The 72,089-nt window shown below is 35.4% G+C and overlaps 4 protein-coding genes and 2 long non-coding RNA genes across 6 annotated transcripts; 3 read left to right on the top strand and 3 right to left on the bottom strand.

Moving 5' to 3' along the window:
• The first annotated feature begins 22,938 nt into the window (after positions 1 to 22,938).
• LOC137000974 (putative nuclease HARBI1) lies at positions 22,939 to 24,230 on the top strand. Its single transcript, XM_067358643.1, has 2 exons — positions 22,939 to 23,521; positions 23,698 to 24,230. Exons 1-2 carry the CDS (start codon positions 23,231 to 23,233, stop codon positions 24,217 to 24,219), a joined length of 813 nt encoding a protein of 270 aa, XP_067214744.1. The 5' UTR covers positions 22,939 to 23,230; the 3' UTR covers positions 24,220 to 24,230.
• An 18,193-nt stretch (positions 24,231 to 42,423) lies between these two features.
• LOC105680069 (uncharacterized) lies at positions 42,424 to 46,471 on the bottom strand. Its single transcript, XM_067359572.1, has 3 exons — positions 46,315 to 46,471; positions 43,025 to 44,663; positions 42,424 to 42,901 (listed from the first exon to the last, which is right to left on the bottom strand). The coding sequence occupies exons 1-3, from the start codon at positions 46,469 to 46,471 to the stop codon at positions 42,424 to 42,426; spliced, it is 2,274 nt and encodes a 757-aa protein (XP_067215673.1).
• A 2,316-nt stretch (positions 46,472 to 48,787) lies between these two features.
• Positions 48,788 to 50,625, top strand: LOC137000943 (uncharacterized). Its single transcript, XR_010891083.1, has 2 exons — positions 48,788 to 50,203; positions 50,490 to 50,625. It is a non-coding gene; the product is annotated as an uncharacterized lncRNA (long non-coding RNA).
• LOC137000944 (uncharacterized) lies at positions 50,423 to 52,792 on the bottom strand. The gene is made up of 2 exons (XR_010891084.1): positions 52,017 to 52,792; positions 50,423 to 51,439 (listed from the first exon to the last, which is right to left on the bottom strand). It is a non-coding gene; the product is annotated as an uncharacterized lncRNA (long non-coding RNA).
• A 1,333-nt stretch (positions 52,793 to 54,125) lies between these two features.
• On the bottom strand, positions 54,126 to 59,087 carry LOC137000941 (uncharacterized). Its single transcript, XM_067358522.1, has one exon. It carries the CDS (start codon positions 56,932 to 56,934, stop codon positions 54,646 to 54,648), a length of 2,289 nt encoding a protein of 762 aa, XP_067214623.1. The 5' UTR covers positions 56,935 to 59,087; the 3' UTR covers positions 54,126 to 54,645.
• Positions 59,088 to 63,223: 4,136 nt separating this feature from the next.
• LOC137000942 (uncharacterized) lies at positions 63,224 to 65,326 on the top strand. Its single transcript, XM_067358523.1, has one exon. It carries the CDS (start codon positions 64,295 to 64,297, stop codon positions 65,003 to 65,005), a length of 711 nt encoding a protein of 236 aa, XP_067214624.1. The 5' UTR covers positions 63,224 to 64,294; the 3' UTR covers positions 65,006 to 65,326.
• Positions 65,327 to 72,089: the final 6,763 nt, after the last annotated feature.

Genomic DNA, 72,089 nt, shown 5'->3' with positions numbered 1-72,089 from the left:
TGAAATATCACTATAATATTACGGTATGATATATCTCACTGTAATATTGGAGTGATATTGCAGCAATATTACGATGTGAATATCTCGCTATAATTTTACTGCAATATCGCTATAATATTACAGTGTGATATATCACATTTTAATATTGCTGCAATACCATTACAATATTACGGTATGATATATCTCACTGTAATATTGTTGAAATATCACTATAATATTACATTGTAATACATCAGACTGTAATATTGCTGCAATACCATTACAATATTACAAAATCGTTATAATATTACTGCGATATTACAATATTGCTGTAATATTGCTGCAATATTACGTGCTGTGCGGGTAAATATGTATGCGGATATTTAATTAAAAAATGTACGGAAATTTATTCATGTCAAGCATGTACAACTTATGTAAATAAAAATAAGATTGTATTAGATGATACTACTTTATATTGTTCTTTTAGAGCTTATATAAATGAACAAGACAATGAATTTGGAAATTTGCATGTAGCAAATAATAATTTTTGTTCTTATATACATAAATTGGAAGAAATCTTTGTAACAAATTTTAAAAATAATTGTTTTAAAAAAAATATTGGCGGTTATTTATTTCAACTTGCGCAAGCTGTCTCTTTTGAACCGACATGTCCAAATTTTCCTGTAAACTTTTTGATAAAACTGTTTCTCCGCATGCGTATTTATTATACATTATCTGAACATAATAAATCTTGCAAAAGTACTAATAGAAATATGAAACTTTTGAATATTTTACATCTATAAATTTTGTATAATATTTGATGATTTTTATATTTACTTATTTTATATAGTCTTATTTTTATAGTATGCATTTATGCTTATGCATAAATGCGTTTGTGTGTTAACTTCTCACTTATTTCTATTGCATTCACCTATTGCATTATATATTTCTATTAGATAAGTGTGCGTTTGATTTTGCATGTTGTGTACTGCAATATATATAGTATGTGACGTGACGCTTTTCGAGCGCCGTCACAAGGGCGATAGCCCGGCCGAGGGAGCAAAGAGTCCTGGTGTTGCTCCTCGCGTGGAGAGAGCAACCCGCGAGACTCCACAATCGGTACGCGTTGTTTTTTATGTCATTCCCTTTGTACCGTTAATATCGTTTTTAAGTTGTAAGGCGAGACCCCGTGCGGGTGGCGTTGCGTGTTTTGTGCCTCAGGGCAAAGATGCAGCATCGCCAGGAAGACCGGACGCCGGGGGATCATCCACGGGTGTCACGCGTTAGTGACCCCACAGCAAAAGGTCAGGTACCACGATTCCGTCGCCTCCGCCATCCAAGCCCTATCTAACTCCGTTTTGGTTTTAGCCACAAAATCAAAGAAGCGCAGAGACACGCAGCAGCGGACCTCGCCCGGCTGCAGACGGCTTCGAGGACTCCAAAGATGCTGCACCCGGAAGGACCGGAGTATGGCCCGGCCAGCCTAACCAGTCTCTTCCGGGAACATTGACTCATCAACACATTATCGGCCGAAGGATTTGAGGAAACCACAGAAAGCGGGGGGGGGGGCGCCCTGGATGAACTGTGGGCGGTTCTCAGGGGCCCCCCTTTTTGGAAAATCGACAGGATGCGCAGGAAGGCGACGCGGATTTGGAGGGACCTACGTGCAGCAGAGCCGAGAAGAGCCACTGTTCGGTGTGCCGCAAGTGCGCGAGGACGATCACGAGGACTCAGCCCAACGACGCCGAAAACGCCGAAGACGTCCACTCGATGTAAGCCGCCTCTCGGGTAGCCGTAGAGTTCCGTCTGGTTATGGCTGGTAGCGTGAGTCTGTTTTGTATTTAGTGTCTCTCACAACTAACCGAGGTTTTTGATACCGTGAGCGCGTATTGACGCTCAATTACCGCATGTCCAGCCGGCTCCGGATATTGCGTAAGAGTCTCTCCGTCTTGCGAGAATTAAGCGCCGACAGTCTCTTCTCGTTGCCGTTTCGTATGCCGTCCGTTTTGTTACCGTACCGTCCTACCGTTACCGTTTCTTTTTGAAGATACCGATTGCTACCGTCTTTCTGTCGCGTTACCACCGTACCGGAAGTACCGTGGGTAAATGTCCGCGGGCGGATTTTGGTTCGGGAACGTTCTCCGCGAGATGGCTGTTACCGCAAAGTTAGCGTCTCGGCGAGAAACGTGAAAGCCCGCGAAAAATAGCCGTTCCGCGACATCTCACTTCTGGCCGTTAGGCTACCGTCGTTCAAAGAGTATTTATTTTGCCTTTACCGGCCGTGTCGGATGATCATAATATAAGTCATTTGTTTGCTATATACAGTCGGATCAGCGGCGAATTATCGTGATCGCGTTCCCGAGATTTTATGTAGTTATCAAACTCTATTCTTGCTTCCGAATTTATAGGGCAAATGGTCTCACTACCGTATCAAACTATTTCCGCCGTATCGGCTCCGGCCGAATAATATAAGCATCTTTACCCTTGTAACCAAATCACTGAAATACATCATTGTTAAATTTTAATTATTGAGTTGTCCTTGCGTTCGCCTCTCACTCCAGATATATCTAACGTTAAATAAAAGAACTGCGCCTTTCTGCCATATACTGAGCGGGGAGCGGCCGAGCATTTTAGAGAACTGTTAAAGTTACCGATACCGCGGTGCGATTACTCGCACCTGGCGCCCATTTCCGGTTACCGATATCGCGTGAGTTACCTTGCTCCCGAATTTTGTGGAGTACCGCGAGTTACCGAATCGTGCAGTTATTGCCGATTTCGCGAGTTACCTTGCTCCCGACGAACGTGGAGTACCGCGAGTTACCGAATCGAGCATCCATTTCCGATACCGTGAGTTACCGAATCGAGCATTTATTGCCGATACCGCGAGTTACCGAGTCGTGCATTTACTGCCGACGCCGCGTAAGTTACCTAACTCCCGAAGATCGTGGAGTACCGCGGTTACCGATTTCCATTGGGCGTGCTCCCTCGGATCTAGCGTGATTCCGAGGCTAGTTCACGTCGCAAGTATTATTAAATATGTTTCATATTAATTCTTTAAGATGCTTTGCTTATTTTGCTTATTAATAACATTTTATCTTAATAGCTTATTTCTTTAATTACATTTTGTGAATTTTATAATATTCTTTAATTGCAAAGGTTTATAAGTTAGTGCTTTAATATAATTTTATGTTTTAATTCTTCCTACTGTACTATATTTTTATTAGATAAGTGCACACTATTTTATTTTATTGCATGTGTGTGCTGTAACATATAGTTTATTAAATATACTATAATTGTTATAATTTTAAATTGTTATTTTTCTAGGATTGAACAAGCAAGCGAAATCAAGAATTGAAGAAAACAATTAATTTAATGTAATAGATAAAGATTTTCTTTTTCTCTTTTTCTCTATTTTTTTTATCCATACTGAGGTGGATCGAGTAGCTGAGGTATGGACAATTGATAGAGTTGAAGAAGAAAGAGTTAAAATAATTTATGACTTATATTAAACATTATATATTTCTTATATCTTGTAACTTTGTAAATGTTTGTAAGTTTGTAAGTTTTATAGTTTAAGAAAATATTTAATTAATATTAAATTTTAATATGGATTACTTTTATTTTAATTGCAAATAAAATACTTATTATAAAATGTATATTATTGAAAAATACATTTTTATTTTGCTTAATAAATATTGTATTACAATTAATAAATAAACATATTGTATTATAAATTAATATTGTATTATAATTGTGTTTTCCTTTATTAATAAATTATTAAGTATATAAATATATCTACATTATTATTAATTTATTAATTTTTGTTACTTATATTTATGTATGGCATATAATTCATTATTATTTGCTCTCTCTCTCTAATAATAATAAATATATTTCTCTTTTCCCTTGCGGGGTACAAGAGGACCACCGCTCCTCTTACAAATCTTTCTTTCTCCTCTACCACCATATCCATCCGCACGCCTCTCCGCACCGCTCTCCTTCCGTCACGCTCCGCACCGCTCCTCCTCCCGTCACGCTCCGCACGCCACGCCGCACGCAACAATTCGCACGCCACTCCGCACACCGCACGCCGCGCCTCACGCCTTGCTCGCCTTCCAACCTCTCTTTCCTCTCTCTCTCTTACCTATCATCGCTTCACCATCACACTCTCACACTCTTTCTCTCTCTCTCTCTCTCTCATTCCTCCCACTCCTCCTCTCATTTCTCCTCCTCTCTCTCTCTCATACCTTTATTCCTTCACTCTCCTATCCGTCCAACGTCCGTTCGTCTTCCGTCTCCCCTTTTCCCTCCTCCCTTTTACTCTCTTCCTCCCTTCTTTCTTGTAGTCTTTTTATCCATCTTTCCCCCCTTCCATCCTCCTCCAATATCTCCATTATCCTCTCTCTTCCTCCCCTCTCCCTCTCTCCCATACACACCTCCACCACGTGCTCCCAATTCTCTTTCGTCCATCCACACAATCTGCACCTCCTCTTTTTTTCCTCCTCCCAATATCCCTCCCCCCTCATCTCACACCCCAACCTAAATCTTGCTACCCTTACCATCCTCTCTTTTTTTCCCTTTACCTTGAGATACCTTGGTACTTTCAACGCCCTTATCTCCTTGTACCACCTATTCCATCATGATCTTTCTATCTTCTCAAACCTCTCTTGTTGTTGCATTTCTATATCCCTCATCTCCACAACCCCTCTCCACTCTCTACCTTCCTCCCTCCTCTTTACCCACTCTACTGACACCCCTCTCTCTCTATAGAAGTTTCTCCTCCCATTTAGACTTTCCCCCTTCCCCCTTTCTCTTCACTTCCTCCCAGCACTTCCTTGCCCACTCACTCCCCCCTCCCTCTTCCAACTTTTCTTCATACCTCATCGCCCTCCTTCCTAATTTTGTCCTCATCTTTTCCCTTTTTCCTTCTTCTCTCACCATATATTCCGGCGTCCTCCAATCTACCCCTAGTACCCACCTCATATATTTCTCTTGTAAACATTCCACTTTCCTCCATTCCTGCCACCTCCATATCTCCGCCTCAAACGCCACTACACTCCCCACCAACCAATCAAACATCTTTATTCTTTTCTCCCAATCCCCCCAAACCTTCTCTTCCCTATCCTCCATACTTGTCCTAACACACCCATTGCCTTCCTCACCCTTTCCTCCACCTGCGCCTCCTGTCCTCCACTCCTCCTAAATTTATACCCCAAATACACTATTTCACTCACCTCCTCTATTTCCTTCCCTTTCCACCACCAGCTCATCTTTTTTCTCCTTCCTCCTCCTCCTTTCCCAAACCTAATCACTTTTGTTTTCCCTGCACTCAATACCAATCCTTTCTCGTCTAAATACTTTTCTAACCTTCTCATCAACCACCTCAATCCCTCCTCTTCCTTCGCCAGAATCACCAAATCATCCGCGTACCCCATCATTTTTAACTTTCTCCCCCCAGCTTCACCCCACCTTTTTTTTTCGCAAGGGGAGAAAATCTTCCAAAGACCCCCGCAGCCCGTACTGCGGGGAGTGTGGGATTTCCTCGCAGTGCTTGTCCTGACGAAAGAACAGAGGCACCGCGAGAACCTACCCACTAAAAACTCCCCTTGTTAACCAAACCCTCCTCGCCTATGAGGGGTGAGTGGAAAGCCAGCGGCATACTTCGCCCACTTTCTCTGGCTGCTCGTGAGATCTTCCTGCATTGACGGGTGTGCTTTCCGCGGCTTTGAAAAAGCCGTTAAACATTCTTTCCCATAGATGTGGGTTAAGAGTTTTTCCGTCGATCGTTTGGTTACATGGGGTTTTATCGTTCCCCCGAATATTTTTCCTTATATCAACCTATTGTCCCCTCAACACATGACACACTTTCACTCATTGGTTACCGTGGTCTTGAGTGAAACAAAGGTTTTTTCGGTTCTCAGCTTGGGAAACAACTCAACAACGGAAAGGTTCATTGACTGGGATTCAGGCGATAAGCACCTTCCTCCTCATCTCTCCTATCCGCTCTTCCTCACTTCCTTCCTCCTTTGCCCTCATAACTTGTGCAAAATGCACAGAGGGCCCCCTTTTTTTTGGAGTTTTTCGAGTACTGTCTCGATTACTCCGTCTGGGTTCAGAATTATTACGCTCATAGTCAGCATCACTATGAGCGCAAGTCCAGCTCCATGCTTGTTTCTCCTCCCGTCCCTCGGATGGTGGCGGCAGGAGGCGACATTCGTGTTGCAGGCGGACATGGCGGGCACTTAGAACTGCCTGCCTTGTGGTTGTCCTTCAGTCCTTTGGTTTTACATATCGGGCAGCAGGGCTTCTGCGTGCAGGCACTGACTCGATGATCCGTTCCTCCGCATTTAAAACAGTCTGAAGATCTGTCTCGGTTCTCAGGTGGACATCTACTTCTAGTATGTCCGCGGGCAAGACATCGGTAGCATTGTACCGGTCTGTTCGGTAACAACTCGATTGTCGCCCTTATCCATCCTATATTCAGCTTCCCCTCTTCAGCGAGTTTGATTGTCGCTCGGGCCGGTACATGCATCCATGTTGCGCCCATTCCGCCTTTGAACCTTTTTATCAGGCTACAACGTATGTCAGCTGCACAGCAGTCGCCCTGCCGCGCCACTGTTTGTACAACCTCCTCTTGTGTCACCGAGCCGTCAAATCCGGTTATTTTGACGTTCAGCTTTTGCATAGGTCTACCAATCTTGACGTTTGTGTCCGCAAGTTTGTCTCGTAACTTGCTCGCGAGTTCGTCCGCTCTTTCAGCGGCCCCTTTACCGGGAATCGCGAGCAGGATACCTCCAGTGATTGTGTTCTTTACGGAGGGCTGTTCAATGCCCATCTCGTCTAGGTTTATGGATGCGCGAGCCCTCCTTAACACATCTGCGTATGTATTGCTGTCATTGTCGTCGATGCACGTTATCGTTACAGCCGCTGTTCGCGCGAGTCTTTTCTTCCTAATTTTCAGCGGGGGTGTTTTTCTTTTCTCCTTCTTGCTGTCTCCTCCTTGTGTAGTCTTAACTTTTTTCCCTTTGTTAATATTTCCTCTTTGTGTTTTTTGGGTTCCATTGTCAGACCTTTCTTCTTTGTTCCTCTCGCGTTTCTCTCTTCTGCCTAGGACCTTAGTTCATGGTGTCTTAGAAGAAGAGCTTTCTCCGTCTTTCTTCCTTTCTTGTTTCTTAACTGGTGCGGATGTGACAGTACTTGCAGTGCTTTGTGCGGCAGCGGCTGGAGCAGATACATGCGACTCAGTGGTTCTTGCCATTTTGGGTTTCCCTTTGATGGGTTTTTCTCGTCCTTGATTCCCGCCGCCTATCTTGGCGATATGCGATCCGGCAACCTGTAGTTGCACAAGGTTTTGGACCACGGTTGTCAATCCTTGTATCGCCGAAAATATTTGCTTCAGCGAGTCGTCTTTATAGGGTTCACTTGTCACCAGCGATAGTGGTGGTGATGTCTGCCGAGGGTGTCCATTTCTATCCCCTCCATTGTTTCTTCACCCGTCATATGTTTAGGGTTTTTGGGGATCACCCTGTTCCTCAGTACCTTACCCGGTTCTATCACTTTGGTTACTCCTTGTATCGGAGGTCTGATAGCCGGTGGTACGTAGATTGCTTTCACCATTGGATAGGTCGCTTCATCCTCATAGAAGGAAATCCTTTCTTCTCCCGGTGGAGGGGAGAGGGAGTCTTCTCTATTAGTTGGAGGTAAGTTTTTCTTTTCAGATTTCTCCAACTTTTGTTTCAGCAGATTATTCTCCTGTTTAAGGTGGACCATATCTCTCATCAATTTATCTAGTTTACCTTCTAGATATTTTGAGTCCCCTTGATGAAGCGCTCTTGCCTCAAGTAGTGCAATCGCGTCTATCGCCGCACGGGTTCTAGTTTTCATTGTCTTGCTTAGTGTCCCCTTTATATTGCGCGACTTGGCACGGGATTCATCCACCTCCCATAACCATCCTTTGATCTGTGCGCCAATGTCCGGCGTGGTCACGTCTGCCATGTCTGCAACCATTGATCCTAGTTCCATCCTTTGTTTGTACGTAAGATCGGATCCTCTGAAGTCACCCTCCTCTTCCGAAATTGAGGAGTCTATATTGATTTTGTACTTCCTCTTCTTCGCGGGTTTTATGCGCGTGGACTCTGTCGTGTCAGTTCTTGTCGTTCTTTGCGAGGAGGTTACACTCACGTTGTCGGAACTCGCAAGAATCATGCAATCGTCATAGGGTTCGGCTTTTGCTCTTGCGGGTCCGACCCTCTTCTTTTTACTCATAAGAGATACCAGAGTAATCTCCGGTAATCTACCTGGCAGGGTCTTCATGTTACTGTGCGATCCGTGTGCCCGCATATCGGTTTTCTTATGACCTTGTATGAGTCTCATCAGGTTTTCCCCAGGTTGTTGTCCTCCTATTCCTGCTCTTACAAGTTCGTTTGAGACGATCGTAGATTTGGTTGGACTGCTTGTCACCGACGATTCAACTAGCCCTTTGCTTGATGACGACGCATCGGGAACAGGGAAGGTATTCCCGAATGCGCCGACTGGGGTATCCGAACTCCCCTGCAGTGATACGTCTACTATATCATACTCCATATTTTTCATAAATGTAATTTTTTAACACAGTTGTCTTCTGCGGACTTATTTTCAGAGTTTTCCTTCTCTTAGACTGGCCTGCCAAAGCTATCGAAACCAGCTTTGCCGGATTTTTTTATAGAGGTTTTATCACCCTCGCAGCCCGTGCTTACTATGCAAGCACCGGCCCCCGGCCCCACGGATGGGGTTACGGTGTGAGTCCCCACGCCTCCCCTCGTGCAATGGGAGGCCGACCGTTATGCCGGATTACCGGCGTGCTAACGAGGCTGGTCAGGCCACGGATTTTTTATCGAGGTTTACTCCTCTATCCCGGTGGTGTGAAAAACACACCTATCGGATCCGGGCATCCGGGCGATTGAAGTCAGGGCCGCCAACCCCTACCGGCGAATCGGGACGAGTCTCAGAAGGGTCGCCGGACTCCCGTTCCCTCCGAAGAAGGAACTGTGCGCTCTTGGCACCGTGAGATGACTCCAACGAGCCGCCCCACGGTGAGCCTCCTCACCACGACAAGGTGGCGCACAACGAGGAGGAGCTTCACCCCACCTACCTCATCCTTCCCCAGCCCCTCCTCTATATCTGCTATCATCAGATTGAAGAATAACGAACTCAGAGGACATCCTTGTCTCACTCCTTTCCCCGTCCAGAACTTCCTACCCACTATTCCTCCCACCCTCACTCCACTCCTTGTCTTTTTATAAATCTCCATAATTCTTATTTTTAACCTTTCACTCACTCCTCTCTCTTCTAGACTCCTTGCCAATACCCCTCTGTCCACCGAGTCGAACGCCGCCTTCAAGTCCACTCACATTGCCACTACCTTCTTGCCTCTCTCTATCTCTCTCCACTACGTAATTCAGTGTGTACACATTATCAATAACCCCCCTCCCTTTCCTGAACCCCGCTCATTCCCTCATCAATTCGCTCATTCGCTCATCCCCTGCTCATTTTCATTGCTCTATAATATTTTAAGATGTATAATAATATTTTAAGGCTATTTTATAGCAGCGCCAAGTTTTTTGCGAAATTTTGTAATATTTTTTTATTTTGATTAAGTTTGAAAAATTTTTTTATTTAACTAGGTACAGATATAAAAAAAATAACTAGATACAAATGTAATTATTTTAGAAAGTATACTTAATAAAAATCAACTATGTAATAAGATATATTTTAAAATAACTAAATATAGAAACAAAAGTAACTAGATACAGATGCAATTATTTTAAAATGTATACCTCAAAAAAATTGACTAGATGTAAATAAAAAAATATAATTTTTAAATATACATGCAAAAGTAACTAGATATAGATGCAATTAAGATATAGATGCAATTATTTTAAAATGTTTTGCTTGAAAAAAAATAAACTAAATGTAGATATGAATATAATTTTTATAAATAAATAACTAGATAAAGATGCAAAAATAACTAAATACAGTCTTATCGATGCTTATTGGTTAAATATATATAAATACAACTTTTTCTGAAAGGTTTTATTTAAACTTGGCGTCATTTTCTGATATCACCTCTTTTATAGACAGAATATATAGCAAATTTTAATTTGTTTGGTATATAGAACTTTTTTTAAAAGTACAATTTTTTGGAAAGGTTTTTTATGAAGAAATATTTAAAAAAAAAAATTTTTTTATGAGAACTTTTTTTAAAAAGACTATTTTTTGAAAGGCTTTTTTTATGAGAAAAACTTTTTTTGAAAAGACAATTTCTTTAAAAGGTTTTTTTAATGAGGAAAACTGTTTTTGAAAGATTTTTTTTATAAAAAAAACTTTTTTTAAAAAGACAATTTTTTTAGAAGATTTTTTTAATGAGAAAAACTGTTTTTGAAAGATTTTTTTATGAAAAAAACTTTTTCTGAAGACAATTTTTTTGAAAGGTTTTTTTTAATGAGAAAAATTTTTTTGAAAGGCTTTTTTTATGAGAAAAAGATTTTTTGAAAGGTTTTTTTATGAGAAAAACTTTTTTTGAGAAGACAATTTTTTTGAAAGGTTTTTTATGATAAAAACTTTTTTTTAATACAACAAGGCGTGTACTTGGCGCCCTTTTTTTTACCTTTTTTTAAAAAAAAAAGGTTTATTTTTGTGAGATATCATTTCTTTTTTTTAGTAAAAATAATGGTAATAATAAACTTTATCAATGAGGTCCTACCACCACCCCCGTCATATTTTTTCAATACGACGGTCCTCTTTTTAACTTAATTTATACAAATCTAATAATTTTTTTTATACTTCACAACATGTTTTATAAAGAAAATTATTAGTGATCATAAAAAGGGTATAAAAAACTATTTGCATTTCTAAATTATTGCATTTTATATATATATATATATGTAAGAGTGTTTATCAACTCTCGTCGATTCCAGAATCGTGAAAAGAAATATAGCCGTTTGATGCCTATAAAACAAGATTTTATTAGTAACAGTACTGGATACGATAAACAATCATACAGATTTTCATAACTCCTAACCTATAAAACAAGAATCGAAAGCAATGCTCTTTCCTACACAAGCCTGAATGATTCTACGTGTCTCATCCACTGGTTTCTATTAAATTAGAATTGACTATTAAACAAGAATTAACAATTAAACACAAACAAGTAATAATTATTACATATGAGTTTAACACGACAACGTGGTCCACGCTTACTCCGTTTTCGAGAGCACACGCACATCAGCACTCAAGTCGCTCACGTGAACCGCGCGTGCCGCGGTCTCACCGTATGACGGCGTAACAGTTTGAATGTGTAGCAGAGCTGCACTTAAAAGGAAATTCTACTCCGAATTTTCTTTTACATATATATATATATATATATATAAAAGCAGATTACTTTTACTGATCAATTTTCTGTAAGAAAATAACAAAAACATCTTTAGCACCTCTAGGCCATTGTCTTTTTTTAATTAGCGCATCGTCAGCTTCAATCCAAATGTTAGACATTTCTTCTCTACATATACTTGTGTAATGACCTTTTTCGATAGATGGTCCATGATGAAGTATAGCACTCATTACTTTGTACAATTGCCCAACAATTATTACTTTAGTTGTTGGGACAGCACGCAAAGTAAACTTATCTGTTTTTACTGATTTTACTGATTTACCGTCTTGAATTGGTATTAAATGAATAACAATGATATCTCTGCTTAATGTAAATTCACTTTTAACTAATATTTCATTTTTGGTACAATTTTTGCATGATTCGTTGTTCAATTGACACCAATGGGAAAATGTTAAGTTTAATAACTCATTAAGATCATAACTTTGTTTCTTGCATTTATTTATTGGAATTGAAATAAAAATATTATTATTAACAATAGTTTTTGTATAATTACAACTTTTGCATTGTTTAATGGTAGTAACTTGATGCTCTATTAAACTTTTTATACTATCGTATTTTGTACATAGAGCTGTAAAGAATTCACATGCATCTCGTTTAACACTTTTGGAAAAATACTCTCCTAAAGATTGCCGTATAACGTATGTATTCAAGTTGTGCACTTTATTTTCATAATGACACATTAATACATTTAAATCGTTTAGTTTATCATAATCGGCTATTTGTTTTCTAATAGAATTTAAATGTAACAAACATTGTAATACTGCATTTGCATAACATGAAACTTTATCTACATTTTGGAAACCATACATGTTCCAAGTAATATTTTTTCGCACCTTCTCATGTGACTCTTGAATAGAATTAACTATTTTTGGCACTGCCCATAAAACATCTTTTATTCTACGATATCGCTCTTTTACAAGAGAAATAGTTTTTGTTTCTGCATTGTTTAATCGTTTTAATCGATTATATTCAATAATAGCTTCTTCATTAGCTGTTATAGATAAAGGATTAAAATTAATCAAATGTAACCCATCTAAAGATGTTAGTAGTGACAAAGCAACGTAAATTTGACCATGACTAAATACAGAATTACCTATATCCATAATAGCATTCTGCAAACTCAATCCTTGGCTTTTATGAATAGTAATTCCATAACTCAGAGACAATGGAAATTGATCTCTAATAACATACACTCTATCCATTACCTCAAATTTAACACTTACTCTTTGAATTAAATATTCCGAACCTGATGGTAAAAGAAGTTTAATGCTTTCTACGCGATCGGTAGATATATCTTGTACAATCGAAATCACTTGAGCAATCGTGCCATTTACAAGACCTAAAGTAGCATCTATGTTACGCCTTATCATAACTTTTCCAATTTTTAAAGTAATACGTTTCGAAAGCCCAGCTGTTTTAGAGTTGTCCTCATCATTATTTTCCAATACCTTTAACACTTTCTTTTTTACATATGGACTACACTTGACCGTATCTTCAGCAACTAATACTATTTCTTTCGAAGGAATACGGCTTAACATTGCAGCGTTTAAAACATCACACATGTGACAAGTAGGCAGCAAACAAACAGTATCTGATGTCATATTATTAATAAAATTACACAATTCGTTTAATCTAGACTCGAAGGAATTTCCCTCAAAAGATATCTTTCTCTTTTGTAGAATGTCAGAATCGGATTTTGTTAATAAACCAATACGAACTCTCGATAACAACTCACGGTAAGATCCATCTCCTTTCTGACGCATATTAATTGTTAATTCATCATAATTAAATAATGTTGTCCACAAATTTGCAACTCCTAAGCAACCGAAATATTTATCTATTTTTTCCTTTGAGAAGTTTGCAAAGATAAAATCTTCACGTACAGGAGGTAATTGAAGTAAATCTCCAAGCAAAAGAATATGCTTTTTTCCAAACCAACCATCGTCGCAATCGCTTGTGTCAAATATTTTACACAATCGAAAATGTATGTACATAAAAGTCAAATTAGATATCATTGATACTTCATTAATTATAAAAAGAATAACATTCTTTAGCTCCGTTCGCAGAATTGGTAACACATGGTCAGACAATTTTCTATATTTAAGAGTATGACCATGTTCAACAGGTAATTGAAGCAATCTATGAACTGTCAAGCCGTCTATATTAAACGCTGCTATACCAGTAGGTGCTGATACAGCAGTATCTTTTTCGAGATTTTGTTTAATCCAACATGTAACAGTTTTGATTAAAAAGCTTTTTCCAGTACCACCTTCTCCGCTAACATACAGTCGCAATATTGAATTATCTGACTGTATAGTGGTAATGATTCTGTCAAATACTCTTTTCTGATCCATGTTTAATTGTCCTATCATTTCAGAGACATCGATTTCTTGAATATTATTCTTATCACCGAGATCTTTAAAGTCTTGCATCGCTTCACCCGCTTCTATATTTTCAACACCTATCGGATTATCAGGATCATCCTGTGATTCACGTTTTTGTGCTTTATCTAAACATTCTTGAACCAACTGTTTAGCAGCTTCAAATGCTTCTTGCAATTCTTCTAGCTTTTCGTGATATTTTAATGCTTCCGTTAAATGTAGTTTTACTTTGTGAAATGATTCTGCATAAGTATCACATTCATTTTTAAGATCTTCTAATTTGTTCCACGGTTGAAACATAAGTAATAATGAAGAGAAATAATTTTCCGGTTGTATCTTAATATTATATTTATAATGATTGATAAGATATCCTCGCTGTCGTCGTATAAGATAGTAACCATTGCCCATTTTATAAAATTCACCTTTGTTATTTCGTGGTTTGGCTTTTCTGATATCATACCATTTTGCGAACTCGTAAAGAGACATAAATTCCAGTTCTTCTGGTCTCTGTGGATAGTGATCATCTATCAACGATTCATGAAATAAATCTGTCGATTGACTAGCAAGTGCCTCAATCTCTTTACGAGTTTTTAATTTTCGTGATCTAATTCGATTAACATCTAACCATCTAATAGTTGTATCTGAATCGGTTCCATATAAAGCGATACCTAGTAATGTATCAGCAGCTTCAAGAGCTCCACATTCTCTGTTACTCGTAAATCGTAAAGCAATATTCCAAAGACGGCTGGCCAATGATTTATTTGTATTATTTTTAGCATCAAGAATAATATCAGACAACTCACATTTTGCCGCTTTATTCATATATTTGGTAATGGTACCAGGTAAGCAATGTCGATTTTTTGCCAATAAATTGTATATCCATATTTCCTTCCCAAGCAGTTAAAAGGACAGGATTATAATCATTTATATTGATTTCTTCTTCTGTTCGAGAAATATTGTAAAGCCTACTTTTATGTTTCAATTGTTTTCTACCTGCTATTGCAGTTTTGACCTTAATTATTTTTAAAGACTCAGTAACAGAACGAGGAAATCCAAAACAACATACTCGAACAACTTTACGTCCTACTTTTTTAGAACGAAGACAATAGTCGTTATGTTTGTGTCGTTGATGTGTATTAACACGCCTGTGCAATAGTGGTGAGATATTTTTATTTGGAATTTTACAGCTAACATGTAAAATAAATTTGGAAACTTTTTCCATACTAGATTCACCAATAATTGGGGCATCTTCAATCCAAATTAATAAATGAAAATGTTGTATTCCTCTACCTTGATATTCTCGTCGCCAGAAATAATGCATTACCTCTCCAATTGGATTATCTTCCGAACAAATAAAATCAAGCATTGTCCAAAACATGTTATCGAGAAATCTCGATGTTGACACAGGTTCTTTAGCGATAAGTGCACTGGTGCTTAACGATGTATCACACCATCCATTTACTTCACGAATGTATTCACCTAATTCTTCCCACAACCATTCACCAGGACTTAATGTTAGAAACCATGTTGCGGGTCCATAATGGTGTGTCATACAATTTAAATCACTTCTCGGTCTACGCCAAAATTGTTCCGTATTCCTTAGCGACGCAAATATTGTGCTCAAATCAGATTCTAATAAATCTTTGGACATTGCCTCTAAATATTCTTTAGCCGTATAACGAGCTCGTTGATTAGTAGTATACATTTTATGATAAATTCCACGTTTTAACTGACGTATATTGGTACCGTTTAACAAATAAAATAGATATTGTTGATTTAATCTATACTGCGGATGTTTGGACATTAAGCGACATTTAATGAATTCATGGTCATGAAGCTTGACCTCCCTATCTGCATGCTCTCCATTAATACCGTAAGGATATAAATCAGGAAAACATAACAAATCCAAACATTTTTCACGATTATCCATAGGCATATCCTGAATTTTTAACATTTGATATAAAGCCGTTGCAGTTTTATTTTCCCTTTTTTCATATAATGGATATATAGAATATTGCTCATAGTTATCATTATCATTAATAATCTGAGTTAGTAATGCCTCATGTCGATTCAATGCCTTATCTTCAACGTTTTCCATATATAATTCATGATTAATATTTATCGCATCAGTTTCAGAACATAATTTGTTTAATGTCTCTTGTATTGGAAGTGGTAAATGAAAGGTTCTACCTTTAACTTTTTGTATCATTTGTCTTCCAGGTAATTTTTTATTCATAACAGTTCCCATTTTAACAACAGTTTGAAACGCTTTAGCTCTCTGTATAAGAATCTTTTCGAATGTGTTAAGAGATAATATCACATCCGGCACATGATTTGTACGAAGATTATTCAAGATGCAATATGCAGGCATCGAACCTTCACGAAATTTTCCTTTACAATAAATACATATGTACTGCGAATTAATTTGTTGCTTTTTTACATGTTCCATTAAATCTTTCCAAATTGGAGTATCCATTTTTATTCTAAGACTTGTGATCTCAGAAACGTTTCTTCTATAACAAAGTCTTTCACATGATACACAAGCATGACGCGGTGTATCCATTAAGCGTTTTTTTAATATCTTAAATGCATTCTTATATTTAGAAAATATATCATACTCATTTGCAATTGCATCGCTTTGCTTACGTTTGTACATATCTGTTATTTCTTGTGCTGCAGTCACAATTTCATTTAATACATCTAAATCAGCACAATTTAATGCTTTATCTAACTTAAACATTTGTCCACAAACACTTGTGAGTTGATAAATCAAACGTTTAATATTTCTTATTTTTGAAAAGTGAGGCGATAGCAATACAACTGGTAGAAACATCGCTTTACAAAGAGTTAAATCGATGTAACAACTTTGCGCGTGACCCAATTTTAAATCTGAAGTTTTTACTATACATTTATACATATCTTCTACCAATGTAGGTATATTTTTTAAAGCACATGAATCAACAGTTTCAAGAAATTTTTGATAACGTTTAATCAAAGCTGGATTGTCAATTTTACATAAAGTGGGACAACACGACCATGACTTTTTCGCTCGTGCTGTTGTCAAAGGTAACACATTTATAACTTGACCTTCCATATTCATTGCTAAAGATTCTTATAAAGTTGCTTTACAATACATAGAATCTGCAAAATAATTTTCGGATGAAGCTGTATGTCTAGATACTCCACACAAAGCATTCAATTGTTCATCAATTGTATGACATTCAGCAACAAGAGTCAAACATACTTCTGCTTTCTTTTTAAGTCTATATAATATTTTATTCATGTCGTCAATATAATTATTTCTAACATTATTACACCAACGTACTATTTTCTCAGCTTCTAATTGTTTTTCGATATTACATTCAATATTTAATTTTTTCGAAATATTTTTAATGAATGTTATCAAAGAACCATTTTTTAATTTTATAGAATTTTTGCACCGAACATTTCTATATTTTTTAGTGATGTTATTAGTAACATTGCAATTTTTTATGTTATGTTTATATTTCAATGTTTCATTCTTTTTTTCTCTTTCTTCTTTCTTTTTCTTATAATATTGTTTGTTATAATTCCATTTACGTTCTAATATTTTTTGTCTACTTTCTTCCTTTTGCATCAATTTAGAATAACGTATGCGCTCTTGCGTGCATCGCATTGCAAAATTTTTATCATATTGTTGCCGCTTTTTAGTGCGATTATAATCTAAATTTTCTTTATATCTGCGCTTCTTTTTAGCACGATTATTTTGTACATTTTCTTCATATCTGCGCTTCTTTTTAGCGCGATTATCTTCTAATTTTTTTTTATATGTGCGCTTTTTTTTAACGCAATTATCTTCTAAATTTTCCTTATATTTCTGTATTTTTTTAGCACGATTATATTCTAAATTTTGTTTATATTGATGTCGTTCGTAATGCGCATAATTTTTTAAGTAATCACATATATCTTGATTTTCCTTTTTGCAACTTTCTTTGTTATCAACAAAATTGTTAGTCAATGTAATATCATCTATATTTATTATCTCTTGGTTATCCTTGTTATTAATTTGATCAACAAAATTGTTCTTTAATGTATTTGATTTTTGTTCTATTTTATTTTGTCCTATTGTACGTGAAGGAGCTACTTTCTTTGGTTTTATTATTGCTAACGGAGATATTTTTTGAATAACTCCATATATTAAATCTTGAGGAAAATGCTCTATTACATTAGATTCCAAAATTTTTACTAAATGTGAACGCATTAAGCTATGATCTTACTTTACTGTATCAGGCTTGATATTAAATAGTAATGAAGTTGCAAAAGCTATAGAAAAAACACCACAATCATTACCGTTTGGTTGTTGCTGCACAGTAGGAAATCGGACAGGCCGTTGATCAAAAGAATAAGTCGGAAATAATAGTCTTAAAAATTGTTCATGATTTTTATGCAACTTCTTTTTATTCAATGAATCATAAATAAATAAGTTTTGTGCATCATAATAACTGCATATCCAATGTCCATCTAATGCGCCAGGACGTGACGAACTATATAATATCTGTATATGTTCATTATTGTCAGGTATAGGTTGTATTTCATCAAGACATTGTAATAGCAATGTTTCGACAGGTCTATAATTAGAACATCTTTCTAAAAGATGATTAAAATGTTTTATATGCAAATCTGTTAGCCATTCACCTTGAACAATAATATTTTTTTGTTCGGATAACAAAACTATTTTTGTCTCAGTTTTTATAATCATTTGATCTCGATATCTTTCATTTTGCATATCATTTTCTAAGTACACCTGTATACGTCCTTCATTCTCTTTATAATCTTTTTTATCAACTTGATCAATTCGATTATTATTAATTAATGTTAGATCTGCAATTTTGTCTAAATCTGCTATGTTTTTTTGCATTTTTAACAAATCATTATTTAATTTCTTTAATTTACAAGGACGATTATACTCTTCCAATTGATTTAATTTCTTTTCATTTGTCTTATTTTGATGTATCATACGCTTACGAGTTGTTTCAGCTTCTTTTGCTTTTATTAATGCCAATGAAAGTACTTTTTGAACACCATATTTTGGATCTTGAGGAAAATGTTCGATTACATTAGATTCAAAAATTTTTATCAAATGTGAACGCATTAAGCTATGATCATACTTAACTTTTTCTGGTTTAATATTGAATAGTAACGAAATTGCAAAAGCTATAGCGAAAACACCGCAATCATTACAATTTGGTTGACATTGCACAGCTGGAAATTTGATAGGTCGTTTTTCAAAAGGATAAGTTGGAAATAATCGTCTTTAAAATTGTTCATAATCTCTGTGCAACTTTTTATTATTAAACGAATCATAAATAAATAAATTTTTTTGTCATAATAGCTACATATCCAATGTCCATCTAATGCGTTTAGACCTGACGAACTAAATAATATCTGTATATGTTTTTTATATTCTGATGCACATTGTATTGTATCAAGAGAATACAATTTTTGTGTTTGCACAGGTCTATAATCTGAACAAGTTTTTAAAAGATGTGCAAAATGCTCCGTATGTACATATATCATTTAACCATTCGCCTTGAGCAATAATACGTTTTTGATCAGACGACAGCGTTATTTGTTTTTCCATTTTATAAGTATTTTTGTCTTTTAATTAAATATATATTTTAGATTATTATTTGCAAGAGCACAGCAATTGCTTTTTACAGGTGCACAGCAACTCTTCTTTTTATAACAAGTGTTTAAAGACGCACAGCAGTCACTCTTGAAGGTGCACAGCAACCCTTCTTTCTATAAGCGCACAGCGCAGTAATACTTTTTATAAGGTGCACAGCAACCCTTCTTTTTTGTAAGCGCACAGCAGCTCTTATATAAAAAAAAATATATACTTACTTACACCTAAACTCCTCTGGAATCCAAGAAACAAAAAAACTTCTCTGGAAATCCAAGAAACAAAATAAACATTTAATACAGTAATGATGGCTATACAATCTTTTATTTCAATTTTTAATGTTACAGTAATTATACAATTTTGTATTACCTATTTAATAAGTTATCCTTCTTCCTCGTTTCCTCTAATTGGCTCCTTTTCTCTCTGTCTCTCTCTCTCTCTCTCTCTCTGTCTCTCTGTCTCTCTCTCTCTCTCTCTCTCTCTCTCTCTCTCTCTCTCTCTCTCTCTCTCTCTCTCTCTCTCTCTCTCTCTCTCTCTCTCTCTCTCTCTCTCTCTCTCTCTCTCTCTCTCTCTCTCTCTCTCTCTCTCTCTCTCTCTCTCTCTCTCTCTCTCTCTCTCTCTCTCTCTCTCTCTCTCTCTCTCTCTCTCTCTCTCTCTCTCTCTCTCTCTCTCTCTCTCTCTCTCTCTCTCTCTCTCTCTCTCCCTCTCTTTCTCCCCCTCTCTCTCTCTCTCTCTCTCTCTCTTTCTCTCTCCCTCTCTCTCTCTCTCTCTCTCTCTCTCTCTCTCTCTCTCTCTCTCTCTCTCTCTCTCTCTCTCTCTCTCTCTCTCTCTCTCTCTCTCTCTCTCTCTCTCTCTCTCTGTCTCTCTCTCTCTCTCTGTCTCTCTCTCTCTCTCCCCCTCTCTTTCTCCCCCTCTCTCTCTCTCTCTTTCTCTCCCTCTTCCTCTCTCCCTCTCTCTCCCCCCTCTCTCCCCCTCTCTCCCCCCTCTCTCCCCCCTCTCTCTCTCTCTCTCTCTCTCTCTCTCTAACACCTCTCCTTTTGAAAATTGCACGAGGTTCCGCCCTTGGTAAAAGGAGTTAATTCTCTTGACCAGAAAAAGGAACCACGAACGATTGGTTGAGGCCTCTAACAGCGTAATATCGATCCTTACGATCGTTGACCTGTTCTCAGCCAAGGAAAATCGTTCGGCTCGTGCGGTCGCCTCCTCTCATACCGACCAGCGAGCAAACAACACAAATTCATACTTTTATTGTTGCGTCCGTCCGTATACCTGACTCCGCCCCTTTCCCTCCAGGTTAGGACGTAACAATACTTACCATTGACAATAGACATGTAATGCACTGATTGCAAAAACTGTAAAATAAGTTGATTAACAACATCTCTTCTTAATCTAAAGTGTGTTGCAAATTCTTTTTCGCTGTATTCAGACATGACAGCTTCATAATTTTCTATGCAGTCTATTTTTATCGCTTTCGTCTTCAGAAGATGAAAATGAATCAAAAAGTATTTCCTCGCCGATAGATATCTTTGAATCGGATGATGATGATGAGGATGAAAAAGTCATGATTACTTTATACACCAAATATATAAGTCGAAAAACGAAGTAAAACGAAATCGAGAACACCTTTAAAAATATGCACATGTTATATTCAGATTAGGTTATAAACTGTGTTCTTTTTATAGTGGTTCGAGTTCATTTCAGAGTCGTTCAAAGCACATAAGTAATTAACTTCCTGTTCTACGACCCACTTCCGGAGTTCTTCTATCTTAACCCAAAGATACCCAGGTCTGCTTGGGTCTGTTCCGAGATAGACCCAGAACAGACAAAACGAACAATACTATTAATTTATCCTCCAGATTAATAGCGTTAATCATCATGACGTTTCGGCTCAGGCAGTCGACATGTATCATACGGTCGGACGATTGGTGTATTAAATTATATTTATAACTTTGTAGCTAGCGCTAGCGACCAGCGCGCTATTCTCGGGTTAATATTAATCTTTTTCATCGCAAGAACTAATGAATTACAGTCAGTTACAATGCGAAACGTAATACCTTGTAAATACACATGAAATCTTTCTATTGCTTTAATTATAGCCAGAGTCTCGAGTTCGTAGCTGTGATATTTTTTCTCCGTATTTGTTGTAGCCTTACTAAAATAGGCAATAGGGGCCCATACTTTATTGACTTGCTTCTGCAATAAAATAGCTCCAAGACCTTGATAGCTGGCATCAGTATGCAGTTCGGTTTCAGCGCAAGGATTAAAAATGTGCAACACTGGTGCCGAAGTCAATTCTTTCTTAAGAGATTCAAACGCTTTAATACAATCATTATCAAAATTAAACTCTATATTTTTCCGTGTTAACAATGTAAGTGGTCTCACTTTTAGTGCATAATCTTTAATGAATTTCTGGAAATAATTGAAATCCTAAATAGCTTTAAACTTCTTTTACATTCTTTGGTTGAGGAAAGTCTAGTATTGCCTGAGTATGTCTTTTACTCATGGTAATTCCTTTTGCAGATACAACGTATCCAAGAAATTCGATCTCAGTCTTGAAAAATAAACATTTCGCTAAAAATTTAATTCTAAATTATATTTTTTTAATAACAATAACACTTCTTTTAAGATATTAAAATTTTCATTCAACATTACCGTTAGAATAAGTATATCATCTATATATAAGAGAACTTTTCCATCATATAATAGATCTTTTAATATATATAGCAATCTTTTTTGAAATTTAGGGTGCGTTCCGTTATTCACTGCGAGTACTGACAGTGTGACGTCACACAAGTGTACTGCGGGTATCGTTCCGTTTTAACTTCTTGTATTTTTTTACTGCTATGAGATCATAAAAAGGAACGCACTTGCAGTAACTTCCAACAGTTGATATATGTTTATAACTACTTTCAAGTGTCGTCAAAAATGAGTGAAACATCTAATTCTGAAAAAAGTATTGCATTAATTGTGCGTATAATATTGGATATTATAAATGAATCAAGTGATTCTAGTGACACAAATGATTCGGATGACGAAATTTTATTAAGAGAACTGAATCGACGATCTCCTGTACCTAGAATAAAATGTAAAAATTATGTAGAGAATATCGTGTCATTATATTCAGATATGGAATTTAAAAGCCATTTTCGGTAAGTTATTACTTACATTAATTTTATTATATTAATCTCATCATTATTAGTCGCTTATGAATCGATTGTCACTAAAATTTTTATCAATATTAATGATAATTAACACCTTTAATTTTAATCTTATTATAATCTAATTAATTTTTTCTATATTTTAAAGCAAATAAATAACATAAATTAAGTAAATAAATTAAAATAGGAATTAAAAAATAGGAAAAATTAATATAACATAACCTAAAAAATGTAACATGATTAATGGAATGTTAAAAAATATTTTATTTTTTTATTAATCAGTAAGCTACAAATTAAAAATTATTTGTTTGCTATTTGTAGAATGACACGCAAAACATTTATATTTTTGCTGGCATTATTGACTCCTCATCTTGTAAAAGATTCAAAGTTTGGACGTCACCCATTAAGCAGAAAAACAATTATTATTAGCTATTTGGATGATGGCAACACCTGATTCGTATAGGTAAACATTTCATAATATGAAGCTTAAATATGTTGATACAACTATTAAGTATGTATAATATTTTTCTATCAATTCTTATTTTTATTTCTTCACATATTTTATTTATTGTATTTTACTTACTGTTTTTATATATACTTTATTTTTTAATAAATTTGATATATGATAAGAATTTTTGTGTGCAGAAGTGTAAGTGATAGACTTGGTGTTGGAAAAGCAACAGCTTGGAGAAGCATAAGAAGAATTGTTTCTGCTCTATATACTCACTTGCATACGTTCATAAAATGGTCATCTGCAGAAGAGGCAAAAGATACCTGGACAACTATAAAAAATAAATACGGTTTTCCTAAAGCAATAGGTGCAATTGACGGCACTCACATAAAAATAGTTGCGCCAAAAGTCAATCCAGAGTGCTATATAAACAGGAAGGGATATCATTCAATACAGCTACAGGTCCATAAATATAAAAATACGAAGATAACACACACACACACACGCACACACGCGCGCGCGCGCACGCACGCACGCACGCATGCATGCATAATAATTTTATATTTTTAAATAAAATAAAAAAATCAGAAAAGCTTACTATTTTATAATATATAATCTAATTTGCATGTTTTTTTTAGGTTATATGTGACTGCAGTTTAAAATTTTTGCATTGTTATGCTGGACAAGTTGGTTCCATACATGACATGAGAGTCTATCGCTTATCGGGTTTTCAAAAGATGTGCACAGAAGAAAATTTTCCAGAAGATAGTCATCTGTTAGGAGATGCTGCGTATGGAATCCAAAAATATATAATGGTTCCTTATCGAGATAATGGGCATTTGACAGAAACAGAAGTAACATATAATAAAATACATTCTTCTGCGCGTATGATTGTAGAAAGGTCACTGGGACTCTTAAAAGGAAGATTCAGAAGTATTCTTGATACTTTGCCAATGACCAGGACAGATTTAGTAGCTAAATATGTAGTAGTTTGTTGCATTTTGCATAACATCTGTTTGTTACATAATGACATTATAGAAATACCAATAATAGTAAATGAAACGCAGTTTGAACCGAATCGTGATACTATTGATCCTCAAAATAAAGAACAAGGCATTGAAAAACGCAATCTTATTGCACAATCGTTTATAAATCCTTAATTATTTTCATATATTTTATAAATATCTTGTATATTTGTAGAAGTCAATATATATTTTGTATAATTTTATAAATATTATCATGACATTTCAACGCAAATATATTAATTATATTGAAATTTGTATTGATTGTCTTAAAATTCTTTTCCAATTTTACAAAAAATTTCACATTTTTACTAATATCCCATATCCTGTAAAAGTTAATAATTATAATTATTATTATTAATTAAATTTTTTATAATTTAAAATGTAAATAAATTAAAAGTTAAGTTTAAAGAATTAGTTTTTATTTAGTGTCAGGTTTTATTCAATGCCAGTTTAATCATGTTTTTTCTTATACTTTATTAATACTTTAATTTTAACTTTACTAACTAACTTTATACTTTATACATAAAAATTAGATATGTATCAGTCTTTTAATTTTAATATATATGCTTAATGTATAGTCTTAATGTAATTTTTTTAATGTATTAATTTTATAAAATTCTATAATAAACTAAAATAAAAACTGTAACAAATTATTGCACCATAAATGTATTACAATAAGACTTTAAAAAATATTCTTATATTAATGATAAAAAAAACAAAAAATAATCTTAACAATGTTTTCACAACCACTTTGCAATGAGGCACAGTGAGGATATAAATTTTTTGCGCATATAAGTACGCGCGGCTCACTGCGAGTTGATGATGTCCAGGAACTCATTTTAGAAAAGCTTTATTTAATATCTCTTCAATTTTTTTTAGCTGTTCCATTTTTTCTATATGTCTCTTGTCAGCAGATTCACGTTTAAGAATTTTTTCTTTTAAACATTTTTCCATATACGTTTCCATGTTTAATTTTCTTTTTTTTACTATAAAAGAAAATTATAGATTTGAATGTATTTGAGATTATATTTATAATATAACAGATGCATTTATAATAAACAGATTGTAAAATGTTATTTATACTTACTTTTCTTCAGACTTTCTTCTGTACTACAAGAACTTTCAGAACTTTCATCGCTTGTTTCGATACTTGTTCCAGCAACTGCTAAAGGTTTTATCCAAGGTTTTTTGTTAAATATATTATCCATCAGCTAAAATATTCACATAAGTAATATACTTACACACTAATTATATATATTGTATATATTACGTAATATATAAAGATACCATTATATTTAATCATTTAATATAAAGATATCATTTACTTTTTTTCTTTTCAAATTCGATTTTAAATCATACAAATAATTATTTTTCATGAGATAACTATTTTTTTCTTTACAGAATTGTAGTGAATATTTCTATGTACTACAAAAGTTATTCATAATTATGCATAATTAAATTAAGAAATACTTACATCAAAATATTCCCATTTTCTTTTATCATTTCCTGAACGATTGTTGTGGTCTTTTATATTTTTATAAGTCCTCTTCATTGCTTGAAATTTTATAGCACATTTTGTCCCATTAATATTATATCCTTTTTTTCTCATTTCTTTAAAAACATTTTCCCAGCAACATTTTATTGTGCTCTTTCCATTATAAAAATCTTGTTCTTTAGTAGTATATATGTCAATCAGAAGTAGTGTTTCTTCTCTTGACCAATTATGCTGTTCTAATTATACCAAAAAGTTAATTTAATAATTTTTATTAAAGTAGATCAAAGTTAAGTACTTATTTTAACGTACCTTTACCTTTATCTTCATTTAAGGTAGATGCTGTAGAAATAATGTTCGTGTTTCTATTTTTCAAAATACTACAATCTGAAAATTGAAACATTTATTAAAATATAATTGAATAAAAATCAATTAAAAAATAACAGTTCAACATTTTGAAGCCTAATATTTAATTTTAACATTTTTAAAATAACACTAATTTTTTAATAAATTAATTAATCAGTTTATAAAAGAATTTGTTTAGACATTAAACTTCAAAGTTAAAACTCTTGTTATAAAAAGAATGTTTAATACGATTTTATACATTACCTATGTTGTTAGTTTTTCTTTTTTTGTTATTGTTGTTAATACACAGTTTTGCTTCTTCCAGCAAGGTTGTTGCAAATTGTAAATCTGAAACAAAAACATAAACATTAATAATGGTCCAAATACCTTAAATTTTAAAAATATTTATGAAATATAAAATAATAAAATATAATTTAAAATATTTATATGTTAAAAATGTAATTGTAGTATAATATAAATGTAATTGTAATGTATTTTGTACTATTATTGTACATTTAATTTTAATTAAAGAAAAAAATTCTTACCATTTTGAGCTCTTTCCGCATCTTCGGGACTTACTCTTATATTATATTCCTTATTTTCATCGTTGTCGATCAAGGTTAGATCGGTTAAAACAATATCCATGTCAGACAGCTGCACACCCATGGAAGACGCCATCTTAATTACTGCGAGTGCTTCACCTCGGTGATTGCAGTAGCCGCAACAGGAAATACGTAAAAATCAATGACGTCATGGATTTCTAGCAGTACTTTCGCAGTGCACTATTGGCAATATCGGAACGCTACTGGTAGTACTGTCAGTACTCACAGTTAATAACGGAACGCACCCTTAGCCGGCGCTTCAGAATAACCAAAAGGCATTTTGACATACTCGTATTGTGCCCTATGCGTGGCAAATGCAAAGTATTGAGTATCCTCATTATGTATTTTAATCTGATGGAAACCATTGCGTAAATCTAATTTTGTAAAAAACTGTTTACCGTATAATTGATCAAGTTGATCTTCAACAAGAAGGAAAGGAAATTTTTGAGGATAGATCCGTTGGTTAAGCGGACGTAAATCAATACACATCCTTTTTTTTCCATTTCCTTTTGAGACTAGGACAATGCGTGAATAGTAAGGAGAGATGCTATGCTTTATTATTTTTCTCTTTAATAAATCTTCACATATTGTGTTGTTGTGTGTCGAAAGACCACAACGTAATAATTATAGGTTAATTAGGCAATAACAATAATAAACATTTAGAAGGCCATTAATCGAGGCCACTTCTCGAGAATCCTGTGACAAAAGTTATTTAATTATTAAACAATTAGGCGCTGACGCGAGCACTCGTTCTTAGAAGCCCGAGTGTCACTTGCGTCTAAAGTAGATTAAACAGATCAGCATTTTGGTAACACAATGGATCGATATAGTTCAAGTCTCATTGTGTTCCGAATACTGATCCGTATAAATTAAGGCGGCACACAAGGCGCCGCGGGGTTTTTATCAGCAAAGTTCCGGACGAAGCACGACACGTCGCGTATACGCGTAACCACGGTAGTACGGTCGCCGAATAAGTGAGGTGACAAGTGTAATAAGAAGATACCAAATAAAAGTTATTCTATCTATTCAGAAGTGCTTAATTATTCTAAACTCTCCGAGCCAAAGCCCCCTTGACCAGCACGGCAAATCTCAAATCAATACGCAGCGCCTACCGCTACCGAAGTAGGCGCAACAAATTGGTGGCAGCGGTGGGATTCGCCATCTTTACCGTTTACCTGGATGTTCTGAATACCCTGATGACCTGGGCACGGCTGCAGCTGGACCAAGAAGCCTAACTCAAAGAATTAAAAGCACAGGCGCCAGAGCTAAGAACAACGCAAAACGAAAATTAAAGTGTTGAAACTGGTGACCAAGAAAGTGACAAGGCCGAAGCAACCCGCAGCAACAAGCAGCAGAGGGACAGCGTGAGCCTAGCAGAATGCCACAGGAGCTGAATCAGCGCAACCTAAGCAGAGCAGTGATGCGCTATCGTGGGATTTTTTCTCATACGGAAACCTCCGTGCGCATGCGTAAGCTGACGTCACGGCTAGACGTCGGCTGCTACCACAGATGTATCTAGCTAGGTGTACTATAGGGGATATGATAGTTTTCCCGCGTTTTTAATGACACATGACATGTGTAGTGCATTATAATCTATAATAATTAAAATCAGCTAATATTGTGAAAGAAGATGGATCATCCACAACCATCAACATCAAGTGGCATCGAGAAAAAGAAGAGTAAATCAAAAATGAAAGTATTCCAGTATTCTTGGCTAAGTATTAACATTTTTAAAGATTGGTTAACGCCACATGAAAATAATGAAAAAGCTCTCTGCACGGTTTGTAATAAAGTTCTTTTATGTGGCAAATCAGATTTAATAAAACATTCCAAAACGAACTTGCATGTTAAGAATATAGATAAAAGCCGTAATGTCGCATCATCTGCTTTATTACCTAAACTCAATAACAATATTAAAAATGAGGACCATGTTAATAAAGTTAAAAAAGCCGAAATAAAATTAGCTACTTTTTACGCGGAACACAATATAGCTTTTCAAACAGTAGATCACTTGGTCCCTTTATTGAAAGAAACTTGCTCTAATCCACAGGTAGTTCACGATCTGAAACTGTCAAGGAAAAAATGTGCACAAATAATTAAAAATGTTTTAGGAAAACGCGAAAGTGAAAAACTTGTTACAAATTTAAAAAATCAGAAATTTTCAATTTTAGTTGATGAAAGCACAACTATCAGTAATGATAAGTTGCTTTGTATTTTAGTAAAGTACGTATCATTAGAAAACAAAAAATGTGTTACGCAATTATTTGAATTAGTTTCTTTAAATGCCACAGATTGTTCCGCGGATAAATTATATGCTGCATTTGAAAACTCTTTTAAAAGTAAAGATATACCGTTATCAAATATTGTAGGAATAGCTTGTGATAATGCTTCCGTGATGACAGGAGTTCGACATTCTTTTATAAGTAATTTGAAACAAGAGGTACCGGACCTTGTTGTATTAAGATGTATATGCCATTCTTCAGCTCTTATTGCGAGTAAAGCTTGTACAAAATTGCCAGATTGTTGTGAAAATGTTTTACATGCAGTTGCAACATATTTCTCTGGCAGTGCAAAAAGATCAGCTATCCTGTGCGAATTTCAAAATTTTTTTGGAGTAGAATCACGTAAAATTTTAAAATTATCTGCTACAAGATGGCTCGTCTTGCAAAAGTGTATTACTAGACTTCTCGAAAATTGGGAAGTCTTGAAACACTATTTTCACTTAGAAACTGTAGAGTCTAAAAATAACTCGGCAATAACAATTTTTAATATTTTAAATGATAACAAAATTAAAGCATATATGCTTTTTCTAAAATATACGTTAAATTCTTTTAATGAGTTTAATGCTTTGTTTCAAAGTAGAAAAATTTTAATTCATAAATTAGCTGAGAATAGCGAGTATTTAATAAAGCAGATGGGACAAAACTTTTTGCTACCTAATGCGTTAAAAGAAATTAGTATAGATATTCTAAATCCGCAAAATTTTTTACCTATAACTTCTATATATGTTGGTCCACAATGTGAATTGTTATTAGAATCAGAATCTCCGGAATTTGTAGTTGAAATAAAATCCACGTGTTTATCTTTTTACACAACCGCGTTAGAAGAAATGATACAACGATTGCCTTATAATGATGAATTTTTTCGCGAACTTAAATTTTTAGATCCAAGTATAGCTTTACGCGAGGAAAGTAGACTTACCTTTCCAGACTTGAGAAATTTAGCAAAACGTTTTCAAATTTCCGATATTACGGCCTTAGCTTATGAATGGAGAATGTTACCTATTGTATTGAATGACGCGGATAAAACTCTTTTGGCTAATTTAGAAATTGATGACATGTGGAAGAATATTCTAGAAAAAAAGAAATTTAATGATAAACCGTTTTTTCCAAATTTAGAAAATTTAGTACATATAGTTCTGTCACTTCCACATTCTAATGCCGAAGCAGAGAGAATATTTTCTATTGTTACAGATGTGAAGAATAAAAAGAGGAATCGGATTGATGTTACCTGTTTAGACGCCGTTTGTAAAGTACGATCAAGTTTTCAAGCTAATAATATTGATTGTCGCACTTTCCAAGTAGATTCAACACACTTGAAATTGCACAATTATAAGAATTTATTTTGTTCTGATAAGAATAATGATAAAGTTGATTAAGATTAATATAAAATAGACTTTTTTATATACTCATACTTCTTATTATAACTTTTCTTTGTTATGTGAACAATTTAACTTTATTCCTTCTATATTCTACAACTATTCATTCTATTCATTTTACAACTTCTTTGAAAATCTTTCTTTTGCTTTTATGATTGCTATTTATTTGTTTCGCCATTGCTTTTAATGTTTGAGCATCCGTATTCTCTTTTTATTCTAGTGTTAATTAATAACTAATTTTATTCTATATATTAGTTTCTTCAATATTTATTTTTTTTTTCTGTGATTTTAATTCTGTGATCTTTTGTGCAATTGTTTATTGCAATTTTTTAGTTTTATTTTGTGTGATAAAATCCACATGCAGTGCAATATTTTCGTTTCTTTCTTAAATCTTTCTTTAACATTTCTTTACTTATGTTTGCTTTTCAGTTTTTCTGTGATCTATGATCTGTGATCTCCATGCATAAGTGCATGCATTTTATTTTATTTAAAGTATTTATTAAATATTTATTTTTATTTATTTAAGTATTTATTTAATATTAACATTTTAGATACTTTAATAATTAACGTTATAATTATAATTAAAAACTTGTTTATATGTTTCTATGTTGTGTATATATGTTGTTAAAAAATAATTTTATTCTGTTGCAGTAATCTGGGACCTGCATTTCAAGACGAAACTGCAAAATTTATATATGTATAATATGTTTTGTTTCGAATATTGGTAAGGTTTTTTGCAGTTTCCCTTACCCTCGCAACAAATGTTGATATTCGTGTAATAAATCGGCTGCAGACGTAAAAACATAACAAATAAATAAATTTTCTTATTACTATTTATATTTAATGTATTTTATTTCTTTCGTCTAAACTTTTTTCTTTCCCTGCAATTTCTTTTATATTTATTTTCTCGCTGGGATCTAACGATACCTTATATTTGACTGTCATATATACATTACTGAGGGTTCAAAGCGTTTGCTTAGTGCGCAGACGCAACTTTATTCCCACGATAGCGCATCACTGAAGCAGAGCGGCCTTATCGCAGAGACGAACCGCGACCTGCCTCAACAGCCGACAGCCGGACGCAGAAGACAGCCCGACGCAACGGCACGAGCAGTGATTCAACATGCGAGCGATAATAATTCTGTAAGTTACTGACAAAAATTGTACACTAAAAATTAAGCGGCGTTAATGTCCGAAGATCGCGATAACCCCAACGTGCAACTTAATCGATCCTGGCTATTCAGCAGCCAGGGCCAACGAGCAATAAGCGCACTTATAAACCCGAGTCAGGGAACACAGCGTGCGACACGCAGAAATCGCGAACTCGAAACACAGAGTTCTAGTACCGAAAACGCGAGCGAGAATCCGGAAGTCCACGAGAATATAGAAATAAATCGACACTACTCTTTCGGGGAAATAGATACTAGTCTAATACCCGAAAGCGAGGATAGGGAAACGCGTCAAAACAGACAAATAGGCAGTAGAACACCGAGTCGCGCGTCAGCAAATAGCGAGTCCGAACTGACCTCATACGATAGCAGTATATTCGATCCGCGCGAGATAAGATACGGGAGCGCGATGGCCCAAGCACCGCGTAACTGCCAGCGCGATAGACGAAGATATAAAATCGTTACGCGAACAACTAAGTAACGAAGGCGAAGAGACCGTAATAGAGGCCGGAACGCATAGAAATCGCGAAACTGAGCAGATGGAAATAATGGTCGAATTTATGAGCGACATGCGAGTTCAACTACAAAGGATACAGGAACACTTCCACACGCAAATACTACGCTTACAAGAGCAGTTCGTCGATCTACAAGAACAGCAACGCGATATAAGAAACACGATCCGACCAGTCGCGTTCGGACCTGATAATAGGGCACAGGTTTCACCACGACGTGTAACAGAGACGAACGTGACATACGGACGTGGCCCATCCGATATACGGAGTAGGTCCCTACCCGCGACCAGCTACATGCAATTAAAAAAGGCGCGGAGTATAATACCGGAAATTGACGGTACTTCGCAGCACAAAATTCAAGAATTTTTAAGCGCAAGCACATATGCAATGGAAAGCATAAATCCTACAGAAGAGTCACAGTTACTCAAGGCCATATTGTGCACTAAACTAAAGGGAAAGGTCATGCTCGATTTCCAGACGCGAAACATACAAACGTTCGCAGAACTGAAGCAAGAACTCGAGGTATGCTATACGACCCGTAAAAGCATTGCTCACCTGCAGTTAGAGTTTAACACACTCAAGCAAAAGCAGGGGCCGGGCGCTCAAGCATATGGCCTGCGAGTGGATCAGCTCGCAATGAAACTCTATGAGTCAACGATTGAAGGCAAGGGACACACCGAAAGAACACGCCGAAGAGAACACGATTAAGGGAACAATACAAGGCCAGGCCCTGCAAAATTTTCAATTAGGATTGCAGGAGGACATAAAAATAATAGTCCGATCGCGGAACTACAGCAATCTGCAAGAGGCGATAGCAGTGGCTGCCTCAGAAGAAAAAATGAGAGGCCCAAACGTAATGAATAAGCCTAATTACAAAGCGGTAGGTACCACGCGAGAAAAACCACCGCAATGTGCAAAATGTGGCAAATGGGGCCACCACGGACGCGAATGCCGCACAAGTCGCTTTGCTAACCGATTCAACTTACCCAAAGCGGACGGACAAAGAGTAAACGCTCTTGAAAAATATTGCAAGCATTGCAAAAAGACAGGACACTTGCGCGACGAGTGTTGGCTGCTAAACGGCCGACCCGAAAAGGAGGCCAACTCAAACGATAATGTACGCCCAAGAGCCATTAAATACACTAAAAGTGATAAGGGCAAGGGCGACGATAGCGACAACGAGAGCGAGGTCACTGCTAAGAGAACAGCTCGACCAGCGAAAACTCTACAAGTCGCACATACTGATAAAATAGCGCAAACAAACACGGATTTGGATCTGATTAAAATCCCTGTTAAAGAAGCAAAAGGAGAAATATCTACCATGCTAGTGGATACCGGCGCTACATTAACATTAATAAAGTTAAAGCATCTGAAGGGAGAAACGCTAATCTATGACGAAAAAATTACATTAATCGGCGCCACCGGAAGAAAAACGGAAACTTTGGGGATAATTGAAGGCAATATACCCATGCGCAACAAGCGCATAAGACACAAGATACATGTAGTGGGAGATGATTTCCCCATAACACATGAAGGAATTCTGGGCGCAGATTTTTTGAAACGGCATGTGACGCATTGGGAGTACCCCACTAAGCGATTAACCATAGGAGAAACTACATTCAAGCTGTTTCCTTATAAGAAAATAATATTGGCACCACGAAGTGAAACAGTCGTGTAAGCCACAACAAGCGAAAACGCTCTAGGAGTCGTGCACGTATTGGAGACACGACCAAAGGTGATCATCGGCGTTGTTTAGTAAACGCCAGTGACTATAGCTGTCCCGTAAGCGTAATAAACACCACCGACGAAGAGATCGAAATACAAGCCCCACACGTCGATATTGAGCCCATAGAAAATAAGGTGGAAGCACAAATCTTAACCACCGGAAAATGCGAGAAGGAGAATACAGTACCTTTATCGCGTATTGGAAAAATAAAGAAGTCAATAAGGACCGAGCATATGAATTGCGAAGAAGAAAAAGCAATATTGGCAATCTGCGAAAGATACAGTAACATATTCCATTTGGACGGAGAACCCCTGACCTGCACCGAGGCACTGCAATACAAGATCGTAACTCGAGCCGGTACGGCACCCGCGAATACGCGACCGTATAGATTACCGGAGAAGCATAAGGCCGAAGTAAATAGACAGGTACAGGAAATGCTAAGAAACGATATCGTACGTCCAAGCTCGAGTCAATGGAACGCACCACTTTTGGTGGTACCCAAGAAAACAGACGCTTCGGGAAAACCTAAAATGCGAGTCGTGGTCGATTTCCGAAAATTAAACGACCTAACAGTCGGAGACTCTTTTCCACTGCCAAATATAACAGATATTTTGGACCAACTAGGGAATTCAAAATATTTTACAACGTTAGATCTGGCATCGGGCTATCATCAAATACCCATGGCAGACAGAGATAAGCAAAAAACGGCTTTTTCAACGCCCTACGGGCATTATGAATTTAATCGGATGCCGTTCGGGCTAAAGAATGCCCCGGCAACGTTTCAAAGATTAATGAATACTATTCTGGCGGGCATACAAGGAATACGGTGTCTGGTCTATTTAGACGACATCGTGATATACGGCGCTAGTTTAGAAGACCACAACCGGCGACTATTAGAAGTATTACAAAAAATACGCGACAATAATTTAAAATTACAGCCGGACAAGTGTGAATTTCTTAGAAAAGAAGTGGCATATTTAGGACACATAATTACCGAACACGGAATTATGCCTGACCCTGGAAAAATCCAGGCAGTAAAGAGTTTCCCTACGCCAAAACGAGTCAAGGATGTGCAATCATTCATAGGACTGGCGGGCTATTATAGACGGTTTATCAAAAATTTTTTGAAAATAGTCATACCACTCACAAAATTAGTTAAAAAGGGAGTAAAATTCGAGTGAACACAAGAGCAGCAAAGAGCTTTTGACAATCTAAAAGAGACACTAATTACCGCTCCCGTCTTGCAGTACCCAAATTTCAACGATGAATTTATACTGACTACCGATGTATCGGATTTCGCGATAGAAGGTATCTTGTCACAAGGAATGATAGGACAAGACCGACCAATAGCTTATGCTAGCAGAATTCTTTCTCGTGCAGAACAAAATTATAACACGACGGAAAAAGAATTACTCGCGATTGTGTGGGCGGTCAAACATTTTCGACCGTACCTATACGGGACCAAATTTAAAATTGTCACCGACCATAAACCGCTAATTTGGTTGTTTAACGTGACCGATCCAGGATCTCGTCTAATTAGATAGAGACTGAAATTGGAAGAGTACGATTATGAAATCATACACAAAGCCGGAAAATACAATACAAATGCTGACGCACTAAGTCGCAACATCGCTCACGCTATACATATAATCGACAAGGAGAAAAAGAGTGATGAAGAGAAAGAAGAGAGAGATAGCGAAAAGGAGATAAAAAGGTACACAGAGGAAAAGAAACAACAAATATTATATGAGTATCACGATGCACCTATAGGAGGGCATCAAGGAAAAGAAAGAACAATCAATCGCATACGTTTAAAGCATAACTGGAAGGGACTAACCAAAGTTGTCGAAAATTACATAGCCAAATGTGGCCTATGCCAGAAAAATAAATTATCACGACGAACAAAGGCACCGTTAATAATCACAGATACGCCAAAGAAACCTTTTGAAAAATGCGCTCTTGATATAGTAGGACCACTGACGATTACTGATAACGGAAATAAATACATTCTAACTTTTCAAGATAATCTGACTAAATTAAGTAAAGCTATACCAATTATTAATCAAGAAGCTAACATGATAGCTAAAGAATTCGTAACGAAGATAATATTGGAATACGGAATATCCGAAAAAATTTTAACAGATCAAGGTACCAACTTTGTAAGCGAAATATTCAAAAACATGTGCAAATTGCTAGAAATAGAAAAAATACAAACAACTGCATACCATCCGGAAAGTAACGGAGCACTCGAACGATCACATAGAACGTTAGCAGAATATTTACGACATTATATTAACTTCAATCAAACAGATTCGGATGAGTGGATACCTTACGCGATGTTCACGTATAATACAACACCGCACACCGCGACATCCTATACTCCGTACGAATTAATATACGGACATCAAGCAACGCTTCCAACAGCATTAACCTATCCACCGAAAACTAGCTATACGTACGATAATTACGCAGCGGAACTAAGAGAAAAATTAAGAGCCGCACACCAAGTGGCAAAAGAAAATTTAAAGGTGAAAAAGATTAAAGCTAAAGACTATTATGATAAAAAGACTCAAGTAAGCACATTTAAAGCAGGGGATAAAATATTATTATACGACGAAACACTAAGACGAGGACGCTCGAAAAAACTTGACGCGTTATGGACAGGACCTTACATAGTAATTGAGAAAAAATCAAGCGTTAACTACATCATAAAAAAGGGACGAAAAACAATGCTGGTGCATGCAAACCGCATTAAGCATTTTATCGAAAACTAAATCACACTTACCGTATCATGGAGAATCGGGATAATCCTCATTCTCACTGGCCTCCTCCTGGAGCCAATGCGCCCTGTTCAGGATACAGGTGACTTCAAGAATAGCCATCATCACACGTCGCCACTCCACATTGCTCACACGACGACGACGACGGCTAAAACGCCGAAACTGCCGAACTATAGCACGGTATAATCCTGCTATCAAATCGCGGCAAAGAATCGCCCTTGCCCGACCTTGCGAAGAGACCTACGCTCCTCTAAACCACTAACGATTACTGGAACAATCTCCTCCAGTAATTCGGCCGTTGAAAAGGGTCTTCTAATAACAACTCGATCACCGGTCCGCAACATTATCACTATGTTCTCGAACTCTATTAAAACTGAACAAACGCTGAACGACAACTGACGCACAGTAGCACTCGCGCAAATCACAAGATCCTTTCAAAGGACAAAATGCAGAACACGCACATATAAAAAATTATCGTAACACCCTACACTATTGATATAATATAACACGTAGCATAAAACTTCCAGGTATACTAGAGGATAAACTAATCAAGGTGAGAACTGAAACGATATCCCCAGTCAAGATAGAATACTTCTCACAAGAACCAGGGCTATATTATGAACAAATAGGAGAATTAAATCTCATCGAAACAAAATGGAAACTAGTAATAAAATTAGATATTACGGCAATAAATATAAGATTTAAACGTATTAAGGAAAAAATACAAGATACGGATGAAATTTGTAATGAAATTAATAATAAATCCACAGAACAACCATGCCGAAACATGAAGTTAATAATCGAAAAGAACATTAATCAACGAATGACGGAATCGATAAAACAAATATAAATACCATTTATAAAAAACCTTCCGACAAACGACGCGGATTAATAAACGAGATAGGTAGTATCGCTAAAACTCTATTTGGAACCATGGACGCAGATGACGAGAAAAATATTAATGAACAATTACATTTGATAAAGAATAACGAACAAATAACACAACACGCCGCGAAAACGCAAATAAAAATATTAAACACAACGCTTACACACATAAATAAGCTAGAAGATACACTAGAACATAATAACGAATTATTAAAAAACGCTACAAAAAATATTTACAATCGAATCTCAGATGAAATTAAACGAGAAGACATATTAGAACACTTTCTAATAATAAATGCAATTCTAACTGATCTACAACGAGATATTCAAGATATTATTGACTTTCTGACACAAATACAAAACGGAATATTAAATCCAAAAATAACACCAATAGAAAAAATAATTTCTGAATTAAAAGAAGCATTTGCCTCATTTGCCTCAAGGAACACAATTTCCCTTTGGACTCAAAATAGAAGAATGGAATACCATCAAAAAATTAATTACCACAAGCGCATACTATGACAATACAAATATTTATACTATACTACAATTCCTTTTGATAACATTTCCTAAATACAAAATAATAAAAATAATTCCTTTACCTATACATGACCATGACAACATTTTCGTTTTCACTGAAGTGAATCAACATATAATCGCGATAAGTACAGACGGACCGACATACATGACTTTAACAAAAGAAAACTTAAATAAATGTATCAATGTACGCAATACATACTTATGCGAACCCTATAGTCCTATTTATATTGTAAACACAAATTCTCTTTGCGAAATACAAACGTACTCACACATAACAAAAAATACGGATAATTGCGATAAGCGTTATATTAAGAGTAATCAAACTTTATGGATAGCATTAAGAACACCAAATACATGGTTGTACTCTACACTTAAGGAACAACAAATATATATACATTGTAAAAATAATAATGAAACTGTTGTAGTAATTAAGCGAACAGGAAAAATAACGTTAAAAGAAAACTGTAATTGCAACAGATATGACAATAAAAACAAAAAACGTTGAGCAAATCGCGAATATACAAACTTATTTACCAAATTTTAATTTAACATTTAGCAAAGATCAGAATACACAAAATAAGAAAAGTCCATTGCAAGGACTAAAATTTAAAAAAATTATACAAGATCCGAAAGAATTAATGGATTTCAGTAATAAACTTGAGGAAATAAATAAAGATGTTAACGACAATCTAAAAAATCCATTCGCAGAACAAGCATTTGTCTATCCTATGACAACAAGTAGCATAACTGTTGTAATTGCCATAATACTTGCCATTATATTAGGAATAAAACTATGGAAAGAGCAAAGTCCATTTTAGAATAAATAAATGGAGCCTCAAGGTTACGAAAACTCGTATCTCCTCGTTTTCTTTTCTCAACGGCGGGGGGGGGGGAATGTTGTGGGTCCAAAGAACCACAACCAATTATTAATAATAAAATATATATATATTAATAAAATATAAGAAGATGTCTATTACGTATCAGATTAAGATATCTAATATTCAGTTTCCGGCTCATGCGAGACACCGGATAAATCGCGCAGCAAAAATTAAAACCTAATTCACTTTTTACGCGACAATGCTGACGAACGATCGAATTTCGTCAGCAAGTTAGATCGTTAAAACTGCAATCAAGTGCAGTTTCACGTATATAAAATCGCCGTCGCGAGATCACGACGGCAGGTCTAAAACTATCAGTCACAAGAAACAGACGTATGTCCGTTGGGACCACAAATCTAGAAGAACGCGAATTATAACAATTCGCTAAAAGCGAATAAGAGTAACTTGGGGCTCCGTGATACTACACTAAGGCAAGGATTCCTGACAGAACCTAGTTTATCTAGAAGTAAAGGAATTTGTAATAAAACAAGAAACCAATAAATATACGAGAGACTGTTTTTTATTGAAAAAACGTCAAAGGATTATTCCCGGATTCCCAGCCTAACTCCTCGGCAGATCCCGAATCCGTGCCCTATCACCAAGGGCACAACAAAAATAAGAAAAGTATATATGACATTTTTCTTCAGTGATATATATAGTATTATATGTATATTTTTTATTTATTATTTTGTCATATTTAATTCATATTTATTTGACACCTTGTATACGCCTATGTCTTCTCGGACATTATATTGTAGCCTTGCGACAAAATTTCAGTCGAGAAAACAAGCACAAGCATCGTTTGTTTACAAACTTTCGATGACACACGTACATAGACCACACGTCAGTGTAGTGAGTTACCACTACAAACAAATGCGTACACACGGACCTACGCGGCGTAGGCTATGCCGATAATGTCGTTTCATTTTTAGTACCATCGAAATGATGGCGCTTTTGCGTCGCAGTTCGGCTGCCACTCCAGCATCCTCTTAATGATATTCAATAAAGTTTCTTTTGTCATGGGTTTGGAGAATTCGTAATAGATAGGTTGCTTCCACTTCAAAAAGAGACCACGAACTACTGCAACTTGGCACGTTGTATGCGGTCCGTAAATCTTTTGTTTTTTTCAATCTAAATCTATTTTATTCGCGATATATATTTCATCGAAACTGAATGCACAAAGTTTTTCTATAGTAGTTAGGTGCTGTCTTTTCATCTCCATTATCTTAATTACTTCGTGAAGAATTCCAGACTTCACCTGAAAATCAGCGACCCACTTTCGTAGAGTTGAGACGCAGGGTAATGGTATTTTTATTACTTCTCGACAATAATTGTACGACCTTGCACTCATGCACCGAAGAGCAATAGCCATATTAATATCATCGATCGTCCATGGAATTCGCGATTTCTGCATTATGAGTCGCTTCACCTGTCCAGGTGTAAATATCCTCTCCAGTATACTGCCCGCTATTTCTTTCCCGCATTTATCCATATCTTTTTGCATAATTTTTCGATCATGCTGCATTTTTCTTTCAGCTTGGCTTGAAGTTGCACGGTCGTGGAAACAAGCTGTTCGTTTTTTTCTCGCATTTCCTTCAAAGTGGTCAATATGTTTTCATATTCCTCTAATGTTGGTGGTTATTTCAATCGATGTCTGAAAAATGTAATGCATAAAATGACAGCGACTGAGAAAATAATTAGAGAAAGGAAAAAAAAGAGAGAAAGAGAGAGAGAGAGAGAGAGAGAGAGAGAGAGAGAGAGAGAGAGAGAGAGAGAGAGAGAGAGAGAGAGAGAGAGAGAGAGCGCTATATTTCAAAAACTATTTGTCAGAATGGAATTTTTTTTAATTTTACAGAAAGTTATTGAGGTCTCCGATTTTTTGGACTAATATACGTACTTTTGTTTTGAAATAGAGGCATGTGCCTTCCACGGGTATTTTTTCGGGATGATACTTCGTAGATCCGTGGACGAGGAAATATGTATTTCTTCTTAATTTCAGAATTTATTTGTGCCGAATGTGAGATGTTTCTGAATACAAAATGGGTAGCAACACTTAATTACGTATATAATTGCTCGACAAGATAAGATATCGAGAGCTCGTTGTCTAACGTGACGACGAACGAGACGTACAACGTACGAGTGCATAGGCGCGCACGCTCGCGCGATGGCAGCGACGCGAAGACGCCGAAGGGCGCCCAAAAAAAAAACAGTAACAACCGATACGCACAAAAAAACGCCTTAGCGCGCAGGGCGGTTGTTTTGAATAAATATCTAACACGCCGCTCCCTTTGAAAGGACGTATTTTCAATAAGTGTTAATTAACGGATGTAACATAGGCTATTTGCTTACAGCTAAGAATCTTATAACTAACGCAAGTGATGTAATATAAGAGGCGCTCGCTCGAAAGTTGAAAATAGGTATTATTGCGCCTTGTAAACTAAAAAAGGAAACAAATTGAAATTGGCAAATGATTTTGCAATAAGAAAACGTATTCAAACTTACATGACTAACATTGAACGGAGTCGAAACGCATATTAAGAGTCTAATGGTAGTACCGCGATTTTGGACAAAGTTCTTATGAATAAGCCCTTTGCAGTACGGACGGTGGCCGTTTGGGCGACATTGTCTGCACCCGGGTGAATTTTTTCGATGCGTCCCAGTAACCATTATAGTAGCGCCAGGCCCTGTTGTTTGAGTAATACCAGCTAATCTGGCTTCAGTTGCTCTCCCTTGCTGATTCTCCATTTAAAACGTTCCTGAAGGGAATGAAAATACTCGCAGCTCCACCTGCGCCAAAAATGCTGTCTAATTTGCTCGACTTGCTCCCATTGCACTAATCTATTCTCGTTTACATCTGTTAAATCACTGTAAAGGAAACTATTCAAGGCGGTGCCAACCAGAAAGTGACCGGGACTGAGATAAGCTAAGTCATTAGGGTCATTGCTTAAGGGTGTAAGAGGACGCGAGTTGAGAATGGCCTCTATTTCGCACAACACCGTTTGTAGTTCCTCGTAGGTCAAATGCGCCTTGCCGGCTATACGATACAAGTGATTTTTCGCGGATTTTACGGCCACTTCCCACAAGCCGTCAAAATGCGGAGCATTGGGTGGGATAAATTTCCACGAGGTCTCCTGTTCGCGATGCTTCACATCGAAGCATTTGAACCTGTTCGTTATTGAAAAAGTAAAATTCCTTGAGCCGCCTGTGAGCTCCGACGAAATTGGTTCCATTGTCGGAATACATGCAAGATGGTTTGCCTCTGCGTGAGACAAATCGTTTGAGAGCGCCAATGAAGGCTTCGGAAAAGAGATCGCTGACAAGCTCTATATGCACTCCCTTCGTGGCGAAGCATACAAAAATTGCTATGTACGCCTTGTGATTCCGCGCGTTGTGTCGCTTGGTTTCGCGTAATATTAATGGGCCGGCGTAATCGACGCCGCAGTGAGAAAACGGTTTTGACACGGTTACGCGCCTGGCGGGTAATGAACCCATGATTGCTTCCGAGAGAACGGGCTTGACCTTGAAACATGTTACACAACCCTTTACAATTTTTCGTGTGACGGATCGCAAGGATATTGGCCAAAAACGCTGCCTTACAGCAGCCATGGTGGCTTGAGTGCCTGCATGTGCGTTGCGCACGTGCTCTTGTTCTATTATGCGTTTGGTTAAAATGTGATTGCGCGGTAGCAGAATTGGATGACAGGCATCGAAATTCAAACCTGAGTTGTCTAGTCTACCACCTACACTTTTACCTACACAATTAGCCCGTCCTTGTTTATGAACGGAGAAAGGAACAGCAGATTGCTGCACGCGTTGATAGTGTCGCCCTTGGACAAAGCCTTGTATTCTTCGGGAAAGGCCTGCTCTTGTACAATCCTAGCTATAACGTGTAATGCAAATGATATTTTCTTATAAGAAACGAATATTGTAGGCTCGGCTGGACGGTGAGTTTTACGAATTCTTAGGCAATATGCGAGAATGCGACATGCCTTGTTTAAGTTGGAATTGTTGTTTAGCAACTCATTGACAATTGAGTTTTCAACAATGGCGACGGCTGTGAAACATCCTCTCAATTCTGGGAGATCCTCCTCCCTGTGGTTGAATTTACCGCTGGGCCAACAATCTTCACTCAGCCCTAAGAAAGCGGGTCCATGCCACCAAATAGATGAATCGATTAACTCTTGCGGATAGATACCTTGCGACAAAATATCAGCAGGATTGTTTGCCGAGCTGACATGATGTCAACTAGTAGGTTCGGTTAAACGTTGTATTTCGCCGAGCCGATTGGCCACAAAAATCGACCATTTTCGGGATTGTGAGGATATTCAGGTCAAAACTATTGTAGAATCTGACCAGAGGAAAGTTTGCATGTCGGATAAGTCGAATGACTCCCTGATTTTCTCGATTAATCTGGCTAGCAACAATGCTGCTGATAGCTCGAGACGAGGCAAAGGCACAGCTTTGAGAGGAGCGACGTGAGATTTTGAGCAAAGAAGTTCGGTATAATACTCGTCCCCCTCGAGGGTTGTGCGTATATACACGCACGCTCCGTATGCACGTTGACTTGCATCGCAGAAGCCGTGGATTTGTAGAGAACGCGGCTCCGAACGTAGCTTGACGCAACGCGGGATAGACAACTGATTAATGTCTATTAGTCGTGATTTGAGGTTCGACCATCGTGAATGGAGGTCTTGCGTAACTGATTCATCCCAATGAGTGTCCAGTTGCCAGAGTTCTTGTAAGATTAATTTAGCTAAAACGATTACAGGGCCTAAGAGACCTAACGGATCGAACAGTCTGGACACCTCTAAAAGTATGACTTGTTTGGACACTGTGCCTAGAGTGTCGTCAAATTTGTAAGAGAAATGGAATGTGTCCTTGGACTGATTCCAATGAATCCCTAATATGGATGAATTCGTGCCATCATCAATGGTGACGACGTTAGCATTTTGACCACCGAGATTCGCCAACGACTGCGGGTAATTGGACGCCCATTTGCTGAGCTCGAATGCTCCTAGTCGCAACAGATCAATAGTTTTGTCGCGAATTGATTCTATTTGATTGATCGTGTCAGCTCCCGTGAGCATATTGTCTACGTAAAAATCGCGCTTGACGCAAATAGACCCGATTGGATACTTGTCGGAATGTCGCTCAGCTAAATACTTGAGGCATCTTGTCGCCAGGTAAGAAGCAGAAGACGTGCCATACGTAACAGTAATGAGCTCGAAGGCCTTGACGTTAGATTCCGGGTGGCTTCGCCATAAAATATGCTGAAAACGCGTTTGAGAAGGATGAACCCTTATCTGGCGGTACATTTTTATAATGTCAGACGCAAGAACAAATCGAAATGTGCGAAATCGTAACATAATGGAGATCAAATCCTGTTGCACGGTTGAACCCACTAAAAGAGCATCGTTTAAGGATATGCCGGTCGAACTCTTGCTAGAAGCGTCGAAAACCACGCGGATTTTAGAGGATTGCGGTGTGGACTTGAAGACGCAGTGATGAGGCAAATAGAAATGCCTTGAATTGTCGTCGACTTGCTCGTCTAGCAATCGCATGTGCCCCATTGCTAAATACTCATTTATAAATTGCGAGTAGTGTAATTTTAAGTCAGGATCGCGCCTAAAACGTTTCTCGAGACTGTAAAATCGTTTCAAGGCACCTTCTCTAGAATCTCCTAGTCTATTGAGTACTTGTTCTCTCGTCGGAAGTTTTACGATGAGTCTCCCTTGTGGAGTTTGAGACACGTTTTGCAGGAAGTGCTGCTCGCAATAGGCTTCATCGGAAGTGTAATTGTCTGATCCTCCTACGACATCCTCAATTAGCCAAAAACGAGATAATTGATCCTGTAGTTGTGTATTAGTTATCGATACTTCAAAGAATTGCACGTTTTGTCCTGAATTAGCTGGATTGCCTAATCGTCCCGCTAGAATCCATCCGAAACGAGTTTTATGCAATGTCGGGTGCTTAGGAGACGATTTAATCTGGCCTACGCAAAGTATTCGGTTGGCAACTAAGTAATTGCGGATTTCATTGATAGATGGTATTAGTTGAATTTTTTAATACTTTAACGTTTTCGAAGTGTCAAACTTATATTGTTATTTAACAGTTAATACTTCAATTGTCATTCAGTAAAAAAATTATATCAATCGAATGTTTAGTTTTTGTTTGGCATCTGTTGAAACATGGAAAGTCGAAATGAGCATTTCGCCATATTTTGCTTTTTTGCTTCTGTAAAGGAATGAACGCATCTCAAGCTCATAAGGAGTTATGTGCTGTGTATGGTGATGAAACATTAAAAGAACGGCAGTGTTAAAATTGGTTCGCTAAATTTCGTTCTGGTGATTTTTCACTTAAAGAAGAGCAACGCTCTGGTCGTCCATTGGAGATTGATGACGATCAAATAAAAACAATAATCGATTCCGATCGTCATAGCACAACACGTGAGATTGCAAAAAAGCTCAATGTATCACATACATGTATTGAAAAGCGTTTAAAACAACTTTGCTACGTAAAAAAACTCGATATATGGGTTCCTCATCAACTTAAGGAAATTCACTTAACAAAACGCATCAATAACTGCGATTTGCTTCTGAAACGTAACGAAAACGATCCATTTTGGAAACAATTAATAACTGGCGATGAAAAATGGCTCGTTTACAACAATGTCAATCGAAAAAGATCGTGGAGTAAGCAAGATGAACCAGCTCAAACAACATCCAAAGCTGAAATTCACGAAAAAAAAGTTATGTTATCAATTTGGTGAGATTACAGAGGAATTGTCTACTTTGAAATTTTACCACGCAACCAAACGATTAATTTAGATGTATACATTCAACAACTAACCAAATTAAACAATGCAATTCAAGAAAAGCGACCAGAATTGGCAAATCGTAAAGGTGTCGTGTTCCACCATGATAATGCAAGACCACACACATCTTTGGCCACTCGACAAAAATTATTGCAGCTTGGTTGAGATGTGCTGCCACATCCACCATATAGTCCTGACCTTGCACCATCGGATTACCAATTATTTCAATTTTTGCAAAATTTCTTGAATGGTAAAATTTTCAATAATGATGATGATGTCAAATCGCACTTGGTTCAGTTTTTTGCCGATAAAAACCATAAATTTTATGAACGTGGAATTATGATGCTGCCAGAAAGATGGCAAAAAGTCATCGATAAAAATGGACAATACATTATTGAATAAAGTTATTTTGTTCCATAAAAAAATTGATTTTCATTTTCTTAAAAAAATCCGCAATTACTTAGTTGCCAACCCAACAGCTGCCAGAAATGTTCTGCGCCGATTAAAATGTCAATTTGTGATGAGACATGAAATTGTGGATCGGCGAGCTGGAGATTGCGTGGAATGTCGAAGCTATTTTTTTTTAAAGAAAATGCTGGAAGCCTGTCGGTGACGTGTTCTGTAACAATACAGTCAAGAGATATATTGAAGGAATTTATACGCGACTGCAGTCGCACCTGAACTGATTGAGTTGACCTTGTGGCCGTTTTGTTAATTCCTGAAATGGAAATATCTATTGGACGAAGCTCAAGGTCGAGTATGTCTAGAAAACTCTTTGAAATGAAGCTTGCTTGAGAACCGCAATCCAATAGTATACGACAAGCCTTACATGAGCCATCGGCGTTGAACGCGTAAACAATTGCGGTTGACAGCATAATGTGATTGTGCTCAAAAGAACTTGCACTATGCGTGGCTAAAGCCAAAGCAGAAGTAGCCGTTTTTAATTCCTTTTGATTATCTGCGTCGCGATCACGTAATTCGGTCATGACGGAGCTAATATGAAGCAGTGTATTATGTTTAGCCTTACAAATTTTGCAATTGCCTGAAAAGCATTCCCACATAGCAAAATTTCATCCTACGGATGTCCGTGGGATGTAATGTAAGGGATTTTCTGATATCCCTAGGATGTCTGTACAAAGCCGTAGGATATTCGTAGGGCATCCGTGGGATATCCAAATGTCCGCTTTTCAGATATCCGTAGGACATCCAAAAATAAATCGGGTGACACCCGTTTAGACACGTAACGATTGGACACCGCACGATTGGACACGGAACGATTGGACACCGCACGATTGGAAACCGCACGATTAGACACCGCACGATTGGACACCGCACGATTGGACACCGCACGTTTGGACACCGCACGATTGGAAACGTATATTGTAAGATTGGACACCGCACGATTGGAAGCGCACACTGCATGATTGGACACTGCACGATTGGACACTGCATGATTGGACACCGCATGATTAGACACCGTACAATTAGAAACGCATACTGCACGATTGGAAACCGCACGATTGGAAACGTATATTGTAAGATTGGACACCGCACGATTGGAAGCGCACACTGCATGATTGGACACTGCACGATTGGACACCGCACGATTGGAAGCGCACACTGCATGATTGGACACTGCACGATTGGACACCGCACGATTGGAAACGCATACTGCACGATTGGAAACCGCACGATTGGAAACCGCACGATTGGACACCGCACGATTGGAGACCGCACGATTGCTTGTGGCTAATGCTAAGGACCATTATACATGAAAAAGTTTTAGTTGTATTTGTAAGTCTGTAGGCAAATTAACTACTAATCAAAATTAAGCATTTTCACAACATTTTCATAAGAATATTTGATAATAATTGATTCGTTTGCATGGGATATCCGACTGTGATATACGATGCATTGTAAAACAGGCCTTAACGTCCTAATGACTACGACTAAAATTTTTTACATACATTGATCTTTATGGATCATTTTGCATAAGTATACTTTTAACCGTGATAAGTTGCTTATTTTAATAATTTCAAATAATTTTTTTTTTACACATAAGGTATATCACTGTTATTTATAAGTGTTATTTAATAAAATTAAATAATGATCCAAGATTACAAATTAGCGATATTTTGTGTTCCAATTGTTAATTACTCTCTTTTACTTTCAATAGTACAACTAATTACCACATTACTGCTACAAATTATATATCACTGTGTCAACGTAATAACAGTGCTGTAAGAAATATGTATTTATAGTCTAAAATAATTATTTTTAATCTCTACATTAGTTGATTAATAAACTTTAATAAAATGTACATGCTAATACAACATTTTTAATCAAATTATAACCTGTACATGAAATTTTGCTTTTGAACATAATGCTTTTAATTTAGATCATTAAATGTCAAATTCATTTATCACATCTAAAATTAATCACATTTAAAAAAGTTAAGAGCGACATATCCTTGCATCTGTAGTAATTACAAATGAAATTTTTAACTGATCAAATATCAAGAGAGAATCTATTGACAAGGTATGAAATTCTATTAAGTGAGAGTTCTTTATTATTGTCTCTGTTTTTAAGAATTTTATGGAATGTTATGGAATTATCTGTTGTCACAAATTAAGTTGTGTTTATTAAAGAATCAACGTGCTTCTACAGTTAACGTATGTTCGTATGTAAAGTATTAATGTTCCTATCCAGTAAATGCATGTATGTGTATACTTTAAAATAGTCTGTAGGTTATCCATAGAATGCAGAGTAATATATTATCTACATCACAGTACTTAAAACTCAAACAATATGTGTTGTATCTGCTATATCTATGTATTTTTACAAATACATGTATGTAAGTGAAAATGTAATCAATTTAAGCCTTGAATTATGTGATATATATAGCATATCTACATAAAATATGACAACTGTCATACTTTATTAAATCTACTTGGATTAAGTCATTAGTTAAAGAAGCTTTTATGTGCATGGCATTTTCTTTAATTAGTCATAATGTAAGAATAATCCATAAAATTATAAATTTAAAGCTTTTGGATATGGATTACTAACAAGTAATCCATATCCAATTTTCCTACATTGAAAATTATCAAAATCTCATGTGGAAAGGATTTCTCCATGAAAAGAAATTAATAAGAGAAGTTTTTATTTTCTATTAATTATATCATTTTTTACTTGGGTCAGTTTTTATCTATTTTTTAAGAATTAAATTTATAAATAATTAGCCAAGAAAAGAAAAAAATTATCATGCTTGATCCAAGAAATAATAGTAAAAGAAACTTCAATGTTATTTTTAAATCATGTATTAAATTTTTATCTTTATTTTTCTCAAAATGTTCTTCATGTAGGTTGAATTATTTTTGTAGTCAATTAATAACTCAAAAATTTGTTTATTTATAAAATGGTAAAAGAAATTCTTGTTCAGAAACTCACAAGTATTTGACATCTGTCGTACTTAACAACGAATACACCATGTAATACATAGTATTAGTTTTTGAATGCAACACTTTAAAATACATGCTTTACATTTTAATTCATATATGTATATTACCTCTATAGAAAATAAATGTATGCCATCCTAAAATATTGTAACAATAAAAGAGACTTTAATATTTCAAGGAAATCTTTAAATTATATGGATGAACGCTGATATTTGCACAACATGTCACAAAGATTCTAATAGCGGATAAAATATTAAAAAAACTTTCGCTTAAAAGAATCTCATGTCTTGTTAATGGATTCTCTTCTAATACTTGATAACAGCTAGAGAGCTGCCTTGTAAATTATTTTGGATGCACAGAATATATGACTTGAAGCTCTTTTAAATCTGAAATAGGCATTTAATGATTTTAAATAGCACAATATATTTAAATTTCATATAAGCACAATAATTTTAATAGAACTTTATTAGCACATATCACTATACATACTCTATTAAGATTTAGTATGTAGGAAATCTTAAAACTTCTAAAACAGCAACTTGCATTGTAAATGACTTCTCTCACAGCACTAATGGATATTGCACAATGATATGTTTACCATCATATTGACACCTGTTATATTATCGAAAACAAAAATTAATTATTTATTGAAAGATATTGTTATAAATAAATTAATATAATCTAATAAATCACTAAACTTTTCTTATTAAAAAGTATTTAGATAAACATACAACACTTGCTTAAAATAGTGATATAACTAATTAAAATTCAAAGAATTTGTTACAAATATTAAATATAATTATTTTAACTTCTGATACATGTCTTCCTGATTATTTTATTTCCTCTTTTTACAAAGGCATACAAGCGCAATGTTATTTTGCAGAAATGAGGATATGGAAAGAATTTACACTGAGACGCTCTGAAAACAATAATATAACTTATTACAGGGCAATACAATAAGAAAGGTTAAAAAATATAACAAAATATAACACGTTATGCAAGGAATAGTATAATTTTTAATTATTTGAACATAACATACACACACTATGTAAAAAGTAGAAATATGCTTGCTGAGAAAATTGTTTGCACATATTCTTTAAAGTTACAACACTCCAAATTGTCACTGCGAGCTCCGTAATGATTATGACTATTATGTATCACATTATAAATTATATTGCATATTACGTTCTCGTGAGAGAGAAGAATCGGTTTCGACCGCGGATGACGATTATGTGTTGAGGAAACTGTTCGCCAAATCAAGTAATTAACGTTTAGATTTAATATTGATTTATTTATTAAATCCCATTTATAATTTTTATCTTTATAATACTTTAAGTACAAAAAGAATCAATCCAACTTAGTGGAATGCTTCAATATTAACCGATTTAGCAAAAAAACACACATATTTTATCGATTTAGTATGTAAGCTAATATATAAATTTTATAGTTAATATTTAAAAGTAACAATTTCAATTATAATACATTTATTAAAGTCTATTTTACATATATACGTTCATATACATACATTTTGTATTTTATGTTTCAGCTGTCAGCTCAGCCTTTCAACACGAAGCAGTATTATCGAATGTCCGTCATAATGATGATGATGAAAATACAATGCAATATACTGTTGTACAATAAACATGTATACTATGAAATATTTAAACTTACATATGTAATAACTAATTTTGCACCTTATATCGCAATATGATTATTATTACGTATCACATATCAAATTACAACGCAATATAAAACAAAACGCAACGTGTTTTAATAAGGAAAACTATTGAAAAACTAATGAAACTTAAAAAAATAACATCCAGCAAATTAATATTCCTCTTAAAAATCGTGAAAATAACTAAAAATACTGTTGTACTATAAATATGTTATAAAATATTTGATTGAAACCAACATACGTAATAACTAATTTTGCACTTTATATCGCAGTATGATTAGAACTATTGTGTGTATCACATTACATATTACTACGCAATATGAAACAAAACAACGTGTAATAATAAGAAAAAGCTAAAGAAAAACTTATAAAAATAAAATGTAGCTAATTAACATTTTTTTAAACAAATCTATCATGTTAAAAGTTTCAACAAATAATTAAATCTTTTAGCTTAAAGAACAGGCTTCATAACACTAATACAACTTTATTTTGGAAAGTTTTTGGCTCATGTTGCTTTGATATTAATCCATTTCAGATATTTTTTTATTCCTCTTGTTTTTTTTTTTTTAATTTTCTTGTACATTTTTGATAATTATTTTCAATATTTAATTGATTTAGTTGGAATATTTGAGTTATTAGAACTGAAAAAAAATTTTAGTAATTAAAAAAATTATAGCAATTTTTTTAAATTATAAAAATGGTTCTAATTGTGACTTACTTAATAGTAAATAATGGTTTTCGTTTCTGTTTGCGTTTTGTCTCGGCTTGTATGTCTACTTTTTGAATAATAACTTGGCATTGTTGATATTCCTTTTTAGTATCTAAAATATCAAAATTCTATAATATAAAATATATACAATGTACAATAAAAATATTAATAAAATATTATATATACAGGTTGTTCAAAATGTGTCAAGACAGCTGGATATTTCTAAAAATATACATTTTATAGAAAAATATTTTAAGCAAAAGTTACAGGATAGAAAGTAATATATTTAGTTTTAAACCCTGATAAATATTTAACAGTGTGAAACTTAAATCAAAAATTTAATTGTTAACATCATTAATTACATTACTTTATATTTTGTAACTTTTGTCTAAAACATTTTTGTATAAAATGCTTTTCGAAATATCCAGCTATCCTCATACATTTCGGATATTTTGTATATTAGATTATATACAATTAATGAATCTAAATTTGATTATTGACATTGGATAAATAATTTTCTTGTATATACAGTATCGAGTTTTTTTATCGATATTATCTATAATAAAATAAATTTACATAAAAAATTATTACAACTTGTAATGTTAATCACAATTATATTATAATTGAAAATAATTGATGTTAGTTTATAAGTTACTTATTATAATAATTTAAAATAATAATAATTTTACCTTCCAGTTTGTTTGAATGGTCAAGATTAGTGTTTTGTTCGGAAAAATGAGTCATTTTTGTAAATATATCTTGATTATATATAACTAAAAATAAATAGGTGATAAATTTTTGTTTCTAAAATGCTATCAATATTTTTTAAATACATATTTTATTATTACCTATTTTTTATGATTTTTTTATTTATTTATATTTCTATATAAATAAGAATTATATATATTAAATAAAAATAAAAATTATATATATTACCTTCAGATTCATTCAGATTATTTTCAAATGTAATATTATGTAAATAATCCACAGTTTGATCCATATTTTCAACATCAGTATTTGAAACTATAAATTATATATTACTATATATAATAATTTTACCTTTAAGTTTGTTTGAATTATCAAGACTGATATTTTGTTCGGAAAAATAAATGATTTTTGTAAATATATTTCGATTATATATATGTAATTTAAAAAAATAGACGATAAATTTTTATTAAGTACTAGCTTAAATACTATCAATAATTCTTTAACGTATATTTTATTATTATCTATTTTTAAACAGTTCAAACGATTAACGGATTCGACTATGCACAATTACTATCATCAAAAGCATTTCATAAATTATATTTTATTTGTAAATAAGAAAATAATTGAGTAGTATAGCAATGATGATTCTAACTCTGGGATTTGAGGGGGTGCGCGGGTGAAAAGGGGAAGAGGGGTATCGGATAACAGTGGAGGGGGTAATAACGTCATCGTTTTTGGAGGAGAGGGGGTAAATGTGGAGTGGTAGGGGTATCAGATTACAATAATTCCCGGAAGATAAGGATTGTTAATACAAATTGTAGGCATCGCGAGATAAGGATTCCCAGAAAAGATAAGGATTGTTTATTGGAAAGAGAACTGTTTATTGGTGCAGGTTTTTTTTTTCTACGCATCAAAGTAGAGCGCCATGTTGTCAGAATCATTATGTTTATAGTATGCAGGTTCGTGCAGATTTACGGATTGCGTCATCGCTGTATTTTAGAACAAAGAGGCAGCATTTGAGCGCCGTTTCTTAGAGGGTGTGATAATGATTGTTAATACAAATTGTAGGCATCGCCATGTTGCTAGATGCGTCATCGTGTTTGGAGGAGAGGAGGTAATTTTGGAATGGTGGGGGGTATCAGATCACAATAATTCCCGGAAGAGATAAGATAAGGATTGTTAATGCAAATATGAGCCATCGATAGTTTTAATCAATGTCGTGTGCAACAAGCGGGTATATAAGGTCCATCATGACCAAGTCGAGGTAACAATCGAAATGTTCATCGCGCTATTGGACGAACGTGACATTCTGAGCTTGTCCGCGGAGCAATTAGAAATCGTGCCGAAAGTGATTCTTATAAAAAACTTTGCTCGGTTTGTGGATCACGTGTGGGATAGGCTACCGGATCATTTAAGAACGGATCCGGAAGTGCAAGGTTATCGTCGGTGCTCGTTGCACTACAACCAGTCGTGGCAGCGTGACCACATCGACGGGCCCCCACCGTACAGGAAAGATTGCACTTTGTGCAAACAGAAATAGGTAAAGTACACATTTTTAAAATATCTTTAATACACATTTTTCGAATGTGTAATAACTAATTGGATATTTTTTTATTTTAATAATTTTTATTTATTACAGAGATGGAAGACAGTCTTACCTTACGAGAGGAAAATCTGAGTACTCTCACAGATTGGTTAACAACATGTCGGGAATGTAGAAGGAAATATAAAAACAGTGAGGAAATAATTGAAAAATATACAACATTTCCTGCATTCATTAAACCATATATTCCGGATACTATATTTCGACAACAATTTATCGAATGGACGAGTGAAATTGACGACAGTGTACTAGAATATTCCGAGGAGGAATTTTCGACGTTTTTAATAGAATCTATCCTGCCGATATTGATGGAAAAGTTGTGCCCGTTATGCGCTCAGGATACCCGAGTTCACAAGTCGATAAAAAATCTGATGAATATCATATTGAAATAAAATTGATATCTTATACAAATCAACAAACAAGTTGATATTTCGAAGATTTCATCACGATATCTGGAAAATATTATGTAGATGTCGACGATCTAATCATTTTTCAACTTATATCATATTGAAGTCAAATCGATTTCTCCATATATCGATTCGACTTGAATATGATGTCTACTAGATATTAAATAAATTACCAATAAGCATTTGATGCTTATACGATATCTTCTATGTATCAAATCGACGCGTACACATCTGTAGATGTCGACTAGATATCAACAAAATACAATATTATGCGGATCAATATTGATCTTTATTTATATATTTCATCAGCGGTGATAATGTTTATTATCGGATATTCTTTATGGAATAAGAATATAAAGAATAAAAATAATAAGTATAGATAATATATGTTTATATTTCTTTTTAATATATTACAAAATTTTACATATTTAAGTAGTTAATTATTACCTTATATTACCTTATATTAGCTTACATATTTCAGAAAATAAAAATCAGTATTTTATTTACAACCAAAGTAAAATTTAAGAACATTACGCATAAAAATTAAATTAAGTTTTTATTTACTTCCTGCAATAAAAATTATACTATTTTGATATATCTTCAATCACTTTCAAAAGTATTAGGAAATTGTGCAATGTAAGATTCAGTGTCGGTACAATTAATCATAATAACTTTCTGGACAATACTCTGTACAGGACGAATTTTTAAACTTCCAAACATGTAAAAAGAACATAATTTTATATGAGAAACTTTACTTCGTGAAAGATATGATGCTATAGTCTCTGCATCCTCCAAAATAATTGTAGTCAAAAGAACAAAAATTGATGGTGGCTGTTTATTTAAAGAACTGACAAAAATTCTTTCAATAGATGCATACGAGTCATCATCCAATTTAACAATATGATCAATTGTTTTGCTTCCTTGTTTGGCATAACATCGGGAATGATATTTGATATGATCTTTTATCATTCTCTCATAACATAAATTTGTTATATGTATTTTTTCCTTAATAAAGGCATTTGTCTCCTCAACAGTAAGAGAAATTTCTACTTCTTTTCCAAGCAATGTAACATTTACAAGTTTTGTTACATGTTTTTGTAAATGGTAGTTGAATATTGTTGAACAATAATTTATTGTTGAATCACTAACATTATATTTGCAAAGTAATCGAGATAGTGATTGAAGATATGTGTATTTACGTGCAATTTGAGTTAATACGCCACGCGTACCTTTTACAAGTTTTACAAGAAATCCATTTCCACTTTCCCATGAAAATGCTGAATAGCACCACAATGGCCCAAACATTAACACCGTTTTACCTAAATGTAACAATAAATGTACATTATATGTCATATTGTGAGGACCGTAGAGCTTTTGGAAATCTATTACATATTGAATCAGATGCCAAGTGGCATTATCAAGATTAGAAATAGAAATCTTATGTTGAAGGAAAGTATAAATGGCAGAAACAAGTACACAATGATGTTTGTAATATTTCAAAGGTAAAATATCTTTCAAACATGGCAGGCTGTAATAAAGAAGCCATGCACGCCATTCATTAGCTTTCCAAAAAGAACGCTCTTTAAGTGATCTGAGAAGTCTTGGAAAACTTGAAGGTGGACGTATTGCAAGAAGTCTATTATCAATATCATTACGCTTTAATTCAATATAATATTTTTCATTATGAGATGTACTATCTAACCACAGGCAAGTGACAAATTTGACTACACCTAAAAGGACGCAATGCATATAATCTAATACGAATCCATTTACAAGGTTAAACTCTAAAAGAACTGCTAAAGGACTAATACCTTTAACTCCACGAACTTCTATACCAGTTTGTTCAACCTGTAACATATCTTTCCTGATACCATCATTGGTTCGATCTTCAACTTCGTATATTTTCGTGATGTTAGTAGCTCTTTCAATTCGCGTCACGGTATAAGTAAGACTATTATCTTGAAGCATATTGATAACAAAATTATCACCTATATTCATAGCATATTTAACTGTAATTGGATTTGTATCAAGATCAACAGATGGCATTAGACCGTAACCAGGATGAGTACAGTAACTACATCCATAAAAACCATTAAATTGCTTTATTTGTTGAACTAGGGGTTTTGCTATAGAATCAAGAACACAGTTTAAAACAATAATTTTACTGTTAATGCGAACTCCAGTTGGAGATGTCCAATTTAGTCCTTCAGAGTGCAATTTTTTGGCTTCACATAAAAAAGGGGAAAGAAATTGAATCATATCTGGATCTTTATCTCCAAACCAAAGTCCACATATCATTGTGTTCTTTAAAGCAAAACGCTCTTTTGGTGGAAATTCATTAAGTCTAAACTGAATTGGCCATAATGTATTTTTGCGAGATTTAAAAACAGGGCACCCATCTGTATAAAAAGTTATGCTTAAGTTATTTCTGTTGCACAAAATTGACCCATTTTTACATAAATCCTTATAGATTGTTCCACTGAACGTATCAAATATATCATTTTCATATAGATATTTATCTCTGTAGCATAGCAATTCCATTATATTTTCGGTTGTCTCCAATAATGTTCTTATTTGTTCTGCCATTGAAAAAGTTATAAAGAAATGTCCATTATTCATTTTGCAAATGTTACAGTCTGTATCACATGTAGGACATTTAATGTTTTGCCTGTATCTTTTTTCTTTGGAAATGGAATGTTTTCCCAAGTAAGTGTTACAATTACTACAGTAAAAATGAAAATCTGACTTTAATTCAGTTTTAAATATACCTCGAAAACAATGTTCAGTTTCAATAATTTTTTTCTCTTGAAAAATAAAGTTTATGAGTCTCAAAAGATCTTGTATAGCTACATCTGTAATTTCATGTCTCAACGCAAAATTAAGGATCATAAGTAGAACTTCAAATTTTGTGGTACTGACTTCCTTGCATAAAGGTATATTTAAGTTTGGACGAATTTTCTGATTAACAGTTTCATGAATGTGAGCAGCATCTTCTTCATCAATAAGTATTTGAGTTTCACAATGATTCTGCAAGAAAAAGATACTGTACTTAAAAATAAATAAATAAATATATATATAGATTTATATATTTATTTATATTTATTTTTATTTATATTGCCTGGTTAAAGCGATAAATTAATAAATAATTATCACTCTGCCCGACTGGTCTCGGGCATTATGCATAATTCCTCATTCATCACTTTGTCCATAACATACATAATACAATTAAAATAAAAATTAATAAAATAAAAATGTAACTATTGTAATAAATGTAGATTTTAGTATAACAATAAATACTTCTTTGTTTAAACTTCTTTCATCGTTACGTCGTCGTTCTCTTCGATTGTTACATAGTTTACGTCATCTTTAGCAACATTGCGGATACGATCTTTGCATCTAACTAACCAGGATTTGATGAAACTGATTACTTCTGCTTCAGTTGAATCGGGTGTGCTTTTGCAATATCGAACAGCACCTAATATAACAAAATAGCAAAATAAAAGTATAACACAAACTGTATTAAAAAATATATAATTATTAGTCATATTCTTTAAGATATAGTCTATCACATTTAAAGCAAAAACTTTTTTCTAAAATAGAATGCGTATGCAAAAAAAAGATTACTCAAAATGACCGAAGCTATCGCTAGATTTTTGAAGGATTTCTTTTTTTTAGCCCCTTCCCAAGAATATAGTATTCCAACTTTATTTGTGAAAACTCTGTACATGATTCTTCTCGTAGCATCTTTAACATTTAAGCCCCCGACGCGACTCAATTCCATAATCTAAAACAATTTGAATAATCGTTACAAAAGTATTAATAACTATCAATTATCACTATATACACATTCGACTTTCTAATTATTTAAAGCCACACCAATATTTTTTTATTTTGAGCATTGACATTAAGCCACTGTTCTAGTTCAGCTAATGTTTGTTCTTTTACTGGAAACAGATAGACGATATTTGGAATATTATTGACGGTTATCGTCGGCTCATCTTCAATTTTTTTATTTTTTAATAAAAGGGCCATACTTTCCATCACATCGTTCAATTTCAAGTGTATAGCGTTCAGTTCTTTCAACACTTGTTTCTGAAAGTCTAAAATTTACAAACTGAATTAGTAGTATTTTTAATCATAGCTACGAAAATAGTTGATATAATATTTTTCTACGCCCAACATCGAAAGTTGGCTTTTATAATTGTCAGTTGTTAACAGAAAGTTAACCGCTGAGCGAGCAGAAAAGTCATTGCCACTCGCCAAGCTGAAAGTAAATTTTTCTGATAGGTGACAAAAAACAAAAATTAAGGTAATAAACTGTTACGTCCTGATAGATGTAGAATTTTTTCGTTGGGCTCGGCGATCGACGTAAACGGGCCTGACCGCACGAGCCGAGCGGCACGTTTAGGACTTGCGACAGGTCAGTGACTGAAAGAGTCGTTTTTACTCCGTCAACAAGTCAACCGCTCGTGGTTCCCTTTTTGGGTCAAGGAATTGAATCCCTATTACCCGGGGCGAAACCTTTGTGCGCAATTTGAGAGGAAAGGTGTGAGGGGGTGACAAACGAGGAGGGTGTAATTAAATAAAAAAAAAAAGAACAAAGTTCAATTTACTAAAGACAACATTTTAATTCGATTAAATTTATAATTACGATACAAAACTTAACTCTTATTCACACGTGTTTTATATTTCTATTAGTGTATTCTTTACAAGTGTATGTGTGTGTGTGTGTGTTATTCCTCAGGGGAGAGGACTAAGTTTAGGAAATCAAACCCTGTGAATTCAGGGTTTGGAAGATGGGGAGGAGCCGCGACGTATTCGATGGTAGTGGCTTCGGAGTTGACGGATATGTTGTCGAACTCCGGATCGTTTCGTGGAAATTCCTCCAGTTGAGCCTCTACTGGAGGAGGATAGAAGCGGACAGGCGAAGGGGGTCTGTACTCCAGGAACTCTTCAAGAGACGGAGAGATAGACCTAGGAGAAGGAAGTAGAGGAAAGTCGAACACGGGAAAGGGTTGAGGAGGTGGTTGAGGAAATCCCTGAGGAATCGGTGGTAATGCAGGAGGTTGGTCTGTTTGCGTGTGAGTGCTTGTACGGGCGTTATTAAATGGAGTGTGTCGCCTAATTCTAATGGGTCTTACGGTGACCCTCGCAGCGTATCTAACGTATGGCGGGAGAAATATAGCTAAACAGAGAGCAAATGCCGAGAGATCCGAGCGGTTCCGACGATTGTTGGGTCGCGGCGAATGTTTAGTTCTCACTGACAAATAACACAAAAAAAAATTTTTAACCGAAATAGGGACGGATTACATAAAAAGAAATAAGAGAATACTAAAGAGAGGAGAAAAAAAAAACAAATGAACTAACTTACTCGTTGTAGGATAGTTTCAGGTCGGGTTGACTATGTTCGGTGATTCTGAGCAGGCGCCCCGTTGACCTCTCCCTGCCAGTAGTGGTTAAGGCCATGCTGGAGGGAGAGGAGAAATGGAGGGCCGTCTCCTTCTTCTGCGACAGCGTAATGCTGCAGAAGGAGGAGGCGGAGAGAGAGAGAAGAGGGGAGGCGGCGGGGGGAGGGGGATGATTTCCCCTCCCTTCCGTCAACATGTATCCCCCACCCACCCCCCAAAGGGGTAAATAGGAGCAGAGCCTTCCCAGGGGGGCGGTACTCACCCCACTGGGGAGGACTCTTATTGGAAGGGGCCCATTAGGGGGCCCCTCTACATCGGGCAGCCGGAGGGGAGGGAGAATATAGTCCGGTATATCTGGAATTATACCTCTCCTCCGGAGTTAAAATTGGGCAGTAACAACCGAGGGAGAGGGAAAGCCTCTCCCTCGGAGTTTACATTGAGCAGTGGCCGGGGGGGAGGGAGATTACCTGCAATTGTTGGAATTATACCTCTCCTCCGGCACGTGGAGGACTTAATCCTCCACAGCGAATGGCCGGAGAGGTGGATACCGAGCTTTATCGGAATCACATCCTCTCTCCGGCGGGGGGGGTCAGTAGGGAGCGGGGGCTCCCGGCTGGCCTCAGCCCCCCACCAATTACGGGAGGGCGGGGAAAGGCCGAGATAGCCCGGTCTTTCCCGGTAAGGATGGCGACAATAAAGGGGAAGGGGGACTTGAGAACCCTCCCTTCCCCCGAGATGAGACCGATAAACGGTCAAGATTGAGGAAGGGTGAGATGAATGCCGCTGGCGATGCCTCACCCTTCCTCCTTATGGTCTAGGATGGCTATCGGCAGGGGTTTTAGTGGGTATGCCTGGGACATCTTCCCAGGAGAATCCCACATAACCCACGGGACTCCCCCCGGATCCCGTGGGTATCCATAAAGGATTTCCCCTGCCTTATCAAAAAAAAAAAAAAAAAAAAAAAAAAAAGCAGGCGCCCCGTTGAGGGAAGGTGTTATATGAGCGTCGGACCCCTTTTTTTTGTAAACGCGTGGCCACCCTGCTGCGGGATGGTGTCGTCAGGGTGATGGGCCTTCTACTTGAGATGCACCACGAGATGGTCACGACAAAGTATCAACTGGTTTTACTCTTTGATTCGCGCCCCTGAACTACTCGAAAAACTGTTTGAGCTAAACGGAATAACTGCGCAAAACTGCTTAAAAACTGTGTGTGATTGTGTCCGGAGCCACCAGAACACGGGTTTTTATACTTTTTCTTTGGGGTAGATCCCTTTGGAAAATCTTAGGTTTTTGGAGCGGGGATCGAATAGGAATTAGTCTTGCGAGAAAATTTTTAATGTGGGGGAGGATGGCGTCATTTTTAGCTAATAGGATTGGGTTTAGATGATTAGGTTACTTGAAATGAGATGGGAAAAAAGAGGCCCTAACGAATAAGGAATAGCGTTGTTTCGGGTCCATATATGATGGGGGTAGGTTTTTGAGGTGGCGTAACCCGGTTGGTGTTAATTAGTATAGGTGGGGTGCATCTCAGTGTCTTAAGATCTGGGTGGGCGTAGTCTTTAGACCATACGATGGAATGATGGGTGGTCTATAGAAGTGCTTGCCCCGATTCTCGGCTTTCGGATTGGGTGGTTAAGAATCGGTATATAAGTTCGCAAAGCCTTGGGTCACTGATCTAATAAATTTGACAGTTTACGACTGTCGCGTGCCCTTGGTGTCGCGTGGAGAGTGCGACTAATGCATCTCGGTTTCCCAGACCTACTAAACACGTGCGCCGTATCAGGTGTCGCGCCTTCTCGGCATGCGACTGCGGTCATTCCCCGATCGTTACTCGGTAAAACCCTATCTACTAGCTAGAGTTCTCGTAGGTGGAATCCAAGAATATGACTAGTTGGTGCCAGTTTTTCTTTTTATCTCTTACTCTAACCGTCTGGAGTCGGTTAAGGACTCCAGCTACCGCGAAGTTTTGACTTTTACGGTTTTTCTGGCGACGATAGGCACGCTGAGCGGCCAAGGTATTTTGAAATATCCATGCTATTTTTCTCTGTGAGAAGATTCGAGCTCCTGGTGTCTCATGAGAAAAACAGCTCTGGCGTTATAATATTTTTTAAGAGTTTTTGTTGGTTCCGCGTTTACTAGGTCTGGTATTTAATGAAAAGAAAAGAATCGTGTAGTCTGATCAGGACGTAACAAAACAATTGTAGTTTTTTTTAATCACAAATGTGGTAATAATCTTTTTATTACTCAATTAGTTTAAAAACAATTTGCTCGACATGTTTCGACGTTACAATATGTTATTCTTACGTCATTGTCAAGAGCTGAAAATAAAAAACGAATAAACTTAATCGTAAAAATCTTAAATTATTAGAAATCTTTTCTAATAATTTAGTTGTTGTTAGGACGCAACGATTTTCAATTACTTCACTTTCAATTTTAATCAATAATATATTCTTAAACCGTATTTATTTTATTATTATTTTAATTTATTGACTATGGAGAAATTTTATCTCTCTGTGCCGGTTGTGACATAAGATTTTTATTTTAGATTAAGTTTATCCGTTTTTTAATTTTAAGCTTTTAACAATGACGTAAGAATGACATATTGTAACGTTGAAACATGTTGAGCAAATTGTTTTTAAACTAATTGAGTAATAAAAAGATCATTACCAACCACATTTGTGAATAAAAAGAACTACAATTGTTTATTACCTTAATTATATTACACAGTCACTACAATAGGATTTAGAAAACCAAAAACAAAAATACCTTGGAAACGGTCTAGCATGGCTAACTTCACACAGAGAATAGACAAAATTGAGTATTTTAATCTTCTTTTTCTCTAAAAAAGTCTATACTTTTGATGACGGGCGTAAAAAAAATTGTACTATTTTTTATACTTCGAGCGTTAAGTGACTTTTGTGCTCGAACACATTTGCAGCGCTCGCCTAAAGTATCACTTTCCGCTCTTAATACAAAATGTACTATTAAAGTGTTAATTTACCTGTATCTATTCTTTGAGGAATTTCACATTCAGTTGTCGATTTAGTTACAATCTCGACTGGCAAATTTTCAACAAAATTATTATCTAGAGGAATAGTGAAATTAATTATGATAAAAACCCAACAATATTATTTTTAGGGAGAATAATGTTTACCATTTGTTATAAAGGCGCTTGGAGAGGGATAAATATTAGTATCTGATTCAGATAGTGTCAAATCAGAAGATTCATTATCGGACAAATGTTTCGCCGATTTGTATTTTCTCTTTCTTTGTCTCTTTGTTTCATCGTTTCTTTTTTCTTTATTATCACTACGTCGCCGTTTGTTTAATTCATCACTTTGCGACGAAAGATCAGACGTATGTTTGGCCTTATTCGCTTTTTGTTGAGCAACAGATAGATTTTCTAAAAACAACATTAAAGATTTTTATGTGTGACCGTGCATAACATATAAAGTATTACAAAATTACTGTCTCTATTTGGAAATTGTTTAACTAGTTGCAAAATAGTCTCTTAATTTTTTATTTATTAATTTTATTTTAGTAAAAAGAATACTCATATTTAGTTATATTAATAAAAAATATTATGCAGGATACACATCTTACCGTAGCTACCTAAAATGGCAACTCTATAACGATTTCAGTTATATTGTGGTGCTTTCCTGAATTTTATATGATCATTAATTTTATTTGAATTCCAATGCGATGGAGGCCAGTTGCATTCTTTTGTATCTTTTGAGTACCAAGTTTTTGGTACCGCTTCAACCGTTTCTTTATCTTCAAACTTGACAACGTACCAACCCATTTGCAAGTGATATTAATAATGTCCGTTTATAATTTATACTTATCATATATCTTCAATAAAAAAATAATTTTATACGATAAAATTATAAAACATAACAGATATATTAGATAAATAAAGTATATGTTGACTAGACAGTATAATATTGTATATTATATTCGGGTCTCGTTCTCGCGATTATACGTGTAGTACCGCCTTTCCCGCTCGTGGCGCCACAATCTTAAGAGTGATTTTTTTTTTTTTTTTTTTTTAACCCATGCATGCTTCCCTACTTCATAACGTTTTTTGTGCTTAAAGGAGCCACATCATAGAGTGATTGTAGAGGAAATTAAGCAGAGATACATATATTTGCATATATAGTATTGAGGATGTCGAAAAGGAAAGTGACCGACGACGATCTAGACGGAATATACAAGCAGATGAGAAGTCTGCGAAAAAAGTTACGGAAGCTTAAGAAGGAAACGATCGAGGAGGTTAAGGAACCTCCGGCAGCCATTGTTGTTAATGCGGCACAAGATCTCGAGAAAGATAAGGAAAATGGTAAGTGCACAAATATACTCGCAAAAAGTCCTAACGATGAGCCTTCACGAGAGGAAGGACAGATCGCATGATTCTCGGCGATGAGCCTTCACGAGAGGAAGGACAGATCGCATGATCCTCGGCGATGAGCCTTCACGAGAGGAAGGACAGATCGCACGTTAGTAAAAATCTCGCGACGATGAGCCCTCACTAGAGGAGGGACATGTCATACATAGGCGAGTCAGCTGTTATACAAAAAAATTTTTCTTTTATGTTAAGCAGCTGCCACAAGTGACCTCGTAGAGGACCTTGTGGAAGAGGACGCGAGTGAAGGGGAGGAAAGATCAAATTCTTCCACGTCAGAGGGAGAATCAGACACGAGTGAGGAGACTAAGTCAACAAAAGAGGAGACACCGGAGGCAGCCAGAAACCTCAGCAATGAGACTAGAGAGAGGTTATGTTTAAAAACAGAACCAGCTCAGTCGGATGACATTGCTCTGCATCCTGTGCTGGTTACAGAATGGATGAGTTGGATGCGTAAAGGACTATACGAAGGAGAAGAAGATGATCACAAGAAGCGAGAAGAAGAAGAGGGGAAAGTACGAGAAGAAGTCATAAAAAAATTCTTTCGAAAAGGAATGTTGTACGTAGAAGCTCCTAAGTTGAATCCTGAAATTCTGGCTTACATGTCAGGAGTAGCGAAGACCAGAGACAAGCATTTTGTGTCTTCTCAAAATGCATTGGGCTCCGCAATGATAGCTATAGCTAAAGGTATCTCCCTACTTTTGGAACTTGAAGAAGGGGACATATCCAGTGCCCTCCTACAAAACTTGGGTAACGCAGGCAAACTATTAGCTGGATTGCATTATCAACAATCCAAAATGAGAAGAGCATTTATTCTACCCGGCATTGAAGAAAAATACAGGGAAGTATTAAAAAAGTCTGAAATAACGGAGGAACTGTTTGGCAATGAATTGTTTAAACAAATTAAGCAGACAAAATCCCTGGGTAAGGTAGTAGAGGATCTTACTCCTCACCAACAGGTCAAGAAACCCCTGAGAACGTCAAACTGGGGAAACAGGAAAAGCCTGTCGCAGAAGTCCAAGGGTCACTCGCAGCAGGCGTGGAAAGGAGGCCCTCAAAAATCTCTACGGTTCAAAGACCGCCAGAGAAACTCGCAGTGGAACAGGAGAACGTCCACAAGGTTGACGAGATCAGATCCCCACAAGCATTAGAGGTGAAAGTGGCTGGTCGTCTAAAATACTTCGTTGAGGAATGGAAATCGATCACTAGCAATAAGTTTGTTATTAATTCTATCAAAGGATACAAAATTCGGTTTACGTCTCAGCCGTTTCAGACACAAGTACCAACGGCGCCATTACTACAGGGCTCGCAGTCTTTAGACAATGTTAGGGAAGCGATAAATAAATTATTAAAGTTAGGAGCTATTAGGCTCTGTATCGCAGAGAAGTCACAGTTTGTTTCATCGTATTTTTTAGTTCCAAAAGCGGACGGATCAGACAGATTTGTGTTAAACCTCAAAAAGCTAAATAAATTTATACAAACAACGCACTTTAAGTTAGAAGACAGTCGCGCAGTAACAAAATTAATCTCAAAAAACGATTTTCTAGCAAAACTAGATTTAGAAAATGCGTATTTTCTGATTCCAATAAATAAAAATTCATCTAAATATCTAAGATTCATTTTCCAAGGCCAGTATTTTGAATTTTTATGCCTACCGTTTGGACTTAACGTAGCCCCATACATATTCACAAAAATTCTGAAACCAATAGTGACTTATCTGCGTAAACAAGGGTATTCTTCGGTTATTTATTTAGACGACATGCTCCTTGTGTCATCATCTAGACAGGAATGTGTTCATAATGTGAAAGCATCAATTGAGGTGTTGGAAAGATTAGGATTCATAATTAATTATGCTAAAAGTAAGTTGGATCCCGAACAAAAGACAGAATTCTTAGGAATTATGTATGACACTATAAAAATGTCATTAGAATTGCCTAAAGACAAAAAACAAAAATTACTTGGTCTTTTGGAAAAATTTAGTCCAGGAAAAATAGTTTCTATTAGACAATGGTCCAGTTTTGTAGGCTCGATTAATGCAGCTTGCCCAGCAGTAAAATATGGCAGATTATATACTAAAAGTCTTGAAAGAGTTAGATATTTAGAATTATTTAAGAATAACGATAATTATGATGCAAAAATGCGTATTCCAAGGAAACTTAAGGCAGTTTTCACTTGGTGGAAAATAAATATTCCAAGATCCTCGAACCCTATTAGACAAGGCAATTATAGACACGAAATTTTCTCGGACGCCTCCACTACGGGATGGGGCGCGTTCTGTGAAGGAAAGATAGCTCGAGGTTTTTGGACGGAGAAAGAAAAAAAGTTACACATTAATAGGTTAGAACTGATGGCAGCCCTATTCGCGATAAAAAGCTTTGCAAAGAATATTAGAAATTGTGAAATTTTTCTGCGTATAGATAACACCACGGCGGTATCATATGTAAATAAAATGGGAGGAGTGCAACATCCTAATTTACATAGGATTGCAGAAGAGATCTGGCAGTGGTGTGAGTCGAGAGATATCTGGTTAGTGGCCTCGTACATAAAATCCGAGGAAAACGTAGAGGCCGACCGAGAATCGCGGGTAAAAAACATAGATACGGAATGGGAATTGGCTGACTACGCGTTTCGGCGGGCGGTAGGAGAGTTCGGAGAACCAAGGATTGACTTATTCGCCACGCGATGTAATACAAAATGCGAAAGATATTTTTCTTGGGAAAACGATCCGGAGGCACTTGCAATTGACGCGTTCACCAAGGATTGGCATTCCCTAGGATTGTTTTGGGCTTTTCCACCATTTGCTCTCATTTTAAGAGTCTTAAAAAAGATTGTGGTAGATAAGGCCACAGGGATAGTAGTAGTTCCCCTCTGGAGTAGCCAGCTATGGTTTCCATTATTTATGAAGTTATTGTTAAAGAAACCTTTAATCTTTCGACCGTCGCCTACATTGCTTATTTCCTCTTGTAGATCCATTCACCATCCACTAGCAAGGAAGTTGTCCCTGATGGTAGGCATATTATCAGGGAGTCTTTTAGAAGAAGAGGATTGCCAGGATCGTCGCTAGATATATTCGAAGCCTCGATAACGAAGTCAACTCATAAACAATACGCAGGGCCGTTAAGACAATGGTGGGCTTTCTGCTTAGACCAGGAGATAGATCCCTATCAACCAGAAGGAGAGGAAGTCATTCGATTTTTCACAAAAAAATTCGAAGAAGGAGCAGCATATGGATCATTAAACTCGATGAGATCGGCGATTTCATTAATTAGCGGGGGCAATATTGGACAGGATAAAAATATTTCGAGATTCTTTAAGGGCGTGTTCATGCTTAGACCAGTAAGGCCAAAATACGATAGAACCTGGGATGTTAGCATAGTATTCCAAACAGTTGAAGAATGGTTTCCCTTAGAAGAACTAACTCTTGATTGCTTGACGGAACGTCTCGTGTTATTACTCGCGATAGGAACAGCGCATCGAGCGCAAACATTAGCTTTAATTAAGCTGTCGAATATGAAGCATAGTGCAGCAGGGTATGAAATTGAAATACCCGATAGAATAAAGACTTCTAGGCCGGGAGCATATCAACCGTTCTTAGTCCTACCTTATTTTTCGGAAAATCCAAAATTATGTATTGCATCGACACTGGACACTTATATCCACAAGACATCGCGATTGAAATAGACAGTCTATTTTTAACAATTAAGAAACCGATTAGGACAGTTTCCGCGACAACAATAGGGAGATGGATAAAGGCAGCTATGTCTCGTTGTGGCATAAGCGAAAAATTTACTGCGCACTCGACGAGACATGCAGCTACATCAGCAGCTTTAAAGAGAGGGCTAGATTTAGAGTCAATCAGAAAAACAGCTAATTGGTCGGAAAACTCCCAAGTTTTTGCAAAACACTATAACAGAGTTATTGTTTCAAACAAAAAATCGTTTGTAGAAACACTAATGCACAGCTAAAAAAAAAAAAAAGAAAAAGGAAAACGAGTTTTACCTTTAAATTTATGTTTTTTCAGTGGCTAGCAAAAGAAATGGTTAAGTTTATTTTATGTTATGTTGAAGCTAGCTTTCGACTTCAGAGTTTATATTACAAGAGAATACAAGATTATCTAGTTAACTGGCAAATAAAAATTATTTCTCTGAACCTCTACACGTATAATCGCGAGAACAAGACCCGAATATAATTGACAGATCAAACGATCTCGTAGAGAGATGTTCGATCGTAATTATATGAAAGGTCTCGTTCGAGCGATTACTCCCATCCAATGGATTTCATTAATTCCCAACCCGTGCTAATAATTTTTATTGAATATAGAGATGCCCTTAGAGCTCTAAACTATATGAAGTAGGGAAGCATTGCATGGGTTAAAAAAAAAAAAAAAAAAAAAATCACTCTTAAGATTGTGGCGCCACGAGCGGGAAAGGCGGTACTACACGTATAATCGCTCGAACGAGACCTTTCATATAATTACGATCGAACATCTCTCTACGAGATCGTTTGATCTGTCAATTATTTGATAAAGTTCCCACTTTAATGTAAACTAAAAAGTTTATTTCTATCTTTAAAATGTATTTTCAGTAATAAAAATTCATTAAAACCAATGGTTTTAAAAAATGCAGTTCATTAAAACTACGATTTAAATTGATGGTTTAAATCACTTAATTTAGATTAAATCAACCCTGGTACTTTGATTTATAGATGTAGCATTGGAAATGAGACATATTGATTATTGTGGATAAGGACTACTAATTTTTTATTGATGTGCGAGGCCACATTTTGTGTGAACTGTCAACTTTTCGAATATATTGTATATCAAAAAGAGCTGACGAACATGGTTTAGTATAAAAGTCTTCATGTCTTTTATACTCGTATCCTAACAACATTTTGAAGTTTTTATAGCAACAAAAATTTTTTACTTCAACGATAGTTCTATCCTTAAGTTCAATAAATCTATCAGCCTCTTTTGAAATGTGTATGCAATAGTTGATAGTTTTATATTTTTTATACTGAGGTGAAGTACAACCCTCGATTAAAGGGCCTTTATTGTGTTCCATAGAAAATTTTATAGGAGTGTTAATTGATTCTGTAACAGATTCTCTAACATTCTTTTCTTCAACAATTCGACGTACTACTTGTTCCAACGCTTGAGAAAATTTTCGAATTTTTTTTTTTCAAATATTGCATATAATTTTCAAATATGAAAGCGCTAAAATTATCGAGCAAACCAAATAATCTAACACAATCACTCAAATGCAAAAAGTTATGAATATTATGTGAAATAAACTCTGGCCCATATAGTTTTTGCGAATTTATGATAAAATGTTTGAATAGATCATGAGCATATGAGATATAATTTTCATAGCTAGAATAATATTGACTGATCAATATTGAACTAGCCAAAGTGAGTACAATAAAATTATTATACATTTTAGAAGATATAATATCTTTTAAGATTATTGGACCAGTATAAAGCAAAAGTAATCGGAATTCACTTGCTTTATATCTTTTGCATTCAGTAATAGGGCGAGTTTTTCGAGAAAACTCACACGGAATATGACTCCTCAATCTTAAAAGACGTTCAGAAATTTTACTAACGTCACGAGCCCGTAATTTATAAGGAGGTCTACCATAAATCCATCCGTACAATTTGTTACAAAAAAATATTTTTGTACCGCCAAGTAAGAGACAATGCATATAATCTATAGGAACATTATCAATAATATTAAAATTCGGAATCTTTAATAAAATACTAGTGCCAATGTGATGTTCAGGTTGAACTTTATTTCGAAATGAATGATCTGATCTTTTATGAAGATTTTCAGTATCGACAAAACACAGTACTTTATTAGCCATGTCTCCTTCTATATCACATTTGGTGCATGAAAAATAACCCGAATGCCCTTTAATAGCTAAAATAAATGATTTTGCAGGTGTATCGCAAATCAACATTGACAACTTGAAATGACATCTTATAGAGTTGATATACAGGGTGATTCAAAATAACCTGATGTCCCTGCAATGCCATATTCTTGAGCGAATTCTGAGACAATTTTTCCTTTTGCAAAATTTTGTCCAAAGCTTAGTTTTCGAGTTATAATTGAAAATAGATAGCAACTTACGAGTTCGGTACAACGGGCAGGCAGGGACGCGCAACGTATAATGAGACTGTCAAGTGTTTACTATCGTCTCATGACACATTACATTGTCCCTGTCTGTCCGTTGTATCGGACTCATAAGTAGCAAACTATTTTCAATTATAACTCGAAAACTAAACTTCGGACAAAATTTTGTAAAAGGAAAAATCGTCTCAGAATTCGCTCAAGAATATGGCAATGCAAGGACATCAGGTTATTTTGAATCACCCTGTATATTCCATTTTTTGATAATTCTATACATTCGTTTACAAAGTCAGTTAAAAACTCATTTGCATTGGGCTTTACATTGTCATGATACAAGGCTATCATAAAAACCTTATTTTTAATTTTGTCAACTGATTTAACAGTACATAATATTGGCCAAAAAAAACTATTCGTACTTTTAGATATAGGTAGGCCGTCAATATTCACTGCTAGTAAAATTTCTTCATTGAGCTTAATTACTATATTTTGTTTATTACATAGGTTACTTAAGGTTTCATTTATTCCAAAATAATAGTATAACCCTGATCCGAGTTTTTTTGCATGTGTATCATTTGGTGTTTTTAAAAGTGTTCTCGCATCTTTAGGCAAATAATTATAGCCGAGTTCTGCTCGTAAAATGTTCAATAAACTATTAAGAGTTGAGTGAGTTACATTTTTGTTAATGGCCCATTTTTGTAACTTAGAGCCAAAAACATGCTCTTTATTTTCAATTATGATAGTATCTGATACGTCGACACTGAACATTTCCACCAGAATTCAAATTTCTTGAATTAATAAATACATCAATGTCATGGTTACTGTCATTATCATTATAAGAAATATTGTCAAAATTAGTATCAGATTTGCAACTAGAGTTACAGTTAGAAATATTCGGTGTATCAGGTTGTGAATAATTAGTTGTCTTTTTGAAAGTATCAAGGTTGAGAGTATTAACTATAGTTAAAGATTGATTTAATCTGTTTCGAAGTTGTCTACAAAATTTACTTTTTTTATTAACATTATTCATAACTAATTTACGTACTTTTAAGTTTTAAGTTAATTGTCATATAACGTGTGTAATTCACTTGCAAAGATAGATTAGTAACACAAAAACTTCAAAACAATTCTGTAAAAAAATTAATATAGGGTAATTAATGGTTCGGTCTCGCCGAGATGAGAATGCAAGGAAACTGAAATTAGTAGCCCGATAGCTAACAGCCGATAATAATTTTATTATAATTCTCCAAAAAATATATATATTCCTGTATTTTAATATCCTAAAATAAAAGCAAAATTAATTGAATTTGTATTGATTGAATTTTACGTTCTGATTACGTTATATCTGTGTTCACAATGCATATTCGTCAATCATTGCCAAGCAATCAATGAACACAACATAGAAATTAATCAATAAAAAATAATAGGTAAATTTTATTATTAAATTTATTAAAATTGTGCAAAGCATCGTCATTTGTAATTGTGACTAAACCGTTATAAATATTCCTTCGCAGTGCATACATTTCTCATATATTTTATTAATTTGAATTACATGATTAAATAAAAGAAAAATATAGATACTTACATAAAGTCTCAAATGTTTTTGAAAATTATAAATTATAATAATAATATCCAATTATAAGCTTTTTTTATTAATAAAAATTCACAATTTATTATTAAAGCTAAAAGATCAGAGCCAAAAGCAGAATCTTTGTGCTCGGACCTAACATTTACAATAGTATAAACTCGAAAACAAACGTTTCGGCCTTGGGTTTAGGCCATCGTCAGTGTGAAAAGATTACATTAAAAACATCAAAAACGAATATAATCAATCTTCAAATTTAACGCTACTTAATTCTAACAATTTCAGGTAATTTTTCTCTTTAAAAAAATAATTTATTTTATATTCATTAAAACGATTATTTATAAAACTTGACTTTATTCAATCATAAAATTTACTATACTCAGTCTTATAATTTTAATAAAATTTACTAGACTTATTTATTCAATTTTACTAATTTTAACTTTAAATTGAGCTTTAGATTTTTAATTTTTACAGTATAGTACAAAAAAAACGACAACCTCTTTTAATTGACTGATTGGAATCTACAAA

The sequence above is a fragment of the Linepithema humile genome, chromosome 7 (genome assembly GCF_040581485.1).
Source record: "Linepithema humile isolate Giens D197 chromosome 7, Lhum_UNIL_v1.0, whole genome shotgun sequence".
NCBI classification, from domain to species: Eukaryota; Metazoa; Arthropoda; class Insecta; order Hymenoptera; family Formicidae; genus Linepithema; species Linepithema humile.
This window is presented reverse-complemented; position numbering and strand designations above follow the sequence as displayed.

Coding starts and splice junctions, on each gene's coding strand:
- LOC137000974 (XM_067358643.1), top strand. CDS start 23,231: ATGATAAGAATTTTTGTGTGCAGAAGTGTAAGTGATAGACTTGGTGTT. Junction 23,522..23,697: donor ATCATTCAATACAGCTACAG/GTCCATAAATAT, acceptor TGTTTTTTTTAG/GTTATATGTGACTGCAGTTT.
- LOC105680069 (XM_067359572.1), bottom strand. CDS start 46,471: ATGACCGAATTACGTGATCGCGACGCAGATAATCAAAAGGAATTAAAA. Junction 44,664..46,314: donor GTTCAACGCCGATGGCTCAT/GTAAGGCTTGTC, acceptor TACTTTGCGTAG/GCCAGATTAAATCGTCTCCT. Junction 42,902..43,024: donor GACATGCAAACTTTCCTCTG/GTCAGATTCTAC, acceptor ACATCATGTCAG/CTCGGCAAACAATCCTGCTG.
- LOC137000941 (XM_067358522.1), bottom strand. CDS start 56,934: ATGATCCTTAATTTTGCGTTGAGACATGAAATTACAGATGTAGCTATA.
- LOC137000942 (XM_067358523.1), top strand. CDS start 64,295: ATGAGTTGGATGCGTAAAGGACTATACGAAGGAGAAGAAGATGATCAC.